Source organism: Rhinolophus sinicus, chromosome 17, assembly GCF_057876585.1.
Source record: "Rhinolophus sinicus isolate RSI-liver-muscle chromosome 17, RSI-T2T, whole genome shotgun sequence".
Lineage (NCBI taxonomy): Eukaryota > Metazoa > Chordata > Mammalia > Chiroptera > Rhinolophidae > Rhinolophus > Rhinolophus sinicus.
In genome coordinates this window covers 183,591,161-183,663,249 of record NC_142517.1, presented here as the reverse complement: position 1 = coordinate 183,663,249, position 72,089 = coordinate 183,591,161, and the positions used below count along the sequence as shown (strand labels likewise).

Genomic DNA, 72,089 nt, shown 5'->3' with positions numbered 1-72,089 from the left:
GGAGACCTGTTTGAGGTGACAAGCAAGTCACCTCCAAGTCACTGGGCCTGCCTCCCTGGTGGAGCCCACAAGGCTTCTGGCTACAGGAGGGTAACTTATCTTCAACTCAGACCAAAGGTGCACTGCCTCACTCCCAGGCTGCACAACACCAGGATTCCTCAGCTCTGAGGGAACAAATGCAAAGAAAATTTAGCTTCACTTTCCAAAAGACTTCCTGCCTTTCTTTTTGCAAGGCACATTTCCCTTCCTTTGGAATTCTGGAGTCCTTCTGGCAGGCTATTTTCAGAGTTTATCCAGGTGGTTTTGAGAGAGTTGAGCAAACAACTCTTAAGGGCAACAATGGGCTCTAGGCCCCCGGTTTCCTTGATTTGTCATCCCAGAACAGGGATGAGGAATAAGCTTTAAACTCTGCATGGCTCTCTTTCTTAGAGATTGTTGCATCCTCTGTTGGCACCCACCAAGAAAGAAATGAGTAAATGAATGAATGACCCACTGCCTGGCTATGTTTGGTGTTCTTCCCACTGTTTTCAAGAGGGTTCTAGTAAAAAAAAGCCTATGTCACACTCAAAAATATTGATTTGCTTTTTAAACAAATTAGGGAATGTGGTTTGAAATCCAGTTTCTTCTCATTAAATGCAATTGTTGGCAGTGCTCTCTTATATAAGGAAACCTCTCAGGTACATGTGAAACATGAGATGATTTACCAAGTGTTATTTTATCCATCACTTCATGCAGAGGGGCAGCGTTGCCTAGATAACTTTTAAGACACCTTCCAAACCTGAGAGTCTATGAGAACATAGGCAATGTGAGGGGCTGCTCCCCAAAGCCTTCTGCATATGTCCAGCACCACTACAACTAGCTTCATCTTCCTCTGGCCATGGCTAGAATCATCCTATGTCAGCAAAACAGCAGCACTAGAGACCAAGGCTGAGCCACAGCCCTTAGAAACTACTGAATTTCTAAGTGACAAAGAGCAAAGCCGTGTGTGTGTGTGTGTGTGTGTGTGTGTGTGTGTGTGTTTTACATGCACATTAACGTCTGAGCACACACAAAACTAGTTGAAAGAGTGGGAGGGAGGAATAAAGTTTAGTGGGCAAAAACTTTGGGAGGAAGAAAGAAGGGCATTTGCTACAGACCGCTGAGTGTTGACTTATAATTGTTGAGAGAATACTGGAGTTTGAAAATCATTGCTTTCAACCAACATAGTAAATATTCAATCACACATGAATCATCACTGGATGCTCAATCCAGAGAAAAATTTTTGTTGCAGAGTAGGATATTTGCTTCTTCTTAGAATGTCTTCCCACCACTTGTTTATTAGTTGCAAGGGAAAAATAGTAATAATATAAAAGTAACTATATAGTGAAGAAATCAGACATCTTGACCACAGAATCAAAATTAGCATCACGAATGAGGGGCAGAGGACACCATTGCTTCCAGATGTGATGCCTTCAGAAAGGTATATCATTTACGTAATATTCTGGCAAATTCGTTTTGTTTTTTTTTAAAGGTGTGTATCGGGGGATAACTGTATTCTTTAAAAGTCTCAATGTCATAAAAGAGAAGAGTTGTAGAAATGTTCAAGATTAAAGGAGACTAAAGAAACATAACAACTAAATACCATGTATGTATACCATATCCACCAGTTCTACATTGAAAGTTGTTGACTTTTTAGCCCATTTGCCGTATCGTTTGCACGCTCTATCTTTGCCTGTCTATCTATCTAGCTAGCTACATAGACACATTTTTTTTCTGAACTTTTTGAGAGTTATTTGCATACATGATGGCTCTTTACCCCCAAATACTTCAAATGGGCTAAAAAGTCAACAACAGGTGGGTGAATCTGGGTAAACAGTATATAGGGTTCTTTATATTATTCACATTTTTTTAAGGGGAACAGGACTTTATTGGGGAACAGTATGTACTTCCAGGCCTTTTTTCCAAGTCAAGTTGTTATCCTTTCAATCTTAGTTGTGGAGGGTGCCGTTCAGCTTCAAGTTGTTGTCCTTTCAGTCTTAGTTGTGGAGGGCGCAGCTCAGTTCCAGGTCCAGTTGCCGTTTTCTAGATGCAGGGGGCGGAACCCACCATCCCTTGCGGGACTTGAGGAGTTGAACGGGCAACCTTGTGGTTGAGAGCCCACTGGCCCATGTGGGAATCAAAGTGGCAGTCTTCAGAGTTAGGAGCATGGAGCTTTCACCGCCTGAGCCATCGGGCCGGCCCCTTAGTCACATTTTTAAAACTTCTCTGTAAGATTGAAATGATTTCCAAATTTAAAAATAAAAAATTGTGACTGTACAAATATGAAACTATGAAAGTGGTAAAGAAGCTATGAAAGAAATATTTAAGAATAAAAAATAAAATGTCCACAAACACCCCAATTTAAAAATGGGCAAAAGACTTGAGTAGCATTTCTCCAAAGAAGATATTCAAATGGCCAACAAGCATGTGAAAAGATGCCCAACATCACTAATCATCAGGGAAATGCAAATCAAAATCAAATGAGATACCACCTCACACCCATTAGGATAACTACTATCAAAAACCAAGAAAATAAGTGTTAGCGAGGATGTGGAGAAATTGGAACCTTTATTCATTGTTAGTAGAAATGCAAAATGATGCAGCTGCTGTGGAAAACACTATGATGATTCCTCAAAAAAAACAAAAATGAAATACAGAATTACCATATAATCCAGCAACTCCACTTCTGGGTAAATACCCCAAAGAACTGAAAGCAGGGTCTCAAAGAGGTATTTGTACTCCCATATTCATAGCAACATTATTCACAGTAGCCAAAAGGTGGAAGCAACCCAAGTGTCCATCAATGGATGACTGGATAAACAAAATGTGGTATATACACACACTGGAATAGTATTCATCCTTTAAAAGGAAGAAAATTCTGACACGGATGAACCTGGAGGACATTATACTAAATGAAACAAGCCAGTCACAAAAAGACAAATGTTGTATGGCTCCCCTTATATGAGGTACCTAGAGTAGTCAAATTCATAGAGAGAGACACTAGAGGGGTATGTGCCAGGGCCTAGAGGGAGGGATGAAATGGGCAGCTATTGTTTAATGGATATAGAGTTTCAGTTTTGCAAAATAAATAAAACTTCTGAAGATGGGTTATACAACCATGTGAATGGACTTAATGGTACTGAACTGTACATTTAAAAATGGTTAAAAATGATCAATTTTATGTTATTTGTATTTTACCACAATTTAAAAAACAAAACAAAAACAAAAAATTCTAAGGCCAAACTAACTTCGTGGAGGCTCACAGATGATGGCAAAATAGAACTGGCCAAGTCTGCTGGGAAGAAATAGAAATCCCAGGGAAGAATGTCATATGTCTCCTAAGAATCGTGCTAATGTTGTGAAGAACAGATTGCAATATCTCCCAGTGTTTCCCCCTCTACTCACACTTTCGTGATCAACACTACAGGAACTCAGTTCTTGTCCTCTGGGGAGGGCTGGCTACAAAATGTGTGGGGCCCAGTGCAAAACAAAAACGTGAGACCCCTTGTTTATACATTATTAAGAGTTTCAAAATAGTGACAGCTAAGCATTAAAAAAGCATGGGCCCTATGTGACTGCACAGGCTGTATGCCCATGAAGCCAGCCCTGATCGAACACTGCAGATAACACTGCAGATAAAAACAGATGACACAGTGTACTGGAGTCACCTCAAACCAGCTAGTGAGAGCCATTGTTAAATTTTCAGAAATTCTGCAATCCAATGGATATCATGTTGGTAATTTGAAATCAACCATGGAAAATATCTCTCTCTCTCTCTCTCTCTCTCTCTCTCTCTCTCTCTCTCTCTCTCTCTCTCTCACTTTCTTGAGGGCTGGGGGTGGAGAGTGGAACTGGTGCTTAAACATTTACGAATGAACCTACTTGTAAGGCTCCAAGGAATTGTTTAACGTTTGAACCGGAAAATACTTCTTCCTCTCCTTGAGGCAATGATTCAGTTTCCTTTTTTACCGGAGATGTCACTACCTGGGAGGCTGGAAATAGAATTACAGATAGTAATTCAAGGTACAATCAGCAAAAGAAATTATGTGACAGACCTATACATTTGTGGAGCCATTTGCTTAAAGAGAGACCTACATATAAACCCAGAAAAATAAATGTGAATTTATCAATTATTTTTATTTATCATTATATTTTTATTCTTTGTATCATTATATTTTATTTCTTATTGTTTTGTGTTTTATTATTTTTATAATTTTGTTAGTTCTTTAAAATGTATTATATACTTTACCAAATACTATTTCAGTACTTATGGTGCTTAATGTGTCAAATAATTGCCAAGTAGGGATTATGAAAGCATTACCTCAAGGAATAAAACCAGAACTCAGACTATAATAGCAAAAAGAAAAAGAAAGAAAGAAGGAAGGAAGGAAGAATGGAAGGAAATAAGGGAGGGAAGAAAGAAGGGAAAGAAGGGAGGGAAAGAAAAAGAAAAATCATTCAAAAGTGGTAATTAAATAAATGTTATGTGCATAAAATGTATTTCTATAGAACCATTAATAAGAATGAGCTATATCTATATTATATACATGGTAAAATGCCAGATATATTAGGGGAGAATAAAGCAAGTTATAAAATATGATTAGTATGATCTTAGTTAAATATATATTAATCTACACACACACACACACACATTGTCTCCATAAAGAAGAAAGGCTACAAAAATATTCTCCAATAGTGGTTATCTCTGAGGTATGGGCTGGCAGTACAGGAAGAAGAGACAGACTTTCACCTTCTACACTCTGTATTATTGTCATTATTTGAGTTTTATTTAATTTTATCATAATTATTATACAAATTTTTAATAATAAATTTAAAATATTAAAGCACACCAAGGCTCAAGAAAACTCAAAAGTTAACCAGGTGGTTCTTAAACAGAGCTTGTGTTTGAGGATCACACTCACAGAAAAGTCTAAAATCTGCACACCTTCCATCTTTCCAGTCCTTTAGTCCTTCACCCTAAATGGCAGAATTAGGCCCAAACTCTTAAGACTACAGAAAACCACTATAAAATATCAGTTGACACCTGTAATAATGAAGATAGATTTGGTCTTTGCTCCCTTTCCTGGCACACAGCTCCTAAAACCCCTGGAATCTCTGAAGTGACGTCTTTTATATGCTAATGAGATGATTGGTTGTGGGGCAGGGCTCCTAGATAGCCTCAGGATGGGGGCTGGTTGCCAGGAGAACCAATCCTGTGATCTGAGGAACTTACAGCCCTACCCTTAGACCTCTAGGAAGGGGAGAAGAGCTAGAAGTTGAATTTATACTAACGGCCCTCGATTTAATCAACCAGTGCATAATATGAAGCTTCCATAAAAGTCCCTAAATGAAGGGGTTCAGAGAGTTTCTGGGTAGGTGAAAATGTGGAGGTGCGGGAATGGTAAACTATCTGAAGAGGACATGGAATCTCCATGTCCTTCCCCCATACTTTACCTTACGCATCTCTCCCATTTGGCTGTCCCTAAATCATATTCTTTCATAATAAACCAGTAATCTAGTAAATAAACGACCTTCCTGAGTTCTGTGAGCCATTCTAGTAAATTATTGAACCCAAGCAAGGGTTCATGGGAACCCCCAGTTTGTAGACAAATCAGATAGAAGATGTGGGTAATCTGAGGACCCACTATTTGCAACTTGTGTCTGAAATGGGGGGTAGTGTTGGGGGATTGAGTCCTTAACCTAACTTAGGGTCTGCATTAACTCTGGTTAGTGTCAGAATTGAGTTGAATGTAGGACACCCAAGTTGGTGTCTGCAGAGAATTGGAGAATTATCCACACCAAGATGTGGAAATACCCACATATCTGGGGTCAGAAGTGTTGGTGTGATAGTAGTAGAGGAAACAAGTGTATTTCTTTCAACACCCAAAGATGACACAGCAAGTAGGTTGTAGGGAAAAAAAAAAAATCAAAGTTGAAATTCTTCTGAAATAAAGCTTGGTCTTAGAGATTCATGGAGGCATTTACTACATAAAAACAAGAGTGCCTTCTGCAGGGTTCAAATATTCAAAAATAATCTGACTACCTGCCCTATGTTTACTTTGTGTGGGCTACTACATTACAGGAAAATAGCAATGTAGTTAGAAAAAAACAACAACAACTCAGTGATCAGAGTTCAACTGAGGATTCCAAATATACTTTCGATATCAACTTCCTGTTTTTTATTTCTCATTTGATTCCTTGATGGTTAGAAGAACCTGTTTTTATTCTTCATAACTTTTACTTAACTTATACATTTATTCATTGCTTTAGTTATGGTTTGAGATTATATCAATTTAACAACAATATATATTTTGTTCCGCAGTTCATTTCATATTTATAGAATTCTTAGAGAGACGTTTCCTTTTGGCTAGTTTCGTTTTTAACCAGAGAAATTTGCACACTAGACTGACTAACTGAACTGTAATATGGGTATGGCATAAAAGCTTCATGAATATATTCATGATATTCTATTTATAGCTCTTGTTTAACAGTGGAGAAATAGACTCAGAAAAACACAAATTTTGGCATACTGATACATGGTGAGGCAGCCAGGTTTGATTTCTCCCCTGTGCTATTACCTCTATATAATACCACAGCAAATCTACCTTTACAAGACAGACTGAAAAATAATAATATTCTTCTCTGATAGTAATTTCTGAGAATACGAAAGTTTTCATGACTTTCCTCTCTGACAAACATATTCGTAGCAGCATGTATTGAATGCTTTACTCTGTGCCAGACATGTGTTTTATAGGAATTATAAAATTCTTATCCTCAAAAAAACCAATGAGGTAAGTATTATCATTATCACCACTTTATAGATAGGGAAAGTGAGACATAGAAATGCTAAGGAATGGGCCGCTGCACCACTAATAAAAGAGTCTTGGCAGTCTGACTCCATAGATGCCACTCTTAATCCCTATGCTTTCCTGCCTCCTTCTTTTTACGTTATTTCATTCAAAATGATTTCCTATATTCTCATTCCCATATAAGAATGAGAAGAAGACGTTTGTCTAAAACCACTTTTCCCCACTAGAATATAGGTTCCTATGAGGAGCTCCTAAAACTGTCTAATACAAAGTATGCATTCAATAAATATGTGTTGAATAAACAAATGTGGAAGAGTTCTGGCTTTCCCAAGAGTATATCATCAGAGTGATGAGCAAACATCATACATGACCATTAGTTTAAAAATTCTCATGGCCTGGCACAAGCAAGCAAGCAAGCAAGCACAGGTTAGTTACCTTTCTCTCTTTTATATTCTTCTATCTTTCTTCTAAGATGAGGTGCAACTTTTGCGCAGAGATCCTCCAGTACCACCAGATTATTTTCATCTATTAGAGCTTGTTTCTCCATATGTACCAAGAAACTTATAGAGGTCTGCAAGAGGATCAGTGGAGTCACATTTACTTGCCTATTGATTATCCATTCATTCATTAAACACTACCTACATGGCCACCGGACACAGGTTTTGCATTGATAAATAAGTAGAGTATTTATCCCCGAGGAGTTCAATAGTATGGGGAAGAGGCATTACCAAATAACTCTCTATAAAATCTATATTAATACTAGATACCAAATATGTATACACCAAATATATATATATAAATATATATATATATATATACACATTATATATATACCAAATATATATATATATTATATATATACCAAATATATATGTGTGTATTATATATACACATATATATTATAGATCTATAGATCTATATATCTACATCTATTAGATATAAATATATGCATACATATACATACCAGGCAGTGCTTGCTGTATATTAACCTAAAAAACATCCCAATGAGGTAAAGGTAAATGTTATTATAATCTCCATTTTTAAAATGAAACAACTGAGGCACAGAGACGTTCAATAACTTGTCCAACATCACAGAGCCAATAAGTGACAGAGATGGTGTTTGAACGCTAACAATTTGATGTGAAAGTCTCTCTTATTAAGCATTGAGCTGTACTGCTTCTAACTCACAGCTATAGATGATATAATAGATCAGGGCAGCACAAAACAGAAGCACCAAGGAAAGGGGCATAAAATGTTCTGAAAGAATTTTGTATTTGGTATTTTAAGAGAAAAAAATATCTTATGTACTTCTAGGAAAAACTGCAAATTGGCTAGTATTACTTTAATATTGAATTATGTATGGGGTAGAAGGCACCATAATCTTTTCAATGATTAGGGCTTCTCAATATGTTCAACTGGTTAAAAAAAAAAAAAAAAAAAAAATATATATATATATATATATATATATATATATATATATATATATTTTTATATATATATATATATATATATATATATATATATAAAATTATATTAGCGCTCCCAGAAAAAAGAAACTATTCAGAAAGTGAGCATCTGAACACTATCTAACTGTATCCATAAGCATCAGCAGGGTGGGAACTAGGGAAGAGTCTCCAAACATGCTGAACGGTTAAACAGTTGAAAAGAGACAGTGTGTTCAGGAATATTGAGAAGGAAGCATGAGTACAAACCATAAGAGCTAGGTCATAGATGGAACAGTGGGCTGGTATCAGACTGTGAAGGAACACACACATCATATGAGGAGTCCGGGCAAGTAAGTGTCCCGTAGGTCACTGGGTGACAGTTGTAGTTTTTAAGAACAGTAACATGAACACTTGTTGTTAAATAGAAGTCTTTGGGATAGGTTGGAGGAGGAAATGGATTAGAGAGAAAGTATTGACAGGAAGATTAAATACTCTTGTGAAGAGGTGATTAAAACCTGGTCCAAAGCTAGTGGTAGAAATGCAGAAGAGGCACTGGATTTGAGAATATTTCTGAAATATAATCTGGTGAGTTTTGGAGATCGGTTGGAAATGGGTGAAGAAATAAAGGAAGATTCAAAGATGACTTCAAATGGTGATATCACTCATTCATCCATCACTCACTTACTCCACATAGCAGGCTTCACACAAGCTGCAACTGGGAGGTGATACTTCAAGTACATCTTGAAAAATAACTAGACCTTCACTGCCAACATGGAAAAGGACATTCCAGGCAAAGAAAACCACATGAGGAAAATGATGAGAAACTAGAAATCTGGTTTTGCGGGGGGTTTGTGGTGGCTTCAGCAAGAATAGTTTCACTGCAGTGATGGAAGCCGAAGCCATATTGGAATGCACTGTAATGTGACCAAGAGCTGAGTTAGTGGAGAAAGAGTGTGTGTAGACTATTGTTTCAAGAAGAAGTTTGGTAATAGAGGGAAGGAGGAAGTTAGAGCAATAACATAAGGATGAGAAAAAGTTAGAGTGTGTGTGTGTGTGTGTGTGTGTGTGTGTGTTCAAAGAAGGCAGTCAAAATGCCAACAACAAAGGGAAAGGCCAGAGTTACAAACCCATCTGATCAAAAGAGAGATTATAAATTTTCAAGAAACTCCAGACACAGGTAGGATAACCAAAAAGGCAAAACAGTGTGCGTGCCTCTACCTGCAGCCCCTGCACACCAACAGCTTGGCCAGGGAATAAAGCAGGAGAGAGAGTTGGGGGTGAAGGAAGATTCATCCAGAGCTGATCAGCTGGGCAAACAGGTTGTAGGGAACCCACACACAAGGTGCAATAGTGGGTTATGTGCAAATAAGCTGTCTCTAAACCCCAAAATAAAAACTCCTATCTTGACAGCATCTTACCAGGAGAAAGAAAAGGGGCTAAGACATGATTCCAGAAACAATGATGGAAATTCATTGGACTTTGTAGAAAGTTTATTAGATGTTTAATAAATGACACCTTGTACACACACACACACACACACACACACACACAATTTAAATGGAGTCTGTACACTATTCTAGTTTTAGAACACCTTCCTGTGACAGATGGTTACTAGACTTACTATGGTGATTACTTTGTAAGGTATATAAATGTTGAATCACTATGTTGTACACCTGAAACTAATACAATATTATATGTCAACTATAATTAAAAATAAATTTTAAAATAAAAGAACACCATCCTTGCAAATACTAGCAAAAAGTGTCTGAAAGTTCTTTTGCTCTGTTGCTTTGCTAAAAGGCTTGTAGATTTGGGTGTGGTTTCCTTTACATCCACCAGTTCTACATTGAAAGTTACACTGAGAAAGCATTTCCTGACAGGGTCTCTAAGGATGTATGGAGGCAGCTATCGTGCTAGAAGTTTGCATGAAAGCCATCAAACAAGAAACCTAAAACACCCTACATAAGTCATTTTTGTCCATCTGGAGCGACCATATGAATTCAGAGCTCTTTCTTTTCAGCTGATGGGTGTTCAGGCCCTCCTCCACTGGCTGGTAACAAGTTTATTTCTGTGATAAAATCTTTTGCAATTTCAATTGTAAATAACACAGCCTTATTAAATTAAGCCCTGGTATGAAAACTCATCTGGATGGCTTAGAGATTATCCTTCACACACTTCAGAAGGCTGGCATGATCCCAAAGTCCCATAGAGATTAACCTGTATTATCTGAAGTGTATAACTCAGCCACAATTCTAATGTGAAGAATGAGATCGCCTTCAGAATAAAGCTGAGATCCTTTGGAATCCAAGAATACATACATATATTACAAAGGGTGCCAAAAAAATGTGTACACATTTTAAGAAAGGAAAAAAGTGTATTAAAATTGTGATACTCAATATATAGTCACATTTGACTTCTGCAATTACAAGAGGTGCTCAGAGTGGTTACCATCAGCATCCAGACACTTCTGATTATGGCCAACTACTGCTACATAGATAACATCTCTTAAAATGTGTATATATAGTTCTGGCACCGTGCGCGCGTGCGCGCATGCGTGTGTGTGTGTGTGTGTGTGTGTGTGTGTGTGTGTGTAAATTGCAGCCTTATTAAGCCCTGGTATGGAAACTCATCTAGGCTTCCATACCAGGGCTTAATAAAGCTGCATTATCTGCAATTGCAATTGCAAAACATTTATCACAGAAATAAATTTTTTACCAGCCAGTAGAGAAGGGCCTGAATACCCCTCAGGCAAAAAGGAAGGGCTCTAAATGGGTGCTCTAGAGGGACAAAAATGACCTTTATAGGGTGTTTTCGGTTTCCATACATTTACTTGTAAAAAGACAAAATGAAGATTAAAAGAGAGTGTAAAAATAAAATAAGTAAATAAAATTTAAAAAGAGAGTGTAGTATATAGTGGCTATATACTCTGACAATGTAGATGCATCTTAACCCTAAAAACAAATGGAAAGACAATGGGTATAGCACATGCAAAACAAACATTTCAGCAGTTATGAATAATCATATTGGTGATAGAACTATTAATATAGATATTGTGAGAGTGTTGTATGTGTAATGTGGCATAAAACAAATAATCAGGTGACTAATTCTACCATCCCCTGTGACATGAGGACCAAGATTTTCAGTAGAGAAAAAAAGAGACAGGTATAATATAGAAGAGGTTAATTAAAATTTGACTTGAAAATAGCAGTATGAATTTATGAAGTATTTTATATGAAAACAAAACAAAAACTAGACATACAACCATTTCCTAACACTACCCTTAAAAAACAACCTAGAAACAATGAGCATCTTCAGCGTCTAGTTTGTAGTCTTGAAATAACATTTCTCATGAAAAGAAATTGGGGCTTTTTGGGAAAATGACAAATTCTAGGTCTGGGCAAAAAAATGTATGAAATGAACCTGTGACATCTTGTCACACCAAAAAAGCCATCAAAGACTACTAAGGTAATGTCAAAATGACTCAGGAACCAACTTGAAGAAGCTACCACTGGGCAAAAATAGGACAATTTCAACTTCAATAAGGATAATAATTGCAATGGATTGAAACCAAGCAAATATATTTAAATCCATAAGTTAAAATTTATATATTTTATGGAGATTAAACAACATACTTTTAAAGAACGACTGGGTCAAAGAAGAAATTAGAGGAGAGATCAAAAGATACATAGAAACAAATGACAATGAAAATACATCCTACCAAAATTTTTGGGATGCAGCGAAAGCAGTTTTAAAAGGGAAATTTATATTATTACAGGCCTATCTCAAGAAACAGGAAAAATCCCAAATAAATAACCTCATGTTACACCTTAAAGAACTAGAAAAAGAAGAACAAGTGAAACCCAAGGTCAGCAGAATAAAGGAAATAGCAAAAATACGAGCAGAACTAAATGAAATAGAGAACAAAAAGACAATAGAAAAAATTAATGTGACAAAGAGCTGGTTCTTTGAAAAGATTAACAAAATTGACAAACCCTTGGCTAGACTCACTAAGATAAAAAGAGAGAAGACACTAATTAACAAAATCAGAAATGAAAAAGGGGAAGTTATTACGGACACCACAGAAATACAAAGGATCATCCAAGAATACTAGGAAGGACTATATGCCACAAAATTCAATACCCTAGAAGAAATGGACAAGTTCTTTGAAACATATAGCCTTCCAAAGCTGAACCATGAAGAACTGGAAAATCTAAACAGACTGATCACCAGTAACGAAATTGAATCAGTCATCCAAAACCTTCCCAAAAGCAAAAGTCCGGGACCAGATGCCTTCACTAGTGAATTCTACCAAACCTTCAAAGAGGATCTAATACCAATCCTGCTCAAACTCTCCCAAAAAACTGAAGAAGAGACAGTACTCCCTAACTCATTTTATGAGGCCAACATTACACTGATACCAAAACCTGGTAAGGACAACACAAAAAAAGAAAACTACAGACCAATATCTCTGATGAATACCGATGCAAAAATCCTAAACAAAATTCTAACAAATCGAATACAACGATGCATTAAAAAGATTATTCATCACGACCAAGTGGGGTTCATCCCCGGGGCACAAGGATGGTTCAACATCTGCAAATCCATCAATGTGATACATCACATAAACAAAATAAAGGACAAAAATCATATGATTATATCAATTGATGTAGAAAAAGCATTTGACAAGATACAACATCCATTTATGATTAAAACACTTAATAAAATAGGTATAGAAGGAAAATACCTTAACATAATAAAGGCCATATATGACAAACCCTCAGCTAATCTCATAATTAATGGTGAGAAACTGAAGCCCTTTGCTCTACGTTCAGGAACATGACACGGCTGTCCCCTATCACCTCTGCTTTTCAACATAGTATTGGAAGTCCTTGCCAGAGCAATCAGGCAAGAGAAAGAAATAAAAGGCATCCAAATTGGGAATGAAGAAGTTAAATTATCACTCTTTGCAGATGACATGATGCTATATATAGAAAACCTTAAAGACTCCACCAAAAAGCTATTAGAAACAATCAACGAATACAGTAAAGTTGCTGGCTACAAAATCAACGTACAAAAGTCCATTGCATTCCTATATACTAACAATGAAATCTCAGAAAAAGAAATACAAAAAACAATTCATTTTGCAACTGCCGCAAAAAGAACAAAATACCTAGGAATAAACTTTACCAAGGATGTGAAGGACCTATATGCTGAAACCTATAAGACATTTTTCAAAGAAATTGAAGAAGACACAAAGAGATGGAAAGACATTCCGTGCTCATGGACTGGAAGAATCAACATAGTTAAAATGGCCATATTACACAAAGCGATATACAGATTTAATGCAATCCCCATCAAAATCCCAATGGCATTTTTTAAAGAAATAGAACAAAAATCATCAGGTTTGTCTGGAACCACAAAAGACCCCGAATAGCAAAAGCAATCTTAAGGAAAAAGAACAATACTGGAGGTATCACACTCCCTGACTTTAGCTTGTACTACAGGGCTACAATAATCAAAACAGCATGGTATTTGCAGAAAGACAGAGACATAGACCAATGGAATAGAATTGAGAACCCAGAAATAAAACCACATAAATATGGACAAATAATTTTTGACAAAGAAGCTAAAAACATACAATGGAGGAAAGACAGCCTCTTCAATAAATGGTGCTGGGAGAATTGGATAGTCACGTGCAAAAGAATGAAACTGCACTGCTATCTGTCACCATGTACCAAAATTAATTCAAAGTGGATCAAAGAGCTTAAGCATAAGACCTGACACAATAAACTACATAGAAGAAAACACAGGTACTAAATTTATGGACCTTGGGTTCAAAGAGCATTTTATGAATTTGACTCCAAAGGCAATGGAAGTAAAAGCTAAAATAGGGCCCACCCGGTGGCTCAGGCGGTTAGAGCTACATGCTCCTAACTCCGAAGGCTGCCGGTTCAATTCCCACCTGGGCTAGTGGGCTCTCAACCACATGGTTGCCAGTTCAATTCCTCGAGTCCCGCAAGGGATGGTGGGCTCTGCCCCTTGCAACTAGCAACGGCAACTGGACCTGGAGCTGAGCTGCACCCTCCACAACTAAGACTGAAAGGACAACAACTTGAAGCTGAACAACACCCTCCACAACTAAGATCGAAAGGACAACAACTTGACTTGGAAAAAGTCCTGGAAGTACACACTGTTCCCTAATAAAGTCCTGTTCCCCTTCCCCAATAAAATCTTAAAAAAAAAAGAAAAAAAAAGCTAAAATAAACGAATGGGACTATATGAAACTTAAAAGCTTCTGCACAGCAAAAGAAACCATCGACAAAATAAAGAGGCAACCAACTGAATGAGAGGTTTTTGCAAACAGTGCCTCCGATAAGGGGCTACTATCCAAAATATACAAGGAACTCATGAAACTCAACAACAAAAAAACAAACAACCCAATTGAAAAATGGGCAGAGGACCTGACGAGACATCTCTCCAAAGAGGACATACAAATGGCAAATAGACATATGAAAAAATGTTCAACATCACTAATCATCAGAGAAATGCAAATCAAAACCACAATGAGATATCACCTCACCCCAGTCAGAATGGCTATCATCAACAAGACAAATAGTAACAAGTGTTGGAGAGGCTGTGGAGAAAAAGGAGCCCTCAGATACCGTTGGTGGGAATGCAGACTGTTGCAGCTGTTAGGAAGGCAGTGTGGGGGTTCCTCAAAAAATTATGAATAACCCAAAAAATTTGAAAACATTTATACATAAAGACACGTGTGCTCCAATGTTCATTGCAGCTTTGTTTACGGTGGCCAAGACATGGAAACAACCAAAATGTCCTTCAATGGATGAATGGATAAAGAAGTTGTGGTGTATATACACAATGGAATACTATTTGGCGGTAAGAAATGATGATATAGGAACATTTGTGACAACATGGATGGATCTTGAGAGTATGATGCTAAGCAAAATAAGTCAGACAGAAAAAGCAGAGAACCATATGATTTCACTGATATGTGGTATATAAACCCAAAACAACAAAAGAACAAGATAAACAAATGAGAAACAAAAACTCACAGACACAGACAATAGTTTAGTGGTTACCAGAGGGTAAGCGGGGTGGGAAGTGGGAAATGAGGGTAAGGGGGATCAAATATATGGTGATGGAAGGAGAACTGACTCTGGGTGGTAAACACACAATGGGATTTATAGATGATGTAATACAGAATTGTACACCTGAAATCTATGTAATTTTACTAACAATTGTCACCCCAATAAATTTAAAAAAAAAAAGAATTTCAAAGGAAAAAAATAAAAAATAAATAAAAGGTAAAAAAAAAAATTATATATTTTTATAATGGGTCACTTTCAGAGAATGAGAGAAAGCCTGTCAACTATTTTGAACATTTTTTATTTAAAAGAAAGAATCAAGGATTTATATATAAAATGTCTCACCGAGTAACCAAATAGTAGATGATGGGAAAACAAAATGATAGAATTTGAATATCTCCATTTTGCAACCTCCAGAGAATCAATACATAAAACTGTTGAACACCAACAGTTGCTAATACCAAAAAAGAGAGAAAACCAGGAATTGCATACCTTCCAATAAAAGAATACAACACAAGACTACTGTTGTCTTGACTAAAAGTTCTACAGTGAGTCTGACGAAGCTTCTGAATCCAGCTGTCAATTTGCAGGAAATACAGATGACAGAGAACCATGCTGAACTGCACCAAGCACACACAATCAGCAAAACCTAGACTGGGGGAAATTCTACAGGCCAGTTGTCCTGGGGATCTTCAACACATAAATTTTAAGAAAAACAAAGTGATTGGGGGGAGGGGAATTTAACCTATAAATCAAAAGACACTCAAAAGAAAAGCTGGTCAAGACTAAATTGATGTCTAGAGATGTACAGGTAAGTGATAAAACCATCAAGAAACATAAGAATGTGGTTACTGTAAAAGCCAGGACATGGTTACTTCTAAGTGAGTGAGAAGGGGCCGTGATTGGGATGGGGCAAATGGAGGGGTTTCTGGAGTGGCTGGCAAAGTTCATTTTCTTGACCCGGGTGGTGGTTTCAAGGATATTAGCCTTATAATAATTCATTAAGCTGTGTGTTTGTTTTGTGTCATTTTCTGTAGTCATCATTTGTTGAGGAGAGGGGTTTAAGAATAAAAAGATTAAAAGGAAAAGAGTGTAAGAAACAAAAACAAGAGGATATCAGAACTTCCAGGGGCTATCTAAGGAAGAAAATTAATAGATTCTAACAAGGGGCAACAACTATGAGAATGTTATATATTTCACATCCCTATCTTGGTGGTTTAGTTCATCCTGCTAGTTCATCCCCTAGTTATTCATTATAAAATCACATAAACAGAAAGTGTTCAGGCCATTTTCTCAGAAGGAAAGAGAAGGGGGAAGATAGCATCATTTCATTCATTCATGCTTTCATCCTGAGCACCATTTTGTAACAGATTCTGCAAGGTTCTGGGACTATAACAAGGAGTAAGGCTCAGTTCCCACCCCCCAAAGGAACCCACAACAATCTTTGGGAAAAAGGAGCCTTATTTGTTTGTCTTGTTCTTTTGTTGTTTTCAGTTTTATATCCCACATATCAGTGAAATCACATGGTTCTTGACTTTTTCTGTCTGACTTATTTTGCTTAGCATAATACAAATGAAGAAACAAAAACTCATAGACACAGACAATAGTTTAGTGGTTACCAGAGGGTATAGGGGGAGGGGAGCGTGGTAGATGAGGGTAAAGGGGATCAAATATATGGTGATGGAAAGAGAACTGACTCTGGGTGATGAACACACAATGTGATATATGAATGATGTATCCTAGTACTGTACACCTGAAACCTATATAACTTTACTAACAATTATCACCCCAATAAATGTTAATTTAAAAAAAAGAAAAGAAAAGAAAAGAGCCTCAAGAGGTGGCCAATCAAAGGACAAGAAGACGCTAAAATCCCTGAGGGCTTTGAAAGGGAAATAAAAGACTCAAAGATTGAGGCCAAAACAGAGAATTAACCTGCTACATGTCTGACACCAGGAGACATGTGCAATGAATGACTAACGTCCTCATTTGTTTGACCTACCACATGTAAAACAACTTCCAATTCCTCAATGATTTTTCTAAAAAAAGAAAAACAAAGTTATTTGTGGTTAATATCGGTTGATCTGGGGAGAATGTGATGGGGGGCTATACATGTAGGCTTAAGAGGGTTGGTGAGGTTTTCATTCATAAGTTGGATGGGGGAATTCATGGTTATTCACTTAGTGCTACATTTCATAACTTCCATACATGTTACATGTTATTTTTGGTGTGTTTTAGCAAACATTATATAACAAAATCTAATAAAAATAGCAGTTGAATAACACAATTAAAGTAATGTTACAGGGTAAAATTTGAAAATTGGTCCCTTTCCAAATGGACTAACTTGCTTGTCACACGCTGTTACAGGAGTCAAAAGAAAACATATAAAGTTTTGAGGCCTGGGAGAGAGACATGCAGCTATTTTCCTGCCCTTAAGTGTGACCAATATTTATACACCAGAAACTAATAAAAAAAAAAAAAAATCTGTGGCCAACATAGAAAAAAATACTACCAAATAGCATTATATTAATATTTAAAACATTACTATTCGTTCAAAGCACCTGAACAGCCCTTTACAAAGTACATCCTCAAACATTTGTCTCATTTGATTGTCACAGAAGCCTGCCTGGGAGACACTGCAAAGTCCACTGAAAAGGACACACAGCTCCTTCAGACAACTCAATTAGTGTAAATGACGAACCACCAATTCCCACTCTGCCATTGTTTCCCACTTCCTCATTTCTTTATCATGCCCTGAAGATTTCTGTATCGTAAAACACAGTGGATGCCAATAGCAAGTAACACATGGTTACTGTGTGCCAAATACAGTCCCTGTACTAATGCTTTATGTACATTATTTCCTCTAATCCTCCCAACCGTCATGGAAGGAAGTAGTATGATTTTCCATAATATAACGTATGAGAAGATGAAGACTCAGAAATGTGCAGTCACTGGCCTCACATAGGGAAGAGTTGGTCACAGAGCTAGGACTAGAATCCAAGCCCGTTTGATACCAAAGTCGACGTTCCTAACCATTGTTTGACACTGTCTCCCACAACAAATGAATGGTCTTGAAAACCCTTTCCAGCATCTTCCCAAACACCAATGAAGGCAACGTTCACAAGACTACATTCCATACGACCCACTCACCAACTGGATTTTTGGCATCGATTCCTTCAGAAGAAAGATCATGCTCTTTAAGTTCTCTGAGTCGATGTTTTCTGACAGTTCGTAGAGCAGGTTTCTAGGACATACACCCAAAGAAACAAATGAAGCCTTACCCTTGCAGAGGACAGTAAATTGAGTACTTTTACCAATGCTTTCTCTCATGTAAATGATCACAACCTTGTGAGTAGACAATTATTAATCCCATTTCATAGATTCAAAAACCAAAACTTTGAGTTTCAAAGTGACCTATTAAATTAAGATAACACAGTAAGCAATGGGGTTCCAAGTCCAGTGCGAGGAAGGCATAAAACACAATTTCCGCATGCCCTCCCATCTCCCAACTCCATTCTAGGAATTCAGGCTTACTTTATAGGCCTTTGTCAGAGAGAACCTGATACCAGTCAATGTAAAGTCTGCTGCTGAAGAGAAAGGAAACTACCCCAACTTCTGGATAGCCATTTAATGGACAACCAGAAAAATTGAATACTTCAATCACACACTAACACCTCTGAACATCAGAGACCATTCCTCAGTTGTTTAAGCAGCAGAGTGGATATAACAATTTCCAGAATCCCTTCACTGACCCAAAAATAGAGGCCTGAAGGACATAATTACCCAGGTAATTAGATAAAATAACACTTTAATGGCTCCTCCTTTGAAGGAGGTTCTCTGTCAGTGAAGTCCTCTGTAGATATTATGTCCGTGGACAATTTAAAACAGTGTTGTCTAAGATCTGATCCATGATAGGCCTGAGGCCTATATTTTACCTTTCTGGGTTTCACCCAAAAATGTAACTGGACATGGCATAAATGATGTCCCTCCTTGACCCCAGAGACACATCTTTTTCCACTTTGCTAATTTGGCTACAAGTGTGCATTCCTCTCTTCTCAAATCACTGGATATAAGCGGACACACCCAGTGGCTCACAAGCCAAAGGACTGCTGGGAGTGGAATTTGGGAAAAGAGAAAAACGTAGGCCTGCTACACTGACATGGCCTTCCCTTGGCAGTGAGAAGTAGAACTAAGGGAAGCCACCATCAGACCCTGAGAGCCCCAACCTCTCATCTCATCACCACCTAGAACTGAGAAATCTCCTAGTATAGAATCACTATATTATACAAGGAGGTAGATTAGAAAAAGACCTTAATCCCCGCCTCCTTTCAAAGCCCCATGGCTTGACCACTAAATGGAAAATCCTCCTCACCTGAATGGAGAGACCTTTCTTCGGATGGGCAGCAAACTCTCCACTCGTTCTTTGGTGTAGTTGAGGTGTTTCAGCAGTAAGATCTGCTTCATGATATAGAGGAGTTCTGCTAGGAAGAAGGGATCTTCCTCACTCAGCAGCTCCCCTGCCAAGAGATGATCAAAAACATCCATGGCTGAGCGGGACCCCTCCAGCTTCTTGGAGGAGACAAAATCTTGGCAGAGAAACTTTAGTTGCTCCACCTCACGATCCCCCAGGTTTCCATCAATTTTCAGAAGCCTCCCGCGAAGGTTCTCTCTATGATTATCATCTGAACTGGAAGTCACGGCCATTCTGAAAGACAGAGGCCAGGCAGCATGTTAGAGAGTTAAGGACACATTGCACCACAATTTCCCAGGACCTCGCCCACTTCCGGCCTCCTCTGTTCCAGGCACTAGACTTGCCTAGAAATGCTGAAAAGTAAAAAATTACTGAAATCGGGGGCCGGCCCAGTGGCTCAAGCGGTTAGAGCTCTGTGCTCCTAACTCCGAAGGCTGCCGGTTCGATTCCCGCATGGGCCAGTGGGCTCTCAACCATAAGGTTGCCAGTTTAATTCCTTGAGTCCCGCAAGGGATGATGGGCTCTGCCCCCTGCAACTAAAATTGAACACGGCACCTTGACCTGAGCTGCTGCTGAGCTCCCGGATGACTCAGTTGGTTGAAGTGTGTCCTCTCAACCACAAGGTTGCCAGTTCGACTCCCGCAAAGGCTGTGCCCTCTGCAACTAGCAACGGCAACTGGACCTGGAGCTGAGCTGTGCCCTCCACAACTAAGACTGAAAGGAAAACAACTTGAAGCTGAACGGCACCCTCCACAACTAAGATTGAAAGGACAACACACTGTTCCCCAATAAAGTCCTGTTCCCCTTCCCCAATAAAATCTTTAAAAAAAAAAAATTACTGAAATAAAAACTACTGCAAAGGTACTTCAATAACCAATAGCCCAGAAAACTCTACCCCAACTCTTTATGCTAATCCTTTAGGAAGTCTGGAAGGAGCTTTTATTGGAACTCATTTACGCTGATTTCTCTGAAATAAAAATATCTCCCTTGAGAACTAGTCAAAAAGGAAGATCAGCACAATTTTTCTCATCGGAGTACTTCTTCTGGTTGGAGCTCTTAATCCATTTCCACCAAATGGCAGAAACAGCACTTAGATTTATGTCCTACATTTTATAAATAAAGCAATCTGGGAGTTTATATTTCGGAAGTGTCTACCAACCCAAGAACAATGAGGTAACATTGCTAATTATAACAAAACAGGCCTGTATCTAACAGAAAGAGAAACCATAATCCTAGACCCCAGAAATAAAGGGAGGTTTTTGACGAGTTTCTGAAATCAATGTAGGAAATCACAAACTACCTGAGTCAGTATTTCCACCTGACCAGTTCGTAAACTACGGTATTTTCTACACTAAATTTCATTCTAGTCCAAGGAGCAATACATTGATAAAAATTATTTTTTCCCCCCAACAAAAGCAGCTGGACTTTATTTCCAGGAAGCTAGGGAAGAGCAGGGCAAGTGAGGGTCTCTGCAGAACTCCCATTGTTGAGCAGGATTGCCAGGTTCCGGATCTGTCTGGAAGGCAAGAAAGGATGGGTGTCCTGCCCACTTTGGTCCATACTGCAGGCTGGGGATCCAGGCCCTCACTACCTGAGGCCGAGATAGGTAACGGTCTTCCCTATATTCCTCAGGTTTTCCAATAGAGTATCCACGCTGTGCTCAGACTTGATGAAAACCTTCTTGCTGGGCAGGTCGATCTCAAACTGAACTCCTCCTAGCTTGTTGAGGGACCGCATTAGCTCAGCCTTCACAGGCCATGTCTATGGAAAACTCGTGCTTCTGTATGTGTGAGGAGGTGATGGCTGTGATGCTTCTCCTGGTTGTTGATAAAAATTCTTCAATGTAATATTATTCATTCTATAAGGACTTGAGGTATATATCCACTATGTAAGACTTGGCTATTTAGAAACAAGAAACTGCTTTCTAAAGGAACGAGAGCATGGGAAAAAACAAAACTTCAATAGTTTTATCTAGGTGGTATAATTATAGATACTATAAATTTTTCTCTGGGCTCCTGTACAAGTTTCTCAAATTTTATACAATGAACGTATATTACTTTTATGATTAGACAAAGGGAAAAAAATGTCATTTTAATGTAACCATCCATGAGGCCTTCCCTTCTAGCAGCCCTGTGATACAGTTTCTTGGAGACATCTTCTTTTTTTATTATTATTATTAAATTTATTGGGGTGACTCACACCTGTTAGAATGGTTATCACCAATAAGACAAAATAATAACAAGTGTTGGAGAGACTGTGGAGAAAAAGGAACCCTCATACACTGTTGGTGGGAATGTAAATTGGTGCAGCTGTTATGGAAAACAGTATGAAGGTTCCTCAAAAATTTAAGAAGAGAATTACCGTATGACCCATCTTCCTATTCTAACACATCGTACATTTGCCTTGAAGTTCCTGAAGAGTCTAAATCTCTAGCTTTGGTGACTAGCGTATATTTCTGCCAATAAGTCTGTGTTGAAGCCTTCCCAGGGCTGTTCAAACTTTCATTTTCCTTGGGTCGGCTAATAAATGCAGTCAGAAATAGTGCCATTACTGAAAATACGAGTTTCTGCAAGTTTCTATGACATGAAGCAAGGGAAAGGCGGGAGTGTAAGACCCGCGGGGGGGGGGGGGGGGAGGTGTTAATTACATACCTTCAAATCAAATTCGACTGAGCCTCTGGAAGTAAACGGTTCTTGGAGAAATTGACTGAAAACAAAGTTTTAAAGAAATTAGAATCCTTTGTGTGCTCCAAGTTCCAAGGAAGCTCTCCTTTACCCGGGAAGAGAACTCAAGACTTGCTGCTGGCCATGCAAGTGAAAACTGGCTCTTCTGGTTTCAGTATCTTTAACTTTTAACTTCCTGATGGCGTCATCACTGCTTTCCCCGCTCTTTTTCCTGGGGTTAGAATAATCCTGATAAACAGCGTCTCCTAAAGGTAGATTCACAACTTTCCACAACTGTAGAGCTCGGGACTTCCCCAGGTAACACCAAGGGCTCTTAAAATTAACCCCTGGAAAGCACTGTGTGCTTTAGCCATTCCTTGGGTCACTCCCCTCTGAAAGTTAAAAAGGGAAGTGTCAAGTTTACTAAACATCTCCTTTCCCAAATGCACTTAAACTTTAAAATAAAACCCAACCTTACCACAAAGAAAAATAATAAGAAGGAAAAATGTTAAAAGGATAAATGAAAAAATAGATAAATAAAACCCACAAAGTTCATGATATAGTAGTCAGCCATTAACCCTTTTTCAAATAAGTCGACGTGCAAATAAACAAGCAAAACAAAAATTTTTAAGGTAAAAAAAAAAAAGGAGGGGGACTTGAACTATAAGCCCATTTGAGGTATTTGCAAGGCACTCAGCTAAAAGTAGACAAAACTGATGAAGTCTGTGCCCTCACAGCACATTCAGGGCAGCAGAAAAGAGACTTTGAAGACATTATTTCTAAGAATAATAACTACCATGTGCAGGCACCCTTCATTCACTTAATCACCCCAAGTCTCTGAGATAAATATTATTACCATGACCCCTCTTTTAAGATGTGAAAACTAAGACACAAAAGGTTGGGTGATTTGTCCAAAGTCACACAGTGAAGTCGTGAGAAAGCCAAAACTTAAACTAGCAAGTTTGGCTCTAAGTCGCTACACTATAACAGCTAATTCAAATGTGCAGGGCTCTGGGAAGAAGTACGAAATCTTAGATATTTTATCTCTGAACAAAAATAAGATTTATAATGCGTGATTAACAAATGTATTAAAGTGCACCCATATCCTAGGTATGAGTTAGAGAACTGTGTTTAATAAAGACAAGCCCTAGGGGTGATGTGGTTGCACAACAGCATAAATGTACTTAATGCCACTGAATTGTACACTTAAAAATGGTTAAAATGGTAAATTTTATGTTATATATATTTTAACACGATTTTTTTAAAAAAGATAAAGACAGATAAGCCCTCAGTCTTGGTCTTCTATTCAGATGTTCAATTATAAATATTTCATTCCCTTAGACCATTTCAGCAGTTTGGTGAAACTATCACTTCTCACCTTGTTCATAAAGTGTATCAGGTTTTTCCATTTTTCCCATAATATTAAACATTTAAGCTCTTCCTATGTGTATAGCACTGAATTGGGCACAATTAGAAAGCAAAAGTGAATAAAACTCAGTGTGTGCCTTCCATAATAACTATGACTACGACCATTTCTTGACCCCTTGTTTTCTGATGAACTGTCTGAAATCGGCACTATTATCCACATTCAATAGACGAGGAAATCAAAACTCAGAGAGGCAAAGTACCTTGTCGTCATCCCAAAGGAAGAGATAGGAAGTCAGGATTCAAACCTAGGTCTCTCTGATTCCAAATCCCATGCTCTTGATCCCAAGGCTACTTACAGCTGCCTGTGACTCCATATGACACATTACAAAATATCTGTAATTATATATGCCACAATGGGGCTTCGCCTAAGTGCCACAAGAGACCCAAGGAGCAAGGTATGAATCCAGAGATGGGGATGCCTTGGAGGAGGAGATATCTGAGCTAAGCCTGGAAGGTAGAGGTAGACTAGAGACACCTGAAGTGAACTTAAACTTTTATCCTGGTACCCCTAGTGTGCAAGGGAAACACTTGAACCAAGTTACAGAGGTGAGATTGTGTGCTGAGTTATTTGTATTCAGTATTTCATATTTCCTCTCATTTAGAATACAATTACTGAGAGCATGCTGATGGTGAGTTGATGGTAGTACAAAGAATAAACATTTCTTACAGCCTCTTTCCCCACTGCGCCCACAAGAAGAGCCAATCAAAGTCTTTATAGTCTCTTATAGTGGTGCAAGTCAACTACTGCCCTGGTGACAAAGGGGAAATACCACACTGTTTCTGCCTTGGGAGGGGATGCTGGTAGCAATAGTTGGCTTTTCTTAACATCCGGGCTTTGGTCCAAGTTCCCCATCCTCAAAGTCCATAAAGGGAGTAAAAACTTCTGAATTACAGAATGGATACAAGTGAGAGGGGAGCTGGGTATACTAGCTGGAGAAGAGCTCGGTGCCCTGAAGCTTCCCCTCCTCTTCCTGTGGTAGCAGGTTCTTTTGATTAGCCATCCCATCCCCAACTTCCAGGACCCCCTTTCTCTTTCACTCTATCCCTCTATCCACAAACTCCAGACCTTCCCAAAACTAGTTTTATTCTGGGTATACAGAAGCATGGTAAAGCTAAATTCTGAAGAGAAGACTTTTTCTGGTAAGGATCCTAGCAGAGATTTCCAAATACCAAATCCAACATGACAAAGTAACTGCTTGAACTAAAGTTGACCCTTGAGATCTCCAAATAGGGAACTGTTAAGAGACTGTAGCTAGGCAAATGAGAAGCAACCCATTTTGTATTCACTATACTACAGACAGATCTATTTCAACATGTCTATTATTACAAAAGTGGTTTATAAAAGAAGTAGGAAGGAGGAAGGAGGAAGAAGAGAACGAGGAGAAGGAGGAGGAGGAGACAGGGAGAACTTCCAAAATTTAGTGTAGAAAATATAGGAAATATAGAAATGCAGTCATTTATAATCTATAACTACTGTTAAAATGTTAATGTATATCCTTTCACTTTTCTCTGTGTATATTGTTTTCCAAAAATTGAATTATGCTGTACAATTTGCTTTTTCCACTTAACACATATATATTTTTTTCGTATCACTATGAAAAATGTTTAGTGGCTAGATGATATTCCCTTCCATGGATGTACCATATTTATCTAACCAATTTCTGATTATTAGACATTTAATTTGTTTTTAATTTTTTTCTATTATAAACAAGGCTGCATTGAAGATTCTTAGCGATAAATCTTTGCACAAATTTATAATTATTTCCTTAGGATGAACCCAAATGTATAATTAGCACGCTGATCTTTAAATTCACCCGTCCCCAGATTATGAACCTGAAGGCTTTCCATCCCACTTTCTTGTTTAAATGGGCTTGGGGCAAGAGATAGGTAATTCTGAAATAACAAAACCTCACAAGATGGTGATATTTCCTAAAAGAGTTCAACAAACTAGCATTAGATCGAGTAGGAAACTAGGTGGATAAAGGAGTAAAATATTTTGAATGCTGATTTTAAAAGAACCAAAAGATAGAGACAGAAGGGTCTTTCATTTAGAAGATAGCTTGTTTCTAAGACGAAAAAATTAGGGAGATAGCTGTTTTAGCCTTTGATTTAATAATTTTTCAAAATGGCAGCATGGGACACAGCCATTCTACAAAAAGCTACAAGAATGAGGCAGTGACAAGAAATGTCACTGATATTAATGTATGTAGGAAAGGAATTTAGTGGAGATGGAAAAACACCCCGAATTGATCTATACATTCAGTGCAATCACTATCAAAATTCTAACTGCCCTCTTTACAGAAATTGATTCTAAAAGTCATAGAAATGTCAAATATATGGTGACGGAAGGAGAACTGACTCTGGGTGGTGAACACACAATGTGATTTATAGATGATGTAATACAGAATTGCACACCTGAAATCTATGTAACTTTACTAACAATTGTCTTTAATTTAATAAACTTTAATTTAAAAAGAAAAGTCATAGAAATGTAAGGGACTCAAAATAGCCAAAATAATCTTGGAAAAGAAAAACAAAGTTGGAAGACTCGCATTTCCCAATTTCAAAACTTACTACAAAGCTACAATAATCAAGACAGTGTGGTACTGGCATAAGAATAGACTTATAGATCAATGGAATAGAATTGAGAGTGCAGAAATAAACCCTTACATTTATAGTCAGTTGATTTTCAACAAGGGTAACAAGACAATTCAGTGGGAGAAAGAACTGTCTTTTCAACAAATAGTGCAGGATATCCACATGCAAAAGAATGAAGTTGGACCCATACCTCACACCATATGCAAAAAATAACTCAAAATGGATCAGCGACCTAAATGTAAGAACTAAACTCATAAAACTCTTACAGAAAACATACATGTAACTCTTCGTGACCTTGCATTAGGCAATAATTTCTTACATATAAGAAAAAGCATAAGCAACAAAAGAAAAAAGAGATCTATTGGACTTCATCAAAATCCAAAAATGTTATGCTGAAAAGGACACTATCAAGAAAGCGAAATGATAACCCACAGAATGGGAGAAAATATTTGCAAATCTTATGTCTGATAAGAGACTAGTATCCAAGTAAGCAATGATGGCTTATGCTGAAGGCAGCGACAAGGGATATGGAGAGAGAGGAGAGGATGAATCTGAAAGACCTTTGTGGAGTAAGACTGATGGAATTTGATGACTGATTACTACTGTAAGGGAGGATGCTGGGAGTCTAAAGAGGAAGAGAAGTTTGTTGGCGAGAAAACTGGGCATGAGGTCTCTTAAAAAGGGATCACTTGTGTATGTATCTCTTTCACTGTATATAAGACAGGATATTATAATTTATTATAATTAGCTGTGTTTGAGTCTGCCTCCTCCATGACTCATTCATCTCATCTCCCCACTGTCTAGTGCCCTCTCTTGCACAGATCATGTTAACACTGAATGAAAGAGTATGGCAGAGATTGGCTTTGGTTTGGGGTGGGTGGGGGGAAGCAGGGAATGGTAGGGAATAAGTAATTACAGAAATTGGGAGGCAGGAAGTTCTCCAGCCTACTGCCTCCCTCCTCAGCCTCAGTCAGAAGCCTGCCCCAGGGGAGATCCCAATTTTCCCTCAGTCATTTCCTTCTCCGGGTTAGCCCCCACCGTGTGATAGTGTTGTATGGCTGAGACACGGGTGGCTTCAGTATGGGGGAGAGTGTCTCCCCCAGATTCTGCTACCATCACCCATAAACTGATTCTAAACAGGCATTGTAGGTGAAGCCTCAGACTTTTACTTCCCTCCTCTAAACCACCAAACCTTGAGATGTATGGCAAGAGGTGGCATGTCTTTAGCATGTCTTTAAGTGGCACAGGCTGATGTGACAAGGGGAAAAGGGGAGCAGCCAGGAAGGTGCAAACAGCAGACAGAAAAGGAGGCTAAGGACCTGAGCCCTGGGGATGTCAAAGGAGAAAGGAACCAGTGGGCATTTTAATTATTATTATTAATTAAAATATGTTAACCATTTGTATTATTAAAAAATCATTTAAATCAACAGAGAAGAAAATGAATCTGATTTAACTATTAACTGGACGTAACAATTATCAATATTTGCTACATTTAGGTCAGTTTTGGGGGAAGTATTTTAAGATAATTCAGACAATATGACATTAAATCCTTAAATGTTTCAATATGCATTGCTAATAAAAACACGTTCGTACATGTGAAAGAAAAAGAGACTAGTATCCAGACTATATAAAGAATACTTACAACTGAACAATAAAAAGGCAATCAACAAAAAAAATGGTAAAGTATTTGAATAGCTGTCTCTACAAAGATACACATATGGCCAATATTTACATGAAAAAAATGCTCGACATCAACATCATTAGTCATTAGGGAAATGCAAATCAAAACCACAATAAGATACCACTCAGTAGGACAGTTATAAGAAAAAAAAGACAAATAATAACAAGTGTTGGCAAGAATGTGGAGAAATTGGAACCCTCACACACTGATGGGAATGTAAAGTGGTACAGCCACTTAGGAAAACAGTTTGGCAGTTTCTCAAAAAGTTAAACATAGATTTACTATATGACAGAGCAATTCTACTCCTATGTATATACCCAAGACAATTGAAAATATATGTCCACACAAAAACTAATATATGAATACTCATAGCAGCATCATTCATGATGTCCAAAAAGATAGCAACAATTCAAATTTCCATCAATAAACAAAATGTAGTATATCTAGACACTGGAATATTATTCAACCATAAAATGAAATGAAGTACTGATATGTCCCACAACATGGATGAAAACATTATGCTAAGTGGAAGAAATCAGACACATAATGCCATGTGTTGTATGGCTTATAGGAAATATTCAGAATAGGCAAATACATAGAGACTGATAGTGGATTAGTGGTTGCTAGGGGCTGGGGGAGGGCAGGAATAGGGAATGATAGCTAATAGGGATGGGGTTTCTTTTTAGGTCGATGAAAATGTCCTGAAATTAGATTATGGTGATGATTGCAGAAGTTTAAATATACTGAAAACCACTGAATTGTCCACGTTAAAAGGATGAATCTTGTGATATGTGAATTCTACCTGAATGAAAAAAGAAAGGGAGATCTAGGATATGTCACAATCACATCATACCCTTGTGATAGCTAATTTTATGTGTCCATTTGATGGCTAAGGGATACCCAGAGAGCCAGTAAACTTTATTTCTGTCTGTGAGAGTGCTTTGGAAGAGATTTAGCATTTGAATCAGTAGACTGAGTAAAGAAAATCTGCTCTCACCAATGTAGGTGGGCAACATCTAATTCATTAAGGGTCCAACAAAAAAGAAGGAAGGACAACTTCTTTCTCTCTCTTCAACTGGGATGTTCATCTTCTCCTACCTTCAGACATTGGAGCTCCTGGTTCTCAGGGCTTTGGACTTCTGTACTTAAAACAGCAGACCTCCTCACTCCTCCATTCCATCCCTCACCCCACCTCCCAGCCACAATTTTATTGTGTATGCACTGAAGAATCTTGAAGGTTTCTAAGGATGGAGGTGACAAAGCTGCATTTAGAGAGATTCTTTGGGTTGCCATGTATGAAATCACAGGATTGAGAGGTTGTGGCAGAAACAGTGAGAAACTATTGTCATAGCTCAATGAAGAGGGCCCCTATATTCGTTGCAGCATTATTTATAATAGCCAAGATATGGGAATAACCTAAGTGCCCATCAATGGATTAATGGATAAAGAAGAGGTGGTATATATTTCAGTGGAGAAGTAATGAAGGCAGGGAAGTATACTGACGGAGATAGGTGGAAAAGATTACAGATATAGAACCAACTTGATTTAGAAAATAGCTGGATATAGAAATACAGGAGAAGGTAGGTTGTAGTGAGAATGATCTTCTGAGGTCCTATTAACTTAAATTGGAGACACAGGCAGAAGAGATTTGAAATAGAGGTGTTTTGTTTTTTATGTTTGGAGTATATCGAGTCTGAGGTGCCAGAGGGAAAATCAAGTGGAAGCATCTGCCAGGAAGTTGCAGGGTGAAATCTGAACTTTAAGAGAAGAGGCTGGGCTAGAAATATCCATTTTGTTAGTGACATAAGAGTATTAATTTAATCTACAAAGTTGTCACCAAAAAATAGAGAGAAAACAAAGGAGTGATTCTTGGGAATATCCTCCTTTAGGGATCCGGAGGGGAAAGATACTAAGAAGACTTGCCAGAGAAATCCTTGATAGAACTTATATAGTGAAATACCTTGGAGAAGCAGGAAAGTGACAATGATCCAATAGAATCCACGGATCACTGTTTTAGTAACAAAGATCAATGTCAACCTTGGACCTTGTAGATTTCATAGGATGATTAAAGGTGAAATCCAGATGGCAGGGAAGTATAGAGTAAATGGGAAAGACAGAATGGAGGAAGTATAGAGTAGCCTAGAATTTACACAAGACAGTGGTTTGAAAAAGAGGGACGTTATTTGATGGGGAAGTCAGAGCTTGGTTTTAGACTGAAGGATAAAAGACAAAGGAAGAGATTAAAGATGGAAGACAGTCGAAATAATGCTTAGTCATGAAAGAGGACTGACTTATGCCAGAAGAGGGACTAAGAAAGGGATAGGAATCCTAGGTCTGGGGCAGGAAGTCCTTACCAGATAAGGAAGAAGAGATGTTTCTTGTATCATCATTTAAACAGCGAAAAACTGAATGACTTAAATAGCATACAGACATATTGATATAAAAATGGCCACATGAATGAAAAGAAAGAGAACAGTGTTAAAACAATATGCCATTTATGTTTAAAATAAAATGAATATATTGTTTATATATATTAAAGAGACTAGACCATTTTTACAATAAGTAATTTTTATTTTATTTTTAAAAGTTACGATATGTGCTCTATATAAAATGAAACAAATAATATGTTTACTATTTAAAAATGTTATTGCTTTCCTTGGTATTCCCAACATTGGGTACATCAAGACTTAATATAAAGCTATAGTGATCAAAATAATGGTGTATTGGTGAAAGAATAGAATAAAAATCAGTGGAACACCTAGAGGGCCCAGAAATAAACTCATAGAAATAAAACCAACTGATCTTTGGCAAAGGAACAAAGACAACTCAATGGAGAAAAGATAGTGTTTTCAAAACCGAGTGCCAGAAAAATAGGACATGCAAAAAAATACTAATAATGTAGACACAAACCTTAAACCTTTCACACAAAAAAATTAACTCAAAATGGATCATGGACTTAAATGTAAAATGCAAAACTCTACAACTTCTAGAAAACAACACAGGAGAAAATCTAGGTAAACTTGGGTTTTGCGATAATTTCTTAGATACAACATCTAAAACAAAATCCAGGAAAGAAAATAATTGATAAGTTGGACTTCATTAAAATTAAAACTTCTACTCTGTAAAAGACACTAGCATGAAAAGACAATCAATCCACAGACTGGGAGGAAATGTTTGTAAAATGTGTCTGATAAAGAACTTACATGCAAAATATACAACGAACTCTTAAAACTCAACAGTAAGAAAATAAACAATTCAATTTAAAAATCAGCAAAAAAGTTGAACAGACATCTCAACAAAGATATACATATTGCAAATAAGAATATGAAAATATGCTCATCATCATATGTCATGAGGTAATCAAAAATTAAAACACAATACCACTCCCATCTACTGAAAAGGCTAAAATCCGAAACACTAACACTACCAAATGCAGAGCAAAATCTAGTACAGCAACTTGGGAATACAGCCTTGTATTCTCTTTCAAAGTTAAACATAGGCCTACCATACAATTGCTTTCCTTTGTATTTAGCCAAATGAGTTGAGCACTTATTTCTATATAAAAATCAACACACAAATGTTTATAGAAGCTTTACTCATAATGTCAAAACTTGTAAGCATCCCAAATGTCCCTCAATAGGTAAATGAATAAAAATTCTGTAGTTTATCTATACAATGGAGTATTATTCAGCTACTTAATGTTTCGTATCTGTACAATAGGAAAAAAATGAGGACAATCATACCTACCTCATAAAGATTAAGAGACAATGCATGTAAAATGAGCTAACAGCTCAATGTAAGCTCTTATTATTTGTATATATAATATTAATATCTACATAAAATTCCAGCCAGTGGACATCTCATCATAACCATGCCCCTATGACTGAATACATAGCTATTCTCAGTTATGGGCTGTTATTAGGTTTGAAGTATTTTAGTACATTTCTCTCTTTTATATTTAGGTCCACTACTTAAAGTGATATACTAAGAATCCTCACACATACTTAAGAATATTTTATTTAAGCTGGGTTGTAGTTACATGAGTTATTCATTATATTGTTATCTAAATGTCATTCTCTTTAGTATGTCTAAAGTATTTCATTAAAAAATTATACTCAGTGAAAAATAAGCATATAGTAACCAAATGCTTGTGTACACAAGTGCCAAAGAAAGGGTCATAGATTCCACTATTACAGTAAAATAACTCACAAAATAATTTACATGAGAACTGACTAGAAGGCAAAGATAGGGACCTTTAAGGCTCTTCCCAAAATAACCACATCTTCTGGCTTTCCCTTCACCACTGCTCACATTCTTTCCCCTCCAGCTAAAAGTTACTGTCTTGCATTTCCCGTTCCTTTACTTGTTACTTCTCCCACTGCATTTTCTCTTCTCCATCTCAGCCTGCCAAAATCCTACCAACTTTTCAAGGTTTGATTCAGTCTTTCCAAAACAACTTCTCCATAGTGTGGTATAATAATAGTGATGATGTTTGCATGGCATCACCAAAGCAGTCATAAAAACTCTCATTGGGTATGATCATAAAGGTTCCTTCATTTCATTCTCAGAACATTTCTGTGAAGTAGGCAAAGGAAGGCAAGGCCTTATTCCTCCCTTTTTGTCAGCCTGGACCTGGAATCACAATCCCCCTTTACTCCACCCCAAGACCCTTGCAAAACACACCAGCAAACACCTAGCATTCTTCTCTTTGGCTTTGGGGATTGACGGATGGATGGTGTTAATAAAAACAAGGTAATCAAAGCGGAAAAAAAAAGTGACAAAAGAAACAGACAACACAGTATAATTTAACAAGTGATTGTTTAAAAAGAGGGAAAGAAAGGGAGGGAAGGAAAGAAAAGATGCTGATTTGTCAAGATCTGTATTTTCACCATGCCAGGCCACCTTTCTGGGGAGAGAATGGGCCTGGACATGTAAGAGTGGAGTATGATGCCTTCCCCAGAATGCATGCCACACGTTTCCAATGTTTGTTCTAGTTTCACAAGAACACGAGAACATAAGGCTGGTTGTAAACATTCTAGACCTGGCACCACCACTGACTTTCTTTGAGATTTGGGAACAAGTCACTTAAAAGCTGTGTGCCTTAATTTCTTCAGTAATACAGTATTATTTTTAAGTTTTTGGTTAATAGCATATAAACATACATATAAAACTAAAACAATAATATAAATGTACACAAGTGGACACTTTGCTCAAGCAGTAGTTTGCCATAATCAGGAGTGTCTAGACGCTGATGGTAACCACTCCGAGCACCTCTTGTAATTGCAGAAGTCAAACGTGACTTGTATTCATCTTATCAGTCTAGATTGAGTATTACAATTTTAATAGTTTTGTCCTTTCTTAACATGTGTATACATTTTTTTGGCACTGTGTGTGTGTGTGTGTGCGCGCGCGCGTGTGTGTATTTATAGCTGACATTCAAAATTATTGTACATCAGTTTCAGGTGTACAGCGCAGTGGTCAGGCATCTACAAAGTCAATGAAGTGATCACCCCAGTAAGTCCAGTACCCATCTGGCACCCCACATAATCTTTACAACATTATTATGTTCTCCATACTGTATTTAACATTCCTGTGACTATTTTGTGACTACCAATTTGTACTTTCCAATCCCTTCACTTTCTCCTCCACCCCCCAAACCCCTCCCATCTGTAATAGTAGCCATCAGTTTTTTTCTCTGTATCTCTGAGTCTATTTTTGTTTGCTCATTTATTCTGTTCCTTAGATTCCACATACAAGATCATACGGTACTTGTCTTTCTCAGTCTATTTCACTTAGCATCATATTCTCTAGGTCCATCCATGTTGTTGCGAATGGTAAAGATTTCATTCTTTTTCACAGACAAGTAATATTCCATTGGATAAATGTACCACAGTTTCTTTATCCAATTGTCTACCAATGGACATTTCAGTTGTTTCCATAGCTTGGCTATTGTGAATAGTGCTGCAGGAACATTGGAGAGCACATATTTTCTTGAATTAGTGTTTTGGATTCCTTTGGCTAGATAACCAGGAGTAGAACTGCTGTGTCATAAGGTAGCTTCACTTCCAGGTTTTTGTGTGTGTGTGCGTGTGTGTTTTTTTTATGTTTTTACTTTTTGGTTTTTTTTAACATTTTTTAAAAATTAGTTTCAGGTGTACAAAACAATGTAATAGTTAGACATTTATCGTTTATATCCCTCACACAGTGATAACCCACTGACCCCATCTACTACCCCTCTGACATCGCATGCAGCCATTACATTTCCACTGTCTCTATTCCTAATGCTGTACTCCACTTCTTGTAAATATATATATATGTATATTTACGAATTTTTTTTGGGGGGGGTTGAGTTGCATGAGTTCTTTATAAATACTGAATATTAACCTCTTATCAGATGTATCATTGGCAAATGTCTTCTCTCATTCAGCACGATATCTTTTTGTTTTGTTGATGGTTTCCTTTGCTGTGATAAAACTTTCTAGCTTGATATAGATGTAGTGTAGTCCCATTTATTTATTTTTCCATTTGTTTCTTGTCTAAGAGGATACATCAGTAAAAATATCACTAAGGGCAATGTCTTCAAGCTTACTTCCTATATTTTCTTCTAGGAGTTTTATGGTTTCTAGTCTTACATTTAAGTCTAATCCATTTTGAGTTTATTCTTGTATATGGCATAAGAAGGTGGTCCAGTTTCTTTTTTTTTTTTTTTTTTTTGCACGTGTCTGTCCAATTTTCCAGCACCATTTATTAAATAGATTGTCTTTACTCCATTGTAAATGCTTGCTCTCTTTGTCACAGATTAAAAGACCACAAAGGCATGGATTTATTTCTGGGTTCTTTATCCTGTTCCATTGATCTATGTGTCTGTTTTTATGCCAATGCCATGTTGTTATGATTACTATAGCGTCAGAAACTATCGTCCAATACTTCTTCCTGTCAAGCATTCCTCACAGAGGGTGATATCAGCACAGGGCAGGATCTCACTTCACCCACATCACACACTAGCCTGAAAACTACTTTCTGCCTAGTAATAGAGAGTGCAGGGCTCTTAAGGGCCTATAGTCCTTTTTTTTTTTTTAAGTTCTTTTTTTTAAGATTTTATTGGGGAAGGGGAACAGGACTTTATTGGGGAACAGTGTGTACTTCCAGGACTTTTTTCCAAGTCAAGCTGTTGTCCTTTCAATCTTAGTTGTGCAGGGTGCTGTTCAGCTTCAAGTTGTTGTTCTTTCAGTCTTAGTTGTCGAGGGCGCAGCTCAGCTCCAGGTCCAGTTGCTGTTGCTAGTTGCAGAGAGCACAGCCCACCATCCCTTGCGGGAGTCGAACCGGCAACCTTGTGGTTGAGAGGACACACTCCAACCAACTGAGCCATCGGGAGCTCAGCAGCAGCTCAGCTCAAGGTGCCGTGTTCAATCTTAGTTGCAGGGGGCAGAGCCCACCATCCCTTGTGGGACTCGAGGGATTGAACTGGCAACCTTGTGGTTGAGAGCCCACTGGCCCATGCGGGAATCGAACCGGCAGCCTTCGGAGTTAGGAGCATGGAGCTCTAACCGCCTGAGTCACCAGGCTGGCCCCCTATGGTCCTTTTTGCTTTTCATTTGCAAGAGAGGATGAGTTTCTTTCTCAGAGTGTGCTGCAGCCAGACGTGGTACCTCTTCTTAAGAGACACTCTGCTGTTCCAGTCATACACGCTATCATGGAGTTCAATGTGGAGTTCCAGAAGTGGGCGTCTTCTGGAGGGAAGAAGAAAGGCAAAAATGAATGCCATGCAAATATCAAAGAGGAGACAGATTATCATTAGGGTGAAATGAACCAACTGACATAAAAGTGCTTTGAAATTGTTCCTTTCTAAATATTCTACAAGCTGCTTAGTGAGTCCAATCAGCTGGCAGCACTCTGGCCCACTGACCTCAGTTTCCTTCCCCAAGGGGAAATTGAGTCTTACTCTGGAGACACACCAGCCAAATGACAACCCACTTGGATCATCTATGCAAATGCAGGATGCATGTAAAAGGCCAATAATACTGCTGGTCCATGAAGTATCCACCTTGGAAGGTGGAGTTGCTCCTGCTCTAGCTCTCCCCTTACTGCTGAGCCACCAATGAGGGGGCTGGGGGCTGCAGGCCATGAGATTTATTCCTGGGGACCCCAGAGCTACAACAGAATGCATTTCACAGGTGGAACTATAATTGGGGGGCCAGTGAAAAAAAGACTGCTAATCTTATATTTGAGGAAAAGTGTGCATCATTCAGGTTAAATGAAAACTAGGTCACCAATGCTTCCCTTAGAAAAGCATTTTTGCCAATAAATATCAAAATGTCTACATACCAAAAACTTGCAGACCTGAACAGTCAGGTACCATTGCTTACCTATCAAATTCTCAAGAGTTGGGGAAATAAAAGAATATGCAGTGTCACTGAGAACTTGGGGACACGGGCACTCTCATAACAAAGCTGGTATAACTGTGCTAGAGGACAATCTGAGAAAATGCATTAAGGACTTTAAAAATACATGTCATTTGACACGGTAATTCACTTCTGAGAATTTTCCCAAGAAAACAATTACAGATAACAACAAATACTGAGCTACAAAGATGCTGAATACTTTCTTTTTGTGAAAGCAAAACACAGTCCAATGCCTTGAAGATTGGTCAGGTAAATTATGCTATAGCCATACTATGGTTACTCTGTAGACATTAAAACGATGCTGTAGAAATGTGACTACTGACGTGTAAAAATGTATGTGATATACGGTTATACAAACTAAAAGCAGGTTATAAAGTAATAGCAGATGACGATTCCATTTTGGCTTTAAAAATATTAATACATGATTGGGTATCCAACAAAGATCTGGAAGGCAATACAACGAGATTTGGTTAACAGAGGTTGGTTCTAATAAGGAGGATTAGAACTGCTTCTTATATTCTGCTTTTAGCATCAATATTTCATGGGTTTTTCATATATATATATATATATATATATATATATATATATATCAGGAGTATGAATTGCTTTTGTAATAAAAACAATTAACATTTTCTTAATTTTGAAGAAAAATATCCAAACTACAAGCTGACTAATAAGTGACCTCCTAAAGCACAAAGCATTCATATACTGTGTGGGGTCTGCATCACAGTCCTAAGGCAAACCCTCCCTGCCAAGAAGGGCATCAAACATAGCAGTGGTAATCTCCGTATCAGTAGCAGGAAAATAAACAAGTGGTCCAGGGATGGGCCACAGCCTGGGTGGCTCACCTTTCTTGCCTCAGTTTCTGTGCGAGGCACTGTAGGTACAGCGATGGTGAGCAGGAGGACTGCTCCAGCAGAGACACGTCTGCTTTGCACAGGCTCCAGAGGAAGTCAGCTTCTCGGTGAACTGTGCAGGGCTCAGGCTGCCTGGCCATGGATTCCACATTGTTCACTGCTGGCCCATCCACCTCCAGGACGCTGCTGTCCTCCAGAAGGCTGTCTGACACGATGTAGTTCTGAATAAAAAAGAGCTTTGGCTTTCCTAAGAGGGAAGGGCATACATCCCCCATGAACATCCTCCTGACATGATCCAAGGGGAACCCTGAGTGAGTCTGATCCACACCAAACACGCTCTGGGAGCCCCCTCGGCTCACAAGGACACACACAAAGCTGTCATAGTCTTGATGTTGAGGTGTATGGGCAACTTGGTGAAGAATCTGAATTATACTGTCCATACTCAGATAGAAGAAACACTTGACTTCATAGCCCAAGGAAGTGAAGGTGTCCCGAAGAACTTCTAGGGGTGGGAAAAAAAAAAAGGCTCTTTCTTAAAATAACAGACAAGTACATAGGAATATATATATTTGCAGAGCTCAGATCCAAACAGCTGCAGAAACGGTGGCATGGTTCGTGAGTTCCCTCACCTCCACCGGCTGTGGGCTGATATGGGGGCCCCTAAGGTATAAGTTGTGACTATTTCCAGACCCTCCAGCTCCTCTCATGACCTGCTTCCCAGTGTAATTTTCAACTAAGCAGTGGGAACCCTTGGCCAAAATTCCCTACAGTGCCTCCAAAGATTCTTCTCCTAGTTTCCAGGAATCCTGGATTGACTTTGACTCCAGAAGCAGTGGAAGGCAGTGGAAAAAGAAGACTTTGAGTCTGCTGGCCCTGCCATACCTAAGAGCTGCATGAACTTTAGGAAGTGGGTCTTCTTAGCTTTAAATAGAAGTAATGATACCCATTCTGTGAGAACGCTGTGAGGACTAAATGAGATAATACAAATAAAGCTCCTGGTACTCAATAAAAATCAGTTCTTATTCCCCTTTTAAAAAGTTTTGTTTCGGTCCATCTTCTAGAAGTTTCTCTGGGCATGGAACCATAGACACTCTACCCAGTCCACTTCTTTCCTATTTTTTCAGTTTGCTTTCATTGAGAAAATAAACACAGCCTCCAGAATTGTTTTATGTTTCTCAGAGCAAGAAATACATGTTTTTCTTCCTTATTCAAAACTTCTACATTCTTTTGAGCCACCCATTAAGTTTCTGTTTCTTGTCTGAGGGATGCCTCCAGTGTTTAGTTCCTTTGAGGGGAAGAAAAACTGTTCTGTCCTAAGCCCAGAGGCTAAACAAGCATCTTCTAATTCAGGTTATCATCCAAAGTATTAGCCCATTAACTACTCTGGGTTTATTTCCATGTCTCATGACTATGTGTTCTCTTCTTCCCCTGGGTATTTATGGTCTTCCAGAAGTCTACCACTGCATTCACCCCAAACCAAATGACACGCAACAATTAGAACAGATGTCACTTCCGTCAAGGAACAGAGGGGCCCCACCTTCTACCAGTTTAGGCATCACAGAAAAGCATCACAGGGAGATACATAACTGAAGGGACCACATAACTGTTTACTATAAATTCTCAATGCTCTACACTAAATGGGAACAATTTAAAGTCTGGATTGTCACAAATAATTCAAAGACTCATAGCTTCAACCAACAGTTTCCACCTTCTTGCCCTGCAAACTTTACCGACAACTAATTATAAAAGTGAAAAAGAAATTTCTCTTTTAGCTTCTCAGCAGGAAATAAGAAAAAAGATAAAAGGGAAGAAAAGAAACAGCTGTGGGTAAACAAACAGCTGGAATAACAGCCACCGGATACATAAGAGTTGGCCTGAGTGCTCAGCATTTAATTTCCTCAGCCTGTGAACAGTATCCAGACACATTCACATAGGGTCAAGTAGAACTTCACACTCAGAAGAGCTGGGTTTGACTGTGGCCCAACATGCTACTAGATATGGCAATTTTACATCTGTCCACGAGTTCTTTGACACGCCTCCCTTAAAAAGAGAGTAATGCCCTCCCCTTGAATGAGGACCATACCTTGTGACTCCGTTTTTAATGAATGGAATGTGGCAGAAGGGATACTATGTGACTTCCAAAGCTAGATCCCAAAAAGGTTAGTTTCCTCCTGGCTCCTTCTCTCTTTTGAACTGCTCCCTCTGGGGGAAGCCAGCTGCTATGTCCTGAGGACACCCAGGCAGTCACATGGAGAGGCCCACATGAGAAACGGAGGCTTCTCACCAACTTTCCAGCCACATGAGTGAACCACCTGAGAAGAACCTCTAATCCCACTTGAGCCTTCCGATGACCCCAGCTGACATCTGACCACTGCCTCCTGACAGACTCTAGGCCAGAACAGCCCAGCTCGGCCACTCACAAATTCCTGACCCACAGAAATTTTCAGGGAGATAAATATATTAGCATTGTTCTTCTGAGCCACTAAATTTTGGAGTTACTTGTACACATTATTAGATAAATAATTCACCAGTTAAGGCCTTTGACTTCTCCTGTCAGGAAAAGGGAACACAATGACTATGACTTAAGACTGTAGCCGGGCTACTTACCTATTTTGCCATGTATAATGCGAACATTTTTGCCCAAATTGTGAGGGAAAAATAAGGATGCGTACTATACATGGGTAGTAGTAATCCCATGTCTATATAAATGTTTTTGATTATTTTATTTGTGCTTATGAGTTAAAAGTGTAACTAGAAATCAATAACAATATCTGTATGCAAAATAATACCCTGGAATGCAATAATCGGTTTTGTTGAACTTATGACGAATTTGCAATGACAAAGAGTTCTTGATCTTCTATGATGCGTAAATATCATCCTAAATTTGTTACAGGTACATAAAATATCTTGTACCTCGTGTCTGTTCTTGTGTTTTGTAATTATTTGTTACATAAAACTTCTTGTACCATAATATGTTAAAAAATAAATGCTAAAATTTCTTTAAAATACAAAAAAGCAAGTACCTAAATGTAAACAAATAACAATTTGAAAAAATTAAAATGAAAAATTTTTTCCCCTGCAAGTTTGGGCCAAAAACGTGGGTGCACATTATACATGGGAGTGCATTATACACGGCAAAATATGATACTTTTCTCCTCTGCCTACCCACAGGTAAGGGTGAAAAAAAATGAATTATGTATCACATAATAATGAAGAGATATAAAGAAGTTGCCAATCTCCTTAAAACCCTATGATAAATAAGTATTATCCAGGAAACAAAGACCATAATACACAGGTGGCTGATATCCTATTAAATAGAATAACTTGCTTGTCCTCATAGGATCTCAATGTAGCAGAAAAGGCCTAGCAGTGCTGCCCCCGCATCACCTCTGAGCATGTGGGCAAGGCTTCGGTACCCAGGACTGTGCTCAGATTGAAATCCAGACTGTACCGTGAGAGAATCTGGACTAGGACCCAGTTCCATCACTATTGTTTCATTCCAAACACTTCCTTTCAGGACTCACACGTCTCCAATCTTGGAGTAGTCTCTCCTCTAGGGGGCAGAAGGAAACAGAAACACCAGCCTCAAAGCTGTGTTTACTTACCTCAGAATAGTTAACTTCCCTCAAAACTCTCTCTGCACTGATAGATTTCCTGTCTTATCAAAATCTTTGAAAGAAAGCCATAGTCTCTATTTCCGTGCTGATATGCAGGGACAAATGCTGTCCTGTGCCTCCCATCTCTTTCCTTTATCTGGGCTCCCTACAGGTTCCTACTGGCGCAGCAGCTGTCACGGCAGTGAGCAGGCAGCTGCGTGGTACAGGGCAAAAGAGGAACCAGGCTTGGAATCACAAGATCTGAGTTTAAGTTTTGCCTCCTCACCCTACTTGCAGGGTCGGAACTCTGCCTGGTCCTGAAAGAGGACTAACTTACACAAGCAGAGGGGCTAAGAAGGCCATGGTGGGAATCTGAGGTCTGAGGCAGGAATTCTTAACTAACAGGAGAACAAAGGCTAAAACTGGAAGTGAAACCGAAAACCATACAGGCACCCATTGCCAAAAATACACATCAAATCTGGACGGGCCTCAGACCAACATGGAGCACTTTAAATATCCTTCAGGCAACACAGTCACTCAAGAGACACAGCCTGAAGTCATTGCAACTGACATTTCTCATTAATATCACATATTTCCTCTATCAGATGGTGAGGTAGCATGGCAACTGATGTTACCTGGCAACTGCAACTTTATTTCTTGGGCCACAAGGACACAGACATAGTCCAGTCTAATTTATAGGATCAAAGGGGTGGTAACAGTGTGACTTTGAATACATTACAGCCTTAGTTTATTCACCTATAAAATGGGATTAATATTAATGCCTACACTTTGGTCTTCAAAAGGTGGCTGTGAGGACCCAATGAGGATTCTGTCAAGATACTTTGCACAGTTTGCACCAACATGGATGGACCTAGAGGGTATTATGCTAAGTGAAATACGTAGGGCTCAGAAAGACAAATACCATATGATCTTACTTGTATGTGGAATCTAAAGAACAGAATAAATGAGCAAACAAAACAGAAATAGATTCAGAGATATAGAGAACAAACTGATGATTGCTAGATGGGAAGGGTGTTCGGAGAATGGGTGAGAAAGGTGAAGGGATTAGAAAGTACAAATTGGTAGTCACAATGTAGTCACAGGGATGTGAAATACAGTGTGGGGAATGCCGTGCTTCCCCAAAAATAAGACTTAGCCGGACCATCAGCTCTAATGCGTCTTTTGGAGCAAAAATTAATATAAGACCTGACATTATATTATGTTTATCATATCATGTCATATCACATTATATCCAGTCTTATATTAAGACCGTGTCTTATATTAATTTTTGCTGCAAAAGACGCATTAGAGCTGATGGTCCGGCTAAGTCTTATTTTCGGGGTAACACCATATAATCAGTAATGTTATAAAGATTATGTAGGGTGTCAGATGGGTGCTGGACTTATCGGGGGGATCACTTCATAGATTATATAAGTGCCTAACCACTGCGCTGTATGCCTAAAACTAATATAAAATAATATTGCATGTCAACTATAATTAAATATACATATATAGTATATCATATAGTCACAGGATGTCAAGTACAGCATAGGGAACATAGTCAATGGTATTGTAATAGCTACATACAGTGTCAGATGTATAGTAGACTCGAGGGAGTTATCACTTTGTGAGGTGTGTAAATGTCTAATTATTATGTTGTTTTGAAACTAATAATAAAATTAAATTTAAAAAATAAAAAAAATTATTTTTAAATTTAAAAAAGATACTTTGCAAATTGTGAGTGCTTATAAATACAATAATTTTAAAGAAAATAAAGGCAGCCATTTCAAATCACAAATCAGAGAGCCTGTAGTGCATCTCTGTCATGGAATCTACCCCCTTAGAACCCAGAGAGAGGTCTCTATATCCTAAACTAAAAGGGGCCCATGTAGCACAGTAACTGCCTGTTCTTCCCCGCAAATTGGGGAAGAAAAACTTGGGGGCTGAGTATAGAAAGTAAAATTTCAACGAACTGCAGAAGTCCCACTTCTCATTCTACTCACCCTGGAAACTCCACTCCTGACCCAGCCCTATCTTTGTAAAGTTCTGTTCTTTACAAACCAACTACCTGAAATGACAGGGTTTTTTTTTTTTTTCTGGCCATGCAGTTAGGACAGGGCTGTTAGCAAAGCATCTCCCCAAACTACGACTGGCTTTCATGACTTCTGTTGCTGTTAGAAGAGAAGGTTTACTTATTCAAGATTTTCAAGGGACATGTGCAGCATCAGCTGGAGAAATCAAAGTCTTAGCCTGGTTTCAAAGTACAGAAAAATCTTCAAGCTTTTTTTCTTAAAATCTGCAACATCATCTTTCATTCAGGAGCCTACCAATCAGCCAGACCTTTAGATCAAGGCCCAGAGTCCATCTGTCTGTGACCAGGGACATTCAAGTCTCTAGTCCTAACCAGATCAAAGGTCAGCTCTACATCAGGGCACCACGAATCAGCGCCTGGCCCAGGCCTAGCTTTGCAAAGTCAGACACAGACACCGCAACACCAGGACTTATTTAATTCTATCAAACTGAGATAATCAGTCCCAAATTCCTAAGCCTGTACGGCTGCTCCAAGAAGAGATTACTGACCTCTATAAGGATGCTTCTCAAGAACAAGCCACCAAAAAACTCGCTGTATCTTTGTTCACAATGTGGCTCTGAGAACAGATTCCACCTCATTGCCTCCATATTTGCTTCACACAGGGCCAAGCATGGTGCTCTGCACATAGTAGGTACTCAACAAACATTTATGGGATAAAGGAAGAATAAAACTATAAATGTTTGGAGGGCTTGCACACTCTTTGGATAAAAGTTTGATTTTTTTTTTTTCTTTTTGAGGACAGAAGATAGGTATAAAAGAGTCTGCTAAGTTCTACAGATACAAAGGAATAGTTTTAGAAACACGATGGGACTAGGAGAGCTTCTTCTTCCTCCATTCACCCACCAAATATTTACTGGGCTCCTATATGCCAGCCACTGTTCCAGGTACTGAAGACACATAGTAAAAGAGATGGACAAGCTCCACACCCTCATGGAACTAACATTACATAGCAAAGTAGCTAAGAGCAGAGGCTTTGGAGTCCAGCTTTCAAATCCCAGCTCTATCCAGTTACTACAAAAGTTAGGAAGTGAGTCCACTGTGCTCTACTTGCTCACCTTGAGAATGGGGCTAATAGTACCTATCTTACAATATTATTTATGAAAATTAAGTGAGAATCCATGTAAAGGAATTAGCAAAGTACCTGACACACAGATTTTTAATAAATTTTACACTCTGATCACTACCACCCCCAAGTTAGTCTTATCATATTACTGTCAGTTTCTTTTCAGAGCCCATTTCAGTTGGCAATAAGGTTTATTACTAGACTGCTACACTCCTCCTAATGTTCAGTGTCAACCAAATGACAAAGTTAACTAGGCAAGAGACAATGGAAACTCCACATCATCGCGCTAGATGAATCACCCCATGCTGTTCAGATGGAAACAAAGAAATGAAGAGTGCTGCACTTAATTAAAGCTTCTGTCAACAAAAGAGCTCAGGCCTGGAGTCCTCAGTGAAAAATCACCAGGAGGAGAGTTGGGAAAATGAAGAGATGGAGGCCTAGAGAAAGTGTGTGAGAAGAGGAGACTGTGCCTTCCTCTTCAGATTAATTAGCCCTCTCCTGCTGCTCTGAGTCTCCACTGGGCATATAATGGATTCAGGGCCACTCAGCTGATAAAAGCCACAACACTGTGGGAGTAATGTGTGCTGTCTTGTTTCTTACATGTCAATTGGCAACCTGAGCCCAGAGGGGTGTATAAGTGGCCTCAAGCCCAGATATTCCTTTTGTTTCCAGAGGCCGGGAGGGCTTGAGTCAAGGAAGCAGACATACAAACGCACCGAAGGCCAACACGTGCTCTTACCTCAAGCCAAAGACACAGGTGCCCCTGGCTCCAACTCCAATTCTAGCCTCCTTTCTATTTTTCTCTCCTATCGCGTCTTGACATTTCCTGCCTTTGTACTCAGCATCTCTTTCTCTGCCAAGCCCATTAATACTGATGACTGGTAGGTCTGTCCAGATTTCCACTTGGGTATTTCCTCAGAAGTAACCGCCTCTTGGGTCATCCCCTCCATTCCACTTAACTCCAGCCTGCGGGGACCTGCCCGACTCAGCAGAGCCCAGCACAGGCCTCAGGCCCCCAGTTCTCTCATGCCTCACTTATCTGAGATCAGACTCTATGTACCAAGCACAAAGCTACACAAGTTCTAGCTTAGTGGTTTGCAACTAAAATTAAACAAACAAAATGGAAAAATAATGTTAGCTAGCATTTAATACATGCTTATAGTGTGCCACACACTACTCTGAGCCCTTTCCAAGTCTGAACTCACTCATTCCTCCCAATCTCCCTATGAAGTAGGTCCTGTTAATAACCCATTTTACAGAAGAGAAAACTTAGACAGAGACAGACCAGGAAAACTGCCCAATGTCACAAGCTAGGTCATAGCAGAGCCACGATTCACACCCATGCAGTCGTATTCCAGGTCTCAATTCTGACCACGCTCTTGAGATACAGAAAAATACCAATACACATTCCGTCCCTGCCCATGAGAGGCCCATAACCCAGCAAGGGAAGCAAGCAGACACTGGATTTTAGGCACAAATTCACAACAGATCATGGCTTTATAATTCCCTTCATAGAACAGATACACATCCTGTATCATGTACCTTTGGTAATTGCTAATGAATGAAACAGAACTGATTACAACTGAAAGAACAATGTAATTACACAATCTCTTTTAAAGCAGGAAGTTACTCATTGGGAAATTATTTTCCTCATACTCATATGAGGAACTATGGCTATAAAAGGAAGGATACATATCTATAGCTGAGGAGACAGCATTTCTCAACATCTAACCCCAAATAGGATATAGGAAAGTGACATCTTATCTGAAATCCTGAGACATCCAGCCTAATATTTGCTGATTTGACTTGTTAAGATTCTTTTCCCATAAATCTCACCATGGGAACATTTTAAGTGAGCCTAAAATATCACTCTGACTCATTCTAAGAGAATTTTGGGCAGCTAGAAACTGATCAATCCTCTCAAAGAAGAGATAAATAATTAAACAATGTTATTTCACTTACCTAGATTCTTCTCATTCTCTTTTGATGCACCAGTGATTGATTCCATTTGAGTCAGGCATCCATCAACAATTGGGCAAAAGAATCAATTCAGATTCAAACACTGGTGACACACAAGTAGCACAGACTCGGACCAACAACTTCGGTTGGCAGAACTACAGGGTGGCAGAACTAAGTGGCACACTGCCTTTGGTGAACACACGTTTATCATATTTTTAATGTTCCCCAGAAAAGTTTTCACGGTCCATGTGGAAGAAATACTGAGGCATCTAATAATATTGAAACCAGGAAGGCTTCCATTTTAAATGCCCCTCTGGATCCCAGGACTCCACCTAGCCACAGCATCCAGCATGGAAAGATAAGGCTTAAAGCTTACCAACTTGTACAAATCACACCTGCGTGCCAGACACAATGCTACATGTTCCCCAAATCCCCTTTCAGTTTCCTCCTGACACAAAGACTAAATTATTTGTCCACTGTGGTTAGGTGGGGCCACATGTATAACCAACAGAATGTGGGTGGAAATGATGCATACCACTGATTCCTAAAACCTTTTGAGATCCTCCACTTCTTTCATCCAACAGCCAGGTACAAAGGGTCCTGGGAAAAACTCTAAGATCTCAGATGATGAGTCACTAAATGACCACATGGAACTAAGTTCTTCCAGCCCAATCTACAGGAGACTGTGACCTGAGTAAGAAATTCCGCTTCATTGTTTGAAACCCCAGACTTTGGCAGTGGTTTGTTATAGCAGCTAGCATTGGTCACTCTGAATACAGCTTGCCTATGCCATGATCTCACTGTGGGTGCATCAGTTAACCTGTAGCATCTACACCTACCTGCGTTATTGCCAATGCAATCAATTATCAGGCAGATTCCTAAGGGCTTGCTCTGCATCCTGTATCTCTCTTCTGGCACGTGCTGGAAAGGAAAGTACGATTGTTAAAGACTCTGGATACTGATGTTTCCTCAGGATCCCACCTATATACCATCTTTTCTTTTGGATTTCCTTAAACATCCCTTTGGCAGGTGAGTCACTCACCAGTCATCACAGCTGATATTTCCCTAATATCAAATTTTTCCCTGTTCGGATAATGTACTTAAGACAAACTATTTCAGTTTTTATTTAATTTTAATGAAAACTGCAGTCTCTTTACGTGTGTCTTAGCTTTGCAGGATAAAGATAATTTGAAACAGAGAGAAAAGATGGATCATGTTTCCTCAGTAACCTGAGGTTATACAAGTGATATCTTTCCAAACCAGTACAAAAGGAAACCTTCTATTGCCTCTTCTTATGAACAAAAGGTATCAGCCTAAGAAAAACCCAGAGCAAGTCAAGGTTCATTGTCACTGCTTACTTATTTGTTCAGTAATCACTCAGCTGAAAAGAGAAGTGCTACTTTGGAATTTTCCTGCATTCTGAAATTCACTCATGTAATCTGCTCATCTTACTCTTTGCTATCCAAGGTTCCCCTTTAGAAGAGTTCTCATGAGAATAGCACTCTCAAAATCCTATTGTTGTTACAAAAAATTCTTAATGGACAGATATTTTTAAACAAGTCAGTGTTCTCCACAGATACTGTGCATACACAATACAAAACCAAATCAGATCATTTATTCTGTACCTGAGGCAAAAATGTTGCTGATTCTTGAATAGATGTCTTCACTGGTTCTCCTGGGGGATGAGAGAGAAATCATTTACAAAGCTGAAAGAGAACTAAGCCCACTCCTATGCTGGCTGAATTTCTTTATTTTACAACCGTTCTCTTCCCTATTTCCTTCCCCCTACTATCTCTTCTTCCTCAGCTATACTCAGCCCCAAGGTTCCAACCTCACAGTGAAAAACCTAATTGACAAGGAAACCCAAGTCTCTGTGCGAAACAGAAGTTATGTAGAAAAATTGCTTAAATCGCAAGTGAGGGAAGGCTCTCCCTTCCCCTTCTCCAGGTGAGGATCAGGTGACTGGTGAGTTTTTAACCTGATAGGGAGAATCTAATAAACTCATCACCCAACAATATCAATAGCTATCTTACATGTGCTAAAACTGGACAACGCCCAAGGGAACAAAAAGCCTTAGAAACTGAACTGATGGCCATGTTTTCTTAGATCATAAAATAAAATGTCAATGGCAAACTAGGGGAGAGTTTACAAAGTAGATGAGCCTGAAGCATATTTTGTTAGATAAAAATGACTTTATTAGTTCAGGGAGGTAGAGAAACCACTAGTTTTGAAACCATAAAGGGTAGCTCAAACCTTAGCAGTATCACTGACAAGCTCTGTGATTTGGGGCAAGTTTCTTCCTGAAGTCGCAGGGTATTTTTTTTAAAATCTCTAAGATGAACATACCAACATCTATTTTATAAAAGTCCTGCAAAAATGAGAAGTAAAGTCTAAAGACAGGCATAGAAAATGAGAGCATTGGTATGGTTTGGGGGAAATAAGCACTTTTAAATTCTAAGGCTACTGTGTAAGTTGAAACAGTCTTTTTAAAGGACAATTCAAAACACCCTTTAGACCAACATTCTGCTTCAAGAAGTTTATCCTAAGGAATAATAGAGCAAGTGTTTAAAAATGTCAAGGATGACATCTACTGAATGACTGTTTATAACTGCCCAAACTAGAAAGAACCTAAAAAGCCCACCAACATGAAACAGGTTCATAAATTAATCTACATATAACGGAATACTATACAATGGTAAAAAGTATAAGAGAGATCTTTATGTATCTGACATGAAAAGATATGCAGGATATATTAACTGAAAATGTATTACTGAATAACATGTATGATAATATTGATCCAAGGTACTTAAAAATATGTAGTTGTGAGCATATACTTACACATCTATATGCTAAAAGTCTAGAGGTATATAAATCAAACATTAACTGGTTATGTCTGATACTTGGAATTAAGAGGAAATTTCACTATCTTTTTGTATTTTAGTAATCATGGATCAACAGAATAAAAACACACAAAATAATCTATGTAATATGCCTATCTCAGTCTAACGCATTTAGTAAGAGCTTAATAAACTGTAGTTATCATCATCATTCAGTTGACATCTATTTGGAAGTCTAAATTAATATGAATACTTGGCTTGATTATTTTAAACTTCTATTAGATTAAAGGTAAGTGATGAGAATGCTTTTTTTCTTTTATTGGAAACCATGTCCAGGCCACAGCAAATAATGGCTCAACTAAGGATCACCGGGGTGGAGCCTCAATGACCTCACCTGTCTGATTCTGATCAAAGATAAACCTGCATCAGGAAGCACAATGGAAAGAACACCAGTTGGTTTTCATTCCTATCCAAATCTACCAGGTCTCCTCTCCGATTTGACTTTAAACAGCTTTTACAGCCTCACCAGTGTTCCTTCAAAAACAGATTGTCAGAAAGTAATTACTTCAGGGAGTAATGCACTTCTCAATGGCTTTTGCTGGAGAGGGGAATTTTAGGTGGGGAAGAACATGAGCTGCACCCTCTGCTCATGTGGGCAAAGTGCTTCTGTTTCCAGGTGCACGCAGATAGCACACAGGCTGCCACATAAAGAAGGCTTCCATCTGGCCACTGCCCTACCCACAATGTTCACAATCCCCACTGCACACAGGACGAAGTCCAAACTCCTCGGTAAGACTGACCTTCCTTCCCTGCCTATCAACCCCTACCTCCGCTGCAGTGTGAGACTGAGTCTCAGCCCTCACTTCAAGGAGGACTCAAGACAAGCAAAAAGAAATAACTTTTTTAAAATGAGGGGATCGAGTGCTGATGTTTTAAGAGAAATGGGAGAGGTCATACGGGTTGCAATGACTAGTTTTTTACTGTATTTTTTCTTTCTTTTTAGGGGATGGGGAATGTCATCTGTAGAGTATCTAACTTCATTAAATGGGCTATAACACAAAATCCTAGTAAACTTTCTTCTTCCTGCTGCTAGATAATTTGGTTTAACATGGCTCATTATCATGGCTAGATTAATGCTCAACATAGCCTGGTTCTTGTTCCATTTCAGGTGGACTGTCACATTTCTTAAAAATGCAGCCAGGGAAGCATTTGAGACCTTGCTTCCTGACATTGTCCGCGGTTTGGCTCAAATAAACTCTTATAAAGATTATCTTTAACAAATTATATAGCCAAGATGATGAAGCTGACAGAGTAAGAGGTGTTTAAATTCAAATAAGTGAATTCAATAGATAACTAGAAATGCCAATGAATACATTTTAAGCCTTGAACTGCTTTTTATTTTGAGAGCTTAATTAGAATGTGTATTTAATGGAAATGGCCAACTCTAAAAATGCAACATTTTGTACCAGAATTATCAAGTATTTATAAAGAATAAACATAAAGAAAAGTGGGTCTTACTTTGCATGTTAAGTTGTTTGACCACGAATCTTTGTTCTTTACTTCTCCCATTCTGAAGCTTCAAATATAAAGAATAGGTCACATTTCTTGTTATTTTTTTCAGAGTCACATTATATTACACCTCTTTAAATATCTCAATAGGATTTTTACCCAGGAAAAAATAAAAATATCACATTCACTGTTAAATTATCTAAAGAAGAATAGCAAAAGCCATTAACTCCGTGAATCCTATATTCTACAAAGAAACAAGGCAACTCGGAAAATACAATGCACATGAAAATATGCTAAACTACCATATTAGAATGTTTCGAAACAGCTCAATAAAATCAGATGTTATGGTGTAGTAGAACTGCTATAAGAGCTCCAAGACAGAACAAGCTGTTGGAACATGCCTTTGACCTTCAACCGGATCCTTTAACACAGAGGCAATGTATAATACCATGTTTCCCCCAAAATAAGACCTCATTGGACCATCAGCTCTAATGCGTCTTTTGGAGCAAAACTTAATATAAGACCCAGTATTATATTATATTATTACTATATTATACCCGGTCTTATATTAAAATAACAGGTCCAGTGAGGTCTTATTTTCGGGAAAACACGGTATGTATGGATAACAGTGGGAGGTCTAGCCCAGACAAACCTGGCTATGAATCCCGATTCTGCCACTTACTAGCTATGTTATCTCAAGCAAGTTATTTAACCTCAAAATGCCTGTTTCTTTATCTTCAAAATGAGGATAATAATAGTACCTACCTCATAAAATCTGTGTGAAAATTAAACTTACACAAAACAGCACAGTGCCTAGCACTCGGAAGTGCTTAATAAATGTCCAGTTATTTTTTTCTATAATTGCCTAGCTATACGTAAGCCACATGTGGGTTTGATTCTTGGTAATAGCTACCACTTCTGAGGGCTACAGTGGGATGAATTAATCAGAGAATGAAAGATTGAACCGACCCTTTCTCTTCTCAGATGACAGGTCCTGTGTAAGAGGTACACATACCACATACTGTCAACCATCTGATACGCTCAGCTTTCTCCTCTGAAGCTATCCTAGCCAAAAGAGAGAAGTAGACTGTTCATTCACCTGTGTCTGTAGCTAAGTCTGTGTGTCTAAATTAAAGAAAATACATAAGTTGCTTTTATCACTAATTACCAGTGACTTAACCACAGGCTGAGGATATTGGATCGAAGGTCAAACCCCACATGGATATGCATTCACTTTTACATAGTATTAAGACATATAACATTAAATCAAAGCTAGGTTTAAAAAGCATCATATTGCAGTCATACAACTTTTTTCTTCTATAATATGTTGGTGTCATGTGTCATTTAATGCCGCCGTAATTTTTAAGCACTTTTGCATCCTTGTATGAGTTTACATCCAGGTATTTGGCTCTTAAATTTTGTGAGAAATTCACTGAATTCATACTTAATGAATGAATGATGAGGGTCACAGATTGATATAGCAAATGTAAGAAGTTTACACAGAGAGCATGTCGGTTCCCAACGGGCTACATAGACAATGAATACCATTACTTTCATTAACAAAACAGAAAGGCAATAGTAAAAATATTGCAGGCTTTTAACTAAGAATGGCAGTATAATTCATATTAGACAATAGCAGTGAAAGCTCAGAAAATCTGTATCTCTATCCTAAATCAGTTTGTCTCATGATTTGGTATCACAGAGATTCAGAAGGACAAAAGAAACAGTTGATTCTTGAAAAATGATAGATGTATCTAAGCTATGGCATGCCATGGTATAGAGGAAAAAGCAGGGACTGGTGATAGTTGGAGGTGGCAAATACTTAATGTTCTTTAGGACTAAGGTTCCCTGTGTTCAATGAGGGGGTTGGACAATATAATCCTTAACATCCATTTTTGCTCGGAAATTCTATTGCTCAGTGGTATCTCTTACAGCTCAGGTTCCTCATGAAACTATATTATAGGGGTAGTTAATGTTTCCATCACATACTTTTATGAAAGTGTTTATAATTTAACCATGAAATTGCACTGTGGTGTAAGTCCTTACTACAAATTCCACATATCTTTATATAGCAATAAGGATGAGATTACACTAAGATTACCTTCTTGAGACAAAAAACTAACCCAAGAATAATTCTGAGGATACTTTGCACCATCTACTAACACAACAACCATAAGTGATTATGTGATATTTATGTTCACAAATCAATAACGTCTCTCGATAACAAAAACATTTTGCTGAAATCATTAATAAACACTGTAAAAAGCAAATGCTCAGAGAGGTAAATACAAAGATATTTATTTTAGCACTATTTTTAATAACAAAAGACTGAAAACAATCTAGATACACATAGACAAGGAAAGGCTAAACATCTTGTTATACATCTAGAAAGCAGAACCATGTTCAATTATTTAAAACAATGATTAAATGGAGGTAGTTTCATTGGATTCATACAGAATAATTTCCAAGAATTCTCAGAGCAGGACAACGGGCATGCACAGTGTGCTACCATTTGTACAAAAGAAATAAACAAAAATCAAATATAATATGTGCATAGACTATCTCTGGATGGTTAGAGAAGAAAATAGTTAATTATAGCTGCCTCTGGGAGAAGGACGTAGGGTAGGACGAAACACACTTTAAAAATTATTTTAGTACATTTTGAATTATTTTCTCCATGGGCATGTCTGACCTAATTTTTATTTAAAATGCTAAATTTTCAAAGGAACAAATGAACAATGAAAAAAATGTTCAACTGTACATATAATACACACGCAAAAAGAAAAAAGACTAGAAAGGAATATAACGAAATATTAACAATGGTTATCTTTGAGAGGTAGGGTAGAGGTGATCTATTTTCCCTCTTTTGTATTTCTCTGTATTTTCCAAATTATCTCAATAAACACATATTAGCTTTGTAACCATAAGAAGTTATATATATTTTAAAGAGAAATGCACATTTCTATTACAATTTTTTTTCAGATATTATAAAAGGTGTATGTGAGAATACGTATATTTTTAATCAAAGTTCTGAATCAAAGTTATTTCATGCTGGAATTCCACACGTTTGCTCCAGACTTACTCTTAAGTTATATGAAGGATCCTTAAGGCTCAAGTTTGGGAGAGATGCCTGGAGAGCATTGATATAACTTGTTCCTGCTCCTTGAGCTGTAAGCAGAAGAGAGGTACTGAATTAAGATTATCCAATTATTATCAAATGAATCTTCAATAATGGCTCAGTCCAGAGTCAATCATCTTTCAAAATACCCAAAACTTTCCCGCCACCTTACTTAATTAAAAATACCAGATCAGATGACTCTTCCACCAGCATCATTAAGAATGGATTGAAAATTCTACTCTTGTACTTGACCTTTTATGAGTCATTTAGGTGTCTATGTGGGGAAGTGGGGGGCGGTAGTGACGGAGATGTCTGTAGATTACTGGGTCTCAGCCATGCCCTTCACACTGTGACTCTGATGGCAGTGGACTGCTAACAGAGCCCAAGCTGAGGCTAAATCTAAAAGATGATGGGGCAGGAAGGACAGTTGGAATCTGGTCCCCTTTTCGGAGGGAGGGGTTATCAGCAGAAAAGATACCCTTTTCCATGTGCAGATTTTGTGAAACTCAGAACACATGCAGGGCAGCTATAGAAGCTCAGTGCTAAGATGCCACCCAGAGTTAGATGGTGGTCAGGCCAACACTGGAACGAGGCAACAGGGTTCAGCATATATTCAAAAGAACTGAATGCCCACAGCACCTCCACCTGGTGCAGAAAATGGGGGTGGAGACTATTTCCTGAAGGTGGGAGTGTTAAGAACCACTTAGCGGCATGTTGCCAAGGGCCAACACTCTGTGGTCATGTGTGTGGGGTGAAGTCAGCAGATCTGGGAGATAAAGGATACAAAGAGATATGATCTCTAATTACAGTCTAGTGGGAGCTGTGGACATTCAGGTTCCATTCCATCCACACACCCAACAAATGAATTTTTACCAACCAAACTTACTATGCACAGGGTATTTTCCTTAGACCACTGAGAGGCCAAAATTCTGCTTACCAGACTGCTTGTATTTCTGGATTTTTGTCTTCAGGTCTATTCTGTGGATGTTCTTTAGGCATTTTTCTAATAAATCCAGTTGATCTGGAGCAACCAGATTTAGTTTCTCCAAATCCATCACAAGATCCAAGAAGCTCTAAGAGAACCACCAACAAGAAACAAATGTAAGTAGGGCTGACTGTTAAATCCCAAATGCAAACCTCAGGCCGTGTGATTTATAACAGCAAGAAAAGGCAACAGGAGGAGCCCCTTCAGACCTTCGGTGATCCTAACCCAGACCTCTCTGTTTTATAGTCCCTCCAAGGCCAGCTGCAAATTACTCTCCTGGATTTTACTCAGCAAAGAGGTAGTGGTAAGTCTTTTGGTGGCCAACCTGTACCTAAGTTGGGCCATTTTGTGTCATTAGGAGTATGGGGAGAAAGCAGGCCCTAAAAATACAGTAAAATTCTCCTGAGTTTATTCTCTTCCAAAAAGTCAGGCTGGCGTTATACTGAAAAACTAATGGCTTTCCTGAAAAAGGAGGAGAGTAGGTAGCTGGGGAGAAGTAGACAAATCCCAATGATACAGTTTCGAAGTTCTGAAAACATTGCTAGGCATTCCGACTTATTCTGACTCGGGATTATGAGGTAGCAAAATTACAAGGTTAGGGCATTTTGCTAGTCAATTACCCTGAACCACAGAGATTGGGAAAGAACTATATTTCAGATACAGGCATTGCTTTTGATTTCATTTACCTTCTGTTTAACATGTGGTTACTGAAATGCTATCTTTACTTTTAAACATAATAATCCTAATTAAACCTATATACACGATTGAGAGGGAAAGTGACTGATTGGGGGACACCCAAAAAAAGTTCTATTTTTTCATTTCCCTTCCCATTTTGCATTTGATGGTGGGAGTAATACAGTCACCCTGTATTCCCAGATTTCAGAAACTACAATCATTGAGAAACGAGGAAATCCTCAAGCCATGACTTACCCGAGTCCTCAGACGCAGGTCTTTTAAGGACATATTTCCATATACTAGAGGCTTGAGCTCTTCCTGGCTTGTCCTTAGGTCAGCAGTACTATAGGGTTAGCTGGAATTTAAATACTTTTCCAGCAATCACAACATCCCTGAATCCCTGACTTCTTCACCCCTACCTAGTTTTCAACCCCTGATCTCAACTTCTGCCATTCCCCAGATATATCAACCACAAGGATCTCCCCACAGCCCATCTCCACATGCAGCCTAATGACTCCACACTGATCTCGAGCTATCTGAGGAGAAAGAGAGGAACAAGGAGAGCAAGACGAGCGTGGACTAGCACTTCCCACCTGTTTCTACTCAGCACGAACAGATGGAACTGCCTAACCCTCCCAGATGATCTGTCAAACCAGGGAGAAAAACTGATGTGTAAGGCAGGTCTATGAATTTTACAAAAACAAAGGAAAAAAATACGAGGATGAAAGAAACACCCTGGGCCACACCAAAAGATATCACTGCATTTCCTCTCAATTCATAAATCAATTTTCTTCCCATCAATATTATTATTTTAAAAATCCACACTCTTCTCAGTTCCCACCTTCATCCCCAGCAGGTCTGTCACGCAGGGTGGCATGCGGAGTCTCTGGCCCCGCTCCCCACATAAGAACGCAGGATGTGGCTAGGCCAAAAAGGAACACCCACGGAGCCATAAATAGGGGAGTCATACCACTATATTCTCGCTGGTGGCTGGGTTGGAGACACAGGAAGCAGGAGCCACACTATCCGCAATCCACACTCAGCCGCTTGCTAGCTGAGCCACCATCTTCTTGCTAGCCCCCAATTTCTGCTAGCGTAGCCACAGCAGTTATATTAGTGGCCAATGGCTCACTGGTTACAGCTCATGGCCAACTAGCCACAGCTGATGGCCACCCAATCACAGTTGATGGCCATTTACTACCAGAGCCAGCACCTTTCCATGTGAGGCCGAGAGCCTAGAAACTGCACTCCTGGCTCTGTCCCCACAGGGTCCCCCTGATCAAGTGCTTGCTTCCCTCTCTTCACACCATAAAGCATCTTCCAACTTCTGATAGGTTCTTAGGATCATGAACCAAGACAAAGAAAACTCACCTTATCCTTGGTTATCTTGCCTCGGCCCATATGATCTCTCATGAGAAAAAGTAATGAGGACATATCAGTTTTATCCAAATCTTCACCAATTTCGGTCATCAGCACCCTGTAAAACAGACAAGTTGCTTTAGTAAATTCCGATACTAGTCCCAGTGAGAACACCAAGAGCCCATGCATCCTCTGTGCCAATAACTGGTTAAAAGAGTAGTTCTTACCCCTATCTGAATGTGCCCCCGTCACGAGACAGAAAGCCTACATCACCCCAGGAAGAGCTCTTAAGAGGAACTCAAAGAGGAAACTCATCTTTTCCCCAGTTTTCAATAGGAAATGGTACTTCTCTTTCCAACTAACTGCTCTGAAAACAACCCAGAGAATAAAAAAGTCCCTAAAGAATCTCCTAGCATCCCCAGAAGTTACAATGAAATAAGTGAGGTACATGAATGACTACGATGGAGACAGAAATAGAATTCAAAGTCATCTTGTCTTCTCTGTTTAACAAGCTTCCAGGAGATTCTGATCTGATGGTGATACTTTGAGTCACAAGATTCTAAAGCAAAGTAACACCCCAGATATCCCAGCCCGCTTGAGAACTCAAAGGGAAAAAGGCACCTAGAGCTTGGGAACTATGACCATAGATGTCTTGGTCTAGAAAGCCCCTCCTGACTCAGTCACCTCTGCTCCAGTTGGAGCTATCATCACGCTTTAACGGAGCTCCCGGGACATAATAAGGTGAGCATTATTACCCTGACATTGTCATCACGGCTTAGAGGGCCATTTTCCCAATCAGACTCTCATGGAGTCTTGAGGATGAAAGTCTTCATTCGTTTTGCTCTAGCGCTCCCCAAACACTGGCATGTCCCAAACCACAAAAAAGCCCACTGAACAGGTGAATAATCTACCACTCCCCTCCCACTGCCAGGCCTTTCTGCTCAGAGGCCCTGAGAAACTGCCTCCACTTACCATAGCTAGGGAACAGGAGATGGAGAGAGTGCCATAACTTATTCACCAAAACCCAGTCGTGCCTCTCCAAAATGTTTTAAGATTACTGATGTTATATAATGGTTGGAGAGGTGGAAAAAGATCAGCAACAACACAGTTACATTTGTAGAGTGTTTCACAGTGTTAAAAAGTACTTCACATGTTCAATTAGCACAATTACTTAAATTAGCACAATTGATCCTCACAAACAAACTTGTGAGATCGGGTATTATTATTCTTAGCTTCACAAGTAGGAAAATGAAGGCTCAACCAATGTTGGTGGCTGGCTCAGCCTACAAAGCCTGTAATTGACAGTTCTGAGGCTTGAAACAGGCCTTCAGACCTCAAGTCTCAGGCACTTTTCAAGGCCCACACTGCTTTCAACTCTCTTTAATACAGTTTTTAATAATACATATCATCTCCAAATATAATTACTGACATAACTAAAGGCTGGTCGTCTGGAGAAAAGGAACTGCTAATTTAAGATTACAAGTAGTCTTCGATTCCCCAGAAACAGCCTTTCTGGTGGTTTCTGTGCACTCCAGAACCTCCAAGAGAGTACGATGTGAACAGGAGGAAGGAATAACTTAAAGGCTGTCTGAACTAAAGGGGACTCCAGCGGACATGCTCTCTGAACTGAAGGGGGCTAGAAGTGGTTAATTGAAGAGAGGTTCAATCTGAGCTCCCCACGGCCTACGGGAGCAGGGACCTCACAGAAAGGAAATGCATCCCACTGGCTTCCTCTGCAGGAAAGACCAGCGGGGATTCAAGAAGGATCACACAGAGTTCTACAGAGATCATTTGTCAAACTTATTTCCTTTCTCAGTATCAAAAATTGCCACGGTCTGACGTCACAGAAAATCAAGGTAGAGAAGACCACAGCTGATTTCACAGTCAGAGGCTGGCAAGAATTACTAGCTCTTAATCATTTCTATCTCTCTCACTCTATCTATTAGGCAAACACATACCATCCATCCTTTCCACTTTCACTATGATCTTCTACCCAATTACTTTAAACAAACTCAATCTAAAGTTCAAAGGAATAAAGTAACATCTACAGCAGTTGGATCAGTGGATAGAGAAAATAATGAGGCTGCTTTTCTTACTGTCTTTGTTTCTCTCATTCAGAAGTCTAAACCACCTCATTCCCTGTCAGCCTCAGAAAGAGCTCCTGAATTACCTATAGTCCGAAATAAGATGAGGGTGCCTGCGCAGGTGGGCCTCCACTGTCATTTTGTCCATCTTCAAGATCCGTTTGAGCAAGTCGAACCGCCTCACTCTGTAGAGAAGCTCAGCCAAATCCATGAGAGACAGCATTCCTCTCTCACTTAAAATATCCAAAAGGTCCCTGGCATTAAGTGGAGTCACATCTGCAGCAATGTCCCGGCACAAAAAAAGAAGCATCTCCTTCTCATCTTCATCAAGTGCCTCATCGACCTGATTGATGACCTCAGCAGTCATGCTGTAGAGTGTCGTTGCAGAGAACTCTAATAGTAAGACTCTAATCCAGTCAACAGAAGGCCACGAGGCAACTGACTTCATTTCTGATGGTTTTCTTCATTTCTTTCAGAATCCTTTCCAATGGAGGCGTGCTGTGGTTAAAAGGGAATTTTTTAAAATCCTCTTATCAAAGTAACTTATGCTTATGCAAAGTATAGTTTCTTCCTTTCTTGCTGGTTTCTTGAACCTAGCACATTAAATTCATATTGTTAAGTCTACAGAAAGTGGTCCTCAGTAACAAAGCAACTGATCCCAAAACCAAGACAGACAAAGAAGATAACTTACATTTTAAAGAAAATGAAACTACAGACAAATTATTCCCAAAAAGACCCCACATGCTTTATCAGGACATACACAGTAAGGTGGAAATGACACAAGGGGTTAGTCACTAAGTGACAAATGAATGACATTAATGGGAGGAGAGGAAAAAGCCCCATGACTGAGCACTGGACCAGAAAAACGTGTGTCACAGTGTTAACTCCCTCTTTCGGTGACCTCACTCTTGACCTTTGGCTTGAATAAATACGGGTCTTGGCAAAAGGTACCCTCTGTGGGGTATCAAAAATGATGGTAGACAAGAGGCATCTATTCCTACCCCTCCCCTTTTTTCCAGTCTTTCTCCTTCTTTAAAATCCCTCATTCACCCCTGTAAGCATAAATCTTCACTACCATCCTCCCAAAGTCACAGGACTTTTTCAGATTCATCATGAATGCTCTTAGAATCTGTCACCACAGCTGAACATTGTCAAGTTTTGATCACCTCTTCAGACCAGGAGCCCCCCATGGAAGTGCCAGAGGCCCCTGACTCTCGATATACTGTGGCAGGGCATCAATTATCACTAGAGTTCCTGATGGTATCAGCTGAAGGAAGGATGTAGCACAGGAGATGTGGGAAAAGAGCCCCATCCTGGGATGGGACTGGGTGGGAGTGGTAGGGAGGTCATGCCATGGGTGTATTCTTAACTTCTTCCCTTGGAACTCAACCTATTTTCTCTTAAAAATTAAGTTGCAGATGGCAATCACTGTTCATTCTAAAGTTTCATATCTAAATTTCACATTAAAGAAGTTTTTGTGTTGTTCTGTGAGAGTACTTTGTCTGTTTCTGTCAGAGAACATTTCAGGTTAAAAGCTCACCATAGCAACAAACAATTGGAAACACAACCCAAAGGCAAGTTGCTAACTGTTGCTGTGTATTTGCATACAAGTATATTTACATATTTACCTAACTATATTTAATAAAATGAACACTGAATCTATTTTATATATAAATAACCTATTTTACTTATATACAATCTCAGTTCATAAAAGATTTGAGGCATCTTGCAATAAAAACACATAAGTAGAAAAAAATTTTATATGAGAACAAGGGGAAAATTTAGGTTAGAAAGTCAAAAATGGAGTGGAGAGAGGGAGAACACAATGCAAATATGCAGGCCAGAAAGGCCTAAACAAATTTTAACAGGCTGTGAATTTGTCCCTAAACTTCCTGGCAGTCAAAGCAAAAAGGGGATTAAGGGACGTTAAATATGTAGTGCTTGCTGTTCAAGAGAAGAAAAATAGAACAGATTCTTAGAGGAAGCACAATTTTCCTAGAGTTCCCCACCAATGAAAATATTAATAAGTATTTCAGTGCCTGAAAGTAATAATATTCCATTCATTTTCAATTTTATTTTATTTCTTAAAAAAGTTTAAATATTTTATTTTAAAACACACCATGCATTCGTACCTTTTACACTGGCCTCCCACAACCAGTCTAAATGGGTGAGCTCTTCATAAAAATAGACATTTTATCCAGAGTGTGTGTTAATGAGTCTTGGTGTGTCTATGCCAATCCCATGCCCATTCCTCCAAAATTCCCTTAAGTATGGCTGTTTGTGAATAACTAGAGTAATGAAAGTACATGATTTATTGCTTAATGAAAGTTAAAAATAACTGGTACTCAGACTACTTTATTTATTTATTTTTTATCTGAAAGCTGAATACTAATTTTACATGTTCCAGAAAGCTTAAACCTATGCTCCACTCACAGGCTAACAGGACTTTAATGTAGTCATTAGTTTCCACAAAACGAGGTCAAGTTCTTTTTCTATTCACTAAAAGTCACAGTATTGTTCGTAGTTGTTATTACAAATTAACCTATAAAATATTTATATACACTAGAAAGTATGAAATAAGAGATAATTAAACATAAGAGAACCAAATGAGATATTATCCAAAGTCACCAGACATATCTGAAAAAAACAAATTGAACTACGAGAAATGAAACGTTCAACTCCCTAAAAACCATCATCTAACTTTTGTAATTCATAATTATCAGTGATATAACAATGTCATCAACAGTCATTTTAAAAAAACATTATCTGCTCAGTTCATTTTCTCCATCCATTATTCTCAAGACTACTTTCTGCCAGTCATGTACACTAAGCAAAAGAACTGGCATGCTGTCTTCCCTGTACTAATGGAGGTATAGTTTGGCAGCAAAATCCAAATTACTCAGTGGTAGCATCTGGCATATTCAGAGAAAACTGCAGAAGGAAAATTACAGACCCTGTGTTGAGCCAGGTCAACAGGATGCAGCAAAATACCAGTGTGTATGTGGTGGGATAGTGTTGGGGGCAGTTAACTGTGGCCAGAGGTGATAGGCACTTAAGAACGGGGAGTATGGAAGGGAGAGGTAGGGTTAGGATCCAAATACTCACTATTTTGTTGGGGTGTCTTTTAAACCCAAACCAACTTCTAGATATCGGGATTTAATACAAATACATAGTAATATGGCACAGGGATAAGTAACAAAACAACAAATACACAGGTGACAGCTCAGAAATCAGTCTACACCCAGATGACCGAGGGGGCCCTGTAAATGAATAGGGAAAGGACGGAAACATCCAGAAACAGTGCTGGAACTGGTTATCCATGTATACAGGGAGGAAACTGGGATTCTTTCCTCATACCATACTCCACGTGTACCAAAGTCCAAGACACAAAATTCTAGAAGAAAATCTACAAGAACCTCCCAAATAGCCACTAATCATATGAAAATATGTTCAAGTCACAACAGTAGTCAGAAATGCAAATTTAAACTACAATGAGATATTATCATTTCACATTGGTCAAATGCTAGTATTTGTTACCAAATGTTATAGAAAACACAGAGAAATATGAAATCTTATACATTGCTAGAGGAATTATAAATTGGTCCAGCTACTTTGAAAAACAATTTGGCAATATCTAGTAAAGATAAAAACGTGTATTACTCCATGACACGAAAATTTCATTCCTAAGTAAATAGCCTTTAAAAAAAAAAAAACTCAGATGGGTATACCAAAACACATACACAATGTTCCTAGCATCAATAGATATTATAGCAAAAAAATGGAAACTATCTAAAACGCTATCAAGCAAAGATTGAATAAAATGTTATAGGCCTTTAATGAAATACTATACAGCCCTGAGAATGAATGAACGAGAACTACATGAATTTTACAAACAAGCAAAAAGCAAAACAACAAAACAAATATTTTTGCCTAGGGAAAAACAAGTTGCTAAAGCATACATTAAAATCCTAAGTGTTAAAAATAATACTATGTATTGTTCAGGGTGTGTGTGTAGTGAAAATATTAAAACACAGTGATCATAAATACTGAATTGGTTTCCATTACAGGATGAGTGGAACTAGACAAAAATGCAGATGAATTTATATTTTAGTTCATAAGCTAAGCAATAGGTACACAGATACCAAAATAAATATACCGAGCCCCACATTCTCTGACCATAGTACAATAAAATTAGGAAACAACAGTCAAAAGAAAACCCTATAGGTTTTTAAACTGAAAAATTCGTTTCTGTCTCTACCACACTTACATAGAAACTATCTCACAGAATTCAAAATGCTTTTAGACCTTCCTTGATGTAGATACAGACAAACCTTAGAACAAGTAAGCCCAGAGATATTCTCACAAAGAACAGGTCAAGAGGGGATAAAGGGGATTTGCAGGGGTGGTGGCAGGTGGAATGACTTCTTTAGAGGTCTGTAAAAGGGCAGTGGCCACCACTTACCAGCCCTGCCCTGCTTGAGCTGCCCCACTCAGCATCTCCTCTGAAGTCACTTGCTTCACCTCACTCAGGTGACAAAGGGGCTATCCAAGCCCAATTCTTCTTTCTTGCTTTCAAATTCCCAGTCCTCCTGAGTGATCAGCATTCTGTTAGTTTTGTTTCACCCCACTATGTTAAGACACTCATTTCTAGCCAGACAAAACTGAAATCTGTATTTTTTTTTTTAATTTTTAAGGAATTCCCCTTTTCTTTTCTCCCTGCCCCGTCAAATTTTACCTTAATGAATTACATCTCTCCTTTTTTCCACACCCACATAAAATCTGTTTTAGTCACCACCAGATTAAAACTAAAACGAGTTCCAGTTTCATTTCTCGAGTGGAAGTCATGAGACAGTTACCAATTATTTCAAACATTAAACAAAACTGACCTAAGTTAAATTTCCACATGAATTTCCACAACACTAGCTAACAGAAGGGATGTTCTAGAAACAGAAACCACTCTATGTATTTTCAGTAGAAATACATTTAATATGGATGCTTACAAAATTGATGCAAGGGCTAGAGGTAGGGGCTCTTGGCTGGGCTTCTGAAAAAGATTCCTGGGGCTCCCAGAAAGACGAGTCTCAGCCAGGGCAGTGAGGAATCAGGCGGCCGCCCCTGGGAGCGCTGAGTTCAAGATCATCTGCACGGCAGGGACCCAGAGATCAGAAGGGGGCCCACACCCACCACCATACTTGCCTCCAACACTTCCAAATCTGGTGACTGGACACCATAACACTGCTGCCCAAATCCCCACATCACCACCACCATGCTTGCCTGCAGAGAAAATAAGAAAAGCAGCCAGCTATTGGCCTCTACTTCACTTCTGTTTATAAATCTTGCATGAATGCACCTATCTGGCAGAACTAAACTCACAGGGAAATATAGTCTATAGTTTTCCACCCTCTGGACAGAGGTGAGAATGGGTCTGAGCACCCACTGACCCGATCCACCACAGAAGGACAGTCCATAAGGGCATTTGTATCCTCTTTGTAGTTAAATCCTCTGTGCAGACCCCAGTGCCTGACTCAGAGTAGACACTCAATTAGTATTTGTTGAATGAATAAATGAACGGAGTTTCACAAGGTGCTACCAATAGCCCACTTCCCTTTCTCCCCATACTGGACCTAGATCATATGCTACAAACTCTCTAGCCAACACCCTCAATTCGCTTGCCCTTTTGCCTCCTGACCACCAGTTCTGCAATACCTTGAGTAACCAACTGGTCCTGATTTGCCAGGACTTTCCAGTTTTAGCACTAAAAGTCCCGTGTCCCAGAAAATTCCTCAGTGCTGGGAAAACAGGATGGTTGTCACCCCAGCATCCCATTCTCGATGGTGAGCCTCCTGCACTCATACATCTAGAGTATCAAGTCATGCTGAAGGGCTGCAGAAAGATCAAACCACATACTTGAGATTTTTCAACCTCAGTAGGTCTCTTACTGCTGCTTGGCAATTATTTTGACAGGACCTTGGTCAGCTCTTCCAACATCCTCACAACAGCTCCACTTTCACTGCTTCCTTCCATCTTAACACCAACCACTGGTGCCACTTCTCATCTGATGACCTTGCCTTTTATCAGGAGCGAGTTCCCACAACCTTCCACATAGCAGCCAGCATGACTAGTTCCCATCATACCTTAACCAATCCAAGGACATACTTAATATTCCATTCTTTATACGCTTCTCTACCTGAAGCAAGGCATGGCACAGCATGAAAGCAAGATCAGGTCCACCGAGCCACAGTTTCCCAACAACACTACAAAACTGGGCGGTAATGAAAAGAAGCCTGTCTTGCCAGCTGCAGAAAGCAGCATGCAAAACTTTCAGGTATCTGGGAATCCCCACTGAGATATGAACACGCAGTGCACCCAGGGAGTTGGCAGGACCTCACCTTGAATAGGCAGAATACAATGTCTCTAGGCAAGTGCACTAGACATATCCCAGCCTTTTAGCAAAAGGTGCATCTCCCCATACCTTTAGCTAGATACTTATCTTTTGCACTTATCACAATTTCTAAAACTGTAAGGTTTATGTGTCCAAGTTTTCATTTTTGCCAAACCTCCAGGCCAGTCCTCTGTAGACGTAATTAATTCTCCTAGAATAAACTCAAAAGTACCTAAAATGTAAAGTATTTTTTTCTCAAATAGGACTGCCATCTCAAAATTACTGATTATTAATTAGTAATTTTATATCCTCAAAATTACTAATACCTTAGGGCGGCCAGATGGCTTAGTTGGTTAGAGCACGAGCTCTTAACAACAGGGTTGCCAGTTCGATTCCCACAAGGGCCAGTGAGTTGTGCCCTCTACAACTAGACTGAAGGATAACGACTTGACTTGAAGCTAATGGGCCCTGGAAAAACACACTGTTCCCCAGTATTCCCCAATTAAAAAATAAAAAATTACTAATACCTTGCATGATATGTTATAAGTTTAATACTCAGCTAATTTTCCATGAGCTATTGCTATATTCACTCACATTATTATGAAAAAGTCAGAGAATGTGTGACATTTACTGCATTCATCAATTTACTATGAGGCTTCAATATCCTTGGGGGAAAAAACAAAACAGGCCAAGTTGTCTGAGTTTAAGCAATATCTGTCTCTTGCCTACTCTTTAAAACAAAGATCATTGACTTTAAAAACTATTTTTGAAAGCCTCAACTAAAAAGAACAAACATATATATAGATATATATATGCCAAAGGGAAGATCCAAAGGAATTTCAAGAAAAAATTCAATGTATGTCAACTGTAATTGAAAATTTTTTTAAAGAAAAAAATTTAAGAATTCACAAGTAGATAAAGAAGCTTTAGTTCTTACTTGTAAATTCAGATGTTTAAAGGAAGTCATTAGGCTGGGAAACACTTGAAACCTTGGAGCCAGTAGCTACAAGAATTTTTTCAATTACATTGTATAACTGAGGTATGTAAATAACAATGAGTTAATTTCTCCAATTGAAGAGTTCACTGCATATCTTGAATATGCAAGTAAATTAGGTATCAAATTGGTGGAGATTAGTTCATTCATTAGTACTGAATTGCTAAAGATGAAAACTCAATATCTAAAATAAGAGGAAAATAACAAAGAAGTTTTTTGTCTGTTTTGCACAAGAACTTAAGTGGTCAAATAAAGACAACTTAAGCAGCCAAAAGAGCTTACCTGGCCTAAAGTGGAGACCATCAAAGAAACAGATATACAGAACAAGGTACAAAGTGTGGAAAAGAAAGCAGAGTTTTATCTGTAAAGATTCAAGAATATAGGTATATATTATATATTACATAAATTTGTATGTGGATGGGATGAAAGAAGAAATTATTTCTCTAAACGCAGAATTGAGGAGGGAGGAAAAACATTTGGACATCTGAACAAGCAGATTCATGAAATGTAAATTGTTGGTACACACATTCTTAAAAACAAGAAAAGTAGTCATTAGAAGAAAAAAAATCTTTCGTTAGAAACACTGATGCCAGAGGAGAGTGAAACTACATGTGAGAAAAGCAGAGTATTAACAGAAAAAACACACAAAACAGTAGTTCTGAAATACAATTGAAGAAACAGCACCATACAAAATAAAGCAAAAATGTATATATTTTAAAGACATTTAAAAGACTGTATTTGAGTGCATACATTTCTGAAAAAGACACTAAACAGCCACCTTTGGTTATCTTAGGTAATGGACTCCTAGGGGCTTTCTCTATTTACTTTGTATGTATTTTAACTCCGATAATTATAATACAATTTGACTGAAAGGTTTTGAAGAAAAAGTATGCCAATACAGTGTTGTGAAGTGCAATCCTATGGTAAGTGCAAAGATAGCCACTGAGATATTATATGCAAGCATAGAGTAAAGGAACCCACGGTGGGTTGTGAAGTCTTCCTAGAGGCGACAGGAGCTGAATGTAAAAGGAATAGGGCATATCAATAACAGTGTTTTTTTTACCTCACTGATTTATAGTAAAGAAAGCAAGGACCACGTGTCAGTACACGTTGACAGCTCTGTGACCTGCCATTATTTCCCCAGTCTGGCCCAACTGGTTTCTACCTTCCCATTCCAGTCTGTCCGTGGCAAGTTATCTGCGTAGGTCTCCCCAACCACTCTGTGAGCTTCCAGCACGCAGAAGGAACCAAGTTCAGATCTATCCCTATGTTCTCACACCCAGAACTCTGCCTGACCCAGAGAAGCTAAATAAATATTGGTAGGATTATCCTGAATTAAAGGAAAGGAGGCATTTCAGTACATAATGCGAGTTAGCTTTTGGGGCCCTACAAGGAAGAAATAACCAACTGGAGTCCAATCCGGAAAATTTAAAAAGCTACACGCCGGGTGACTAGGAGCGCTGTGAATGAGTCCCTACGAGGGTCAAGGAAGCGCAAAAGGGTTAAAAGCGACTCAATCCTTTTCTACCAGGATCGAGGGACAGTGCCCCGATCCCCCCAGAGTCCAGGGTGACGTCAGCACAAGAAAAAGAGGAGTAAACAAGGTTCTAGGTCTACTCACGCCGGGGCAGCTGCCGGCTCTTCCAGCAGGATCTCCGCCTGCAAAGGCGCCCCACCGATGCGGAACACGATCAGACCCACCACTGGGAAAAACCGGAGTTGTAAATTCTCCAAACAGGACGAGGAACTGAACGTAGCGTCAGTTCCTCGAACTGAACGTAGCGTCAGTCCCCTGCAGGGACGCGCTGCTCACCTGACACTTCAGGCTTGAGAACCCTCCGCCCGAACCTTAAAAACTTCATCAGTGCACACACACGCCTGTCTCTTCGGTGAGTAAACTCGCCCTTGGACGGGCAAGGGGGCTACGTGTAGCTCCGGGAAGTTCCCGGCAACGGGCGGTAACTGAGTGGGCGCTGCTTGCCCCACTACCTCACAGAGCGAGTGCATGACCGGTGGGCGTCCTAGTAACAAAAACACCTTCGTTTTGCTTCCAATACTTACCGCCACCGCTATTAAAAAACAACAACACACTACCCGCGACTATCCTCCCAACGCCCCCAGTCGCACAAGACTCCCAAGGGGGCAGAGGACAAAGGGCACCCCGTTCCTGCAGACCTGCCGGTGGATTCACCTAAGAAAGCGGGTGAAAAGTAGGGTGTAAAGATAGTTAAAGGAAGTGCAAATGCCAGTTACAAACAAAATGTAAAACACAGTCGTTAGAAAAAGCCATTTTAATCAGGACCTCCAACTCAGAAGCTGTTAAGTAAAACAAGGGTTAAAATAAAAAGTCTGTTGGCCACATTCAAAATTCCCTTCCAAGCTCGAGTCTTTTGTTTTGTTGGAGTTGAGCCAAGTTATTTTGCTCCTCTCAACGAGACTATTTTTGGTAAAATTAAAGGAACCACAAATCAGAAAATACCAAAAATTCTGTTCCTCTTAATCTGAATCTCCTATCGAAAGCAGATCCGTCCATCCGGGTTTGTCCCTATTCAAAATGCTTCAAGTATGCTGTCACCTTACTGGCACCACCTCTCGGTTGCGTAAACAAGTTTAAAATGTCAACAAATAATATTCGCCAGACCTTCAACGTCCTTGAACTTCTTGTTGCCTTGAACCAAAAACTTGGTCTAAATTTCACTGGCCTTTGTTCTATTGCAATCCACTGTTAACATTTTAAAATCCGGTCACCATCCGGCAACATCTGAAAACACCATATATTTATTTCCTAATCCTCTTGGAGGGGAAGAGATGAGAGCCCGGAACAAGTATTGTTTTTTTTTAAGGCTTTCTATAAATGTATCAGTCAGTCATTCTGACTTTCCCACAGCAAGCTTTCCTTGCAACTTGCCAAAATATACTATATTAAAATGCTTTTAGACATATCCTGCCCTACTTACTTCACCAAGTTATTGCGAGAGTGAAATGTCCCGCCAGGCGGCTGCCCCTGCCAGGTAAAGGCGAGTATGCACACACATTGCGCAGGAAAAAGTCCTCTTTTTCATCAACTTTTTAAAAGGAAAACTGCCAAATGTTTTGAACAGTTCACCCCAGGAAGTGAGTGACTCTCAAGATGATCTTAAGCAAAGTTTACAGGATGCTCGCGACCCGCCACCGAAGCTTGTTTCCGCTAAGGGTTATTTGGCCCGGTGGATCCGGGAGCACCGCGGACCGCACCTGGGATCCGGGCAACCTCTACAGCCCTCTTGGGAATCCCGGGTGCGAGGAGAGCGGGGCAAGGAGATGGGTGCGGGGGTGCGTGCGGGGACGGGGGCTCCGCCCCAGCGGGCGCTCGCGGGCAAACCATATCTAAGGAAGCTACTAAACTGAGTCACCTGTCACAAGGTCCACCCCCGCATCCCCGACCCTAGCCGGGCAGCCCCTGCCCAGGGCCAGTTCCCGGAAACTGCAGGTCGGGGAGCTGCGGCGAGGGACCGGAGAGGCGGCGCTCGGGCCCTGCGGCGACACAGTCTCGGAAACCTGCAATGAGACCTCTAGGACTGAGGAGGGTCGGAGCGGCGGGATTAAGTGCCTGCACGTACCGTCTGGTCCACCGTGAGGCTTTCCTCCTGCAGCGAGCTGCCTGGCTTCACTGTCCCGGAAGCTTGAGAAACGCAGTAAAAGGGAGGAAAAGAAACCGAAAGCCTGGAAGCGGACGTTGCACTAACCGACGTGGCCTTCCGCGCACACCTCTCCAGAACAAAAGTTGGGCGGGCTGACATTCACTGCGTTAGGCCAGAGACCCTTTACTTACCAGCCCCCAATGAGTCCCCTTCAGTTGAAACATTCTCCTAGCCACAGCCAACCCACTGTTTTATCTTTATATCCTCTATGATATAAAGATCATAAAACATGCTGTGAACCCAGAATGGTTGTTTAAAGGAGTTCTGATTGTCGCTACGAACAAACACTGTTAGTGTTTTTTACTGATGTATACGAATAATAATAAATAGCAAGTGTGAAAGCTATTTGTGTTTTCATTTATTTATTACTTTGTGATTTTTTAAAAATTTAACTTGAAATAAATGTAAACTTACAGGAAAGTTGCAAGACTACCAAGAGAGTATTGACCTTGGAGAAGGAACACACCCACCAAGAAGGACTCCTGGTTAACTGGTCTCAAATTCATAATCAGAGTCTAACAGCGAATGCTGGCAGAGACCACTCACGCACTGTGGTTTCAGAAAAAAACCAAAGGCTGAGCTGCCAGCTTCCTGTACTGCTCCTGTCTTTTGAAACTACCCGTATAAAATCACATTTGGGCCAATGGGCTGATATCTGCGCCCTCCAATAGGAACACTACACAGCTATATCCTCATTTACATCTATACTAACCAATCAGAGTGGTTTCATAACAACCAATCAGTGATGCGACCTGCACAACACAGGCGGTGGGAAGCCGAGGGAGGCGGCGAGGGTTAAACTATCATAAAGAGACAGAGACTCAAATACATTTAAATCACAGAGGACGGAGGGACTCGCTGCCTCAAGGGACTGCAGCCCCGAATCGGGTCATCGTGGGTATTTATTGATTTCTTACAATAAGCATCACAAGATTAAAGGCAGGGTCCCCGAAATTCTCACACCACACCATAAAAATTCTTCCAATTCCCAGATATCTGTCCCAAAGCAACCGATGCTCATTGTCCCCAGGCGACTAAGGTGGGTGTGTTCAACCCCCTGGGGGAGCAAGTCTCACAAGGTAAAACCATCCCATGAGCTAAGCAGGAAGGGCGATATCTTATCGCGCTAAGAAGTCTTTTGCACAGCAGGGTGCAGGACAACAACTGGGGCGTGCATTAGCAGCTTCCCATAATGGTGAGGAGGAGGGGTATGGCTACCTCCTGACATTTATTATGTTAACTCATGGGGGTCCCAATGGGGTCCCGTCTGGCTTAAGTCGTTCCTCCCATGAGGAATCATTACTTGTCTTTGACTGCAGACCCAGCTTACAAGGACCAAATAGAGAGACTTAGGATAAATGAACTCAACCCCAAAGAGGGATAGTCCTGCAAAGTCTTCTTTCCCTAAGGAAAGATTGGAGGGGACAAACGGCTAGGCTGCTGTGTGACCACAAATCAGAACACACGAAGCTGACCAGTGTTATTTGGACCAGTCAGACTCCAAATTTGGATTCCTCATTTGCACTTTCTCTTTAAAAGGCAGGCCTCCCCGTCCCAGCAGAGTGCATTTACCCCTTCCTCTGAGCACTGTGTCTGCACAGTTTGCAAACTGTTAACTTGAATAGTCTCTCCTTTTTCCGCACTCCAGATTGGGAACTCCTGTTTGTATTAGATTGCTGGCAGCTAACTTATATCATATCTGGTCTTACATTATAGTAAAATAAGACCAGGTCTTATATAAATTTTGCTCCAAAAGATGCGTTTAGAGCTGATGGTCCGGCTAGGTCTTATTTTCAGGGAAACACCGTAACATATTGTTCCACCTGTTGCTCCAAAGCCCTAGTTCAGTGATTGTCCCTGGGGGGAGAAGCACTCCATAAAAGATAGGTCTTAAACTCTTCCCAAAGGAACTGACTTCATTTGCAACAGAACATGTTGAAATTCAAGCCAAAGGTTATTCTCGAAAACCTGGAGTTTGTGATGATAAGCAATTGGGAGGAATTTCAAGGTGTGGGCTAAATTGTAACCTAGTTAGTTTGCAATAGAGAACCAGAGATAAAGACAGGGAAAGCCCTCCTGGAATAAGAGCAAACATTAAACACCTCATAAACTATTGCTTCAAAGGGCCACAATTTGGTTGGATTCAATTGTAGAGCAAATTATGCCAGAACATTATCGAAAATAACAGAGCAATCAGGGAGCATTTGAGATCTTGCTCCCTGGCATATGTCATCAGTTTGGCTTAACTAAACTTTTGTAAAAATTTTCTAAGAAAAAA

At 39.3% G+C, this 72,089-nt stretch overlaps 2 protein-coding genes across 8 annotated transcripts in view; both read right to left on the bottom strand.

The window, feature by feature from the left end:
* CASP10 (caspase 10) overlaps nt 1-23,199 on the bottom strand; it is a 35,540-nt gene extending 12,341 nt beyond the window's left edge. The window contains exons 1-5 of the mRNA XM_019726789.3: nt 22,501-23,199; nt 19,751-20,083; nt 18,529-18,622; nt 7,263-7,398; nt 3,901-4,010 (exon numbers count right to left, since the gene is read on the bottom strand). Coding sequence (XP_019582348.2) covers nt 3,901-4,010; nt 7,263-7,398; nt 18,529-18,622; nt 19,751-20,082 — 672 coding nt within the window. The 5' untranslated portion in view covers nt 20,083; nt 22,501-23,199. The remainder of the gene's footprint in view (nt 1-3,900; nt 4,011-7,262; nt 7,399-18,528; nt 18,623-19,750; nt 20,084-22,500) is intronic.
* Nucleotides 23,200-33,004: 9,805 nt separating this feature from the next.
* CFLAR (CASP8 and FADD like apoptosis regulator) lies at nt 33,005-70,382 on the bottom strand. Of its 7 annotated transcripts, none has more exons than XM_074339935.2 (11): nt 69,731-70,155; nt 67,113-67,147; nt 58,842-59,253; nt 56,684-56,789; nt 54,590-54,725; nt 53,617-53,702; nt 50,544-50,601; nt 47,814-47,863; nt 47,028-47,109; nt 37,470-37,980; nt 33,005-35,949 (listed from the first exon to the last, which is right to left on the bottom strand). In XM_074339935.2, the coding sequence occupies exons 3-11, from the start codon at nt 59,201-59,203 to the stop codon at nt 35,811-35,813; spliced, it is 1,530 nt and encodes a 509-aa protein (XP_074196036.1). In that variant the 5' UTR covers nt 59,204-59,253; nt 67,113-67,147; nt 69,731-70,155; the 3' UTR covers nt 33,005-35,810. The 7 variants fall into 7 exon arrangements, with proteins under 7 accessions (XP_074196036.1, XP_074196013.1, XP_074196017.1 ...); XM_074339912.2 differs by lacking the exon at nt 69,731-70,155 and adding an exon at nt 67,753-67,925; XM_074339916.2 differs by lacking the exons at nt 67,113-67,147; nt 69,731-70,155 and adding an exon at nt 70,226-70,382.
* Nucleotides 70,383-72,089: the final 1,707 nt, after the last annotated feature.

Coding starts and splice junctions, on each gene's coding strand:
- CFLAR (XM_074339916.2), bottom strand. CDS start 59,203: ATGAAGTCAGTTGCCTCGTGGCCTTCTGTTGACTGGATTAGAGTCTTA. Junction 54,726..56,683: donor GCAAGATAACCAAGGATAAG/GTGAGTTTTCTT, acceptor TGGTTCTCTTAG/AGCTTCTTGGATCTTGTGAT. Junction 53,703..54,589: donor CCAGAAATACAAGCAGTCTG/GTAAGCAGAATT, acceptor TTCTGCTTACAG/CTCAAGGAGCAGGAACAAGT.